The sequence below is a fragment of the Tamandua tetradactyla genome, chromosome 2 (genome assembly GCF_023851605.1).
Source record: "Tamandua tetradactyla isolate mTamTet1 chromosome 2, mTamTet1.pri, whole genome shotgun sequence".
Classification (NCBI taxonomy): Eukaryota; Metazoa; Chordata; class Mammalia; order Pilosa; family Myrmecophagidae; genus Tamandua; species Tamandua tetradactyla.
Genome location: NC_135328.1, coordinates 199,116,486 through 199,187,843, shown reverse-complemented (window position 1 = coordinate 199,187,843; position 71,358 = coordinate 199,116,486). Strand labels below are relative to the sequence as shown.

The 71,358-nt window shown below is 49.8% G+C and overlaps 1 protein-coding gene across 1 annotated transcript; it reads right to left on the bottom strand.

The window, feature by feature from the left end:
• Positions 1-14,344: 14,344 nt before the first annotated feature.
• On the bottom strand, positions 14,345-66,817 carry SLC9A1 (solute carrier family 9 member A1). The gene is made up of 12 exons (XM_077150691.1): positions 65,620-66,817; positions 26,274-26,734; positions 23,586-23,836; positions 22,295-22,512; positions 20,987-21,189; positions 19,391-19,480; positions 18,864-18,934; positions 18,581-18,754; positions 18,331-18,445; positions 17,992-18,093; positions 16,623-16,695; positions 14,345-16,143 (listed from the first exon to the last, which is right to left on the bottom strand). The coding sequence occupies exons 1-12, from the start codon at positions 65,969-65,971 to the stop codon at positions 15,803-15,805; spliced, it is 2,451 nt and encodes an 816-aa protein (XP_077006806.1). The 5' UTR covers positions 65,972-66,817; the 3' UTR covers positions 14,345-15,802.
• Positions 66,818-71,358: the final 4,541 nt, after the last annotated feature.

The following is a 71,358-nucleotide window of genomic DNA, read 5'->3' as shown; positions in this document are numbered from 1 at the left end:
CACAATTTATCAGAATGGCTAAAAATGAAAAGACTATAAAAAACACAATTAAAACTTTTTTTTTAATGAAAAGGCCACTAAAGCCAAATGGGAAGGGTATTTAACAACTGGCATGCTCATGTATTATTGGTGGGATTATACAACGGTGCAACCACTTCAGGCAGAAATATCAAAATTTCGTTGATACAACGAAACATTCGTTTTCATCGTGATCAGGAATTCTACTTGTTCCAAAGGGCAGTGAAAAGATATGTCTGCGAAAGACCTGCACAAAAAGCTCATAGCAACTTTATTCACAATAGCCTGAATTGGAAACCGCCTAGGTATTCATCAACGGCATTCGTATAATAGAACACTACTCATCCATACCATGGAAGGAACTACAGGTACAGGTCTTTGACAAATCTCAAAAACATTATGCTGGGGGGATACAAGGGGAGTTCAGTGGTGGAATTCTTGCCTGCTATGCAGGAGATCCAGGTTCGATTCCCAGCCCATGCACCACCACCACCACCCCCCAAAAACAAAACAAAATAACAGCATTATGCTGAGCAAAAGAATCTAAACACAAAAGAGGGCATGCTGTATGACTCCATTTATATAAAAGTCTGAGAGGCAGAAAAATCTATGGTAAAAAAAAAAAATCATGTCAGGGGCTTCCCCAGTGAGTCAAGGCTGGCTGGGAATGGACTAGGAAGGCGCACGAGAGAATTTTCTGGGGTGATAGAAACATTCTATGTATATTGATGAGGGTCTGGGAAACATAGATGTGTGCATTGACCAAAACTTATGTAATGGTACACTTAGGATCTGTGCATTTCACTGTACCTAGATTTTACCTCCAAAGGAAAAAAAAACTGTAAACATATACTGAATTCTAGTCAGTGCTATGCATACTAAAGTATTTAGAAATGAAGTATACTGATAGCAACAACTTACTTTTAAATGCATCAAAAATGAGATACGTTGATGGCTATTGAGTGGGATATACGATAAAGCAAATATAACAAAATGTTAGCTAGTAGAACACAGGTACTCATTGTACAGTTCTTTAAAAAAACTTCTGTGTTTGTGTGCCCGTTTGAAACTATCATGTACTCTAGAAAAGCTATGTTCTTTAATCCTTGTCAATATTTTGGGTGAAATCTTTTTGATTAAGTTGTCTCCATGGAGATGTGACCCACACAATTGTGGTTGGTAACTTTTAATTAGGTGGTTTCCATGGAAATGTGTCTCCACCTATTCAATGTGGGGTTGTTTATTTAAGAGGGAACCATCTTGGAAAAAAGCTTTAGAGCCCATGCAGCTGGAGACCTTTGGAGATGCAGAAGGAAAATACCCCCCGGGGAAGCCATATGAAGAAGCTGGGAGAGAAAGCTAGCAGACATCACCTTGTGTCTTCCCAGCCTAGAGAGAAACCCCCCCCCCCCTTTTTTTCGGAGTTAACGTATCTTTTTCTGGATGCCTTAGTTTGGACATTTCTATGGCCTTAGAACTGTAAACTTGCCACTTAATAAATTCCGTTTATAAAAGCCATTCCATTTCTGGTATATTACATTCCAGCAGCTTTAGCAAACCAAAACAGTTTGAAATTTTTCATAATAAAATATTGGAAAAAATAGATATATAAAAATAGTAAGAGTACAAATTAGTACAATATTCCTGGAAAAAAATTCAGCAGTCTTTATCAAAAGCCTTAAAAATGTTGATACTACTTGACCCCAAAATTATCCTATTCTAAGGGAATAATTGGAAATGAAGACAAAAATGTATATAAGATTGGAATTGCTACTTTAAAACTTGGTAGTACTTTCCAGGGATATCTGGAGTGTTCTTTGTGGAAAGATATTTGACTATTGACTAAATTTATTTTTTCATATGGTAGCAGACTCTAAGATGGTCCCCAGTGAACTCTGTCTGCCTCCTGGTATCAAGACTCTGTGTAATCTCCTCCTCTTGAGGGTGTGGGGGAAACTGTGATTTGCTTCTGACCAATAGAATATGGCAAAGGTGATGGGATGTCACTTCCATGATTAGGTTACCTAAGATGGTAACTCCTGTCTTGCTAGCAGACTCTCTCTATTGCTTTCTTGGCTTGCACACTTTGATGAAGTATGTTGATGTGTCGGAGAGGTCTATACGGGAAAGAAATAGCTGGGAACTGAGTTTCACATTTCAACAACCATGTGGGCTTAGCAGCAGATCCTTTCCCAGTTGTTCTAGTTTGCTAGCTGCCGGAATGCAACACAGCAGAGACGGATTGGCTTTTAATAAAAGGTGATTTATTTTGTTAGTTCTTCAGAGGAAAGGCAGCTAACTTTCATCTGAGGTTCTTTCTTAACGTGGGAAGGCACAGGGTAATCTCTGCTGGCCTTCTCCCCAGGCCTCTGGGTTCCAACAACTTTCCCCAGGGTGATTCCTTTCTGCATCTCCAAAGGCCTTGGCTGAGCTGCAAGTGCTGAGATGAGGTATGCTGAGCTGTTGGAGCTGTGCTACGTTGCGCTCTCTCATTTTAGCACCAGCCAATTAAGTCAAACGTCATTCATTGCAGTGGGCATGCCTCCTAGCCGACTGCAGATGTAATTAGCAACAGATGAGGTTCACGTACCATTGGCTTATGTCCACAGCAATAGAACTAGGTGCCTTCACCTGGCCAAGTTGACAACTGAATCTAACTACCACACCAGTCTAACCTTCATATGAGACCCCAGCCCTGGTCAACAATTTCAGCCTTGTGAGAGTCTCTGAAGCAGCAGACTCAGTTAAAGTCATGCCCAAATTCCCAAACCACAGAAACCATGAGATACTAAATATCTGCTTCTAAGTTGCTAAGATTGTGGGAAGCAAAAGACAACAAATGCAATTATAGAACCATTCATCTATTTTACTTCTTGAACCAGTTTTGGAAAGTAATTGTTTTTAGAAATTCGCCCATTTTGCCTAAAATTTCAGATATGTTGGCGTAAAGTTAATTATAATATATTCTTCTTAAAAGCTGACTGTAAAACATGATTCATTTAGAGAAAGGTGCATAAAATATAATGCATAGTGTAATTTTAAAACAATCACCTGGGTAATCACTACCCAAATGGAAAAAGAGATTATTGCCAGTCCAACAGCAAGCGCCATGCTCCCCTTCTCAAGCACATCTCCTTTCCTTTTAGGGATAATCATTCTTGTATTTGTATGGTAGTCTCTGCCTGGTATTTTAGTTTTATAGTTCTTTATAGTTTATCCATTCTTATACAATATAATTTAGATTTTCCTTTTTTTTTTTTTTTTGGCACGGGCAGGCACCAGAAATCGAACCCAGGTCTCCAGCATGGCAGGCGAGAACTCTGTCTGCTGAGCCACCATGGCCCGCCCAATTTTTCTGTTTTTCAACCTTATATAAATGAAATCATTCTCTACGTATCTTTTGTGTTTTGTTTCTTTTGCTCAACATTGGATGTATAACATTCATCCTTACTGCGTTATGAAACTCTAGTCAATGTTCATTGCTGTTTAATATTCCATTATATGATTATAAAAAATTTATTTATCCATTGTATGATTGATAAGCATTTGACCTGTTTCCTGTTTGGAGCTATATAAATAATTCTATGTGGACATTGCTGCATACTTGTCCTTGTACAGCGTCCATACACTTCTTAGGGCATTTTTCCTGCAGTGGGGTTGCTGGGATATGAGTCTTTATACCACTTTACTAGATGTCAAACTGTTTTTCAAAATAGTTGTACTAAATATATATACTCTGCCACCAGCAGTATATGGGAGTTCCTGTTGTTTCAGGAGAAAACTAAATAGGAGATTTGTAAAAGTGTCTCACACAAGGGTGAGAATGCAAGACTCTAAAATCTGCAGGGCAGGCCGCGAGGCTGGTAACTTCAATGAAGTTACTTGACGAACTCTACAGGAGAGGCTGACTGGCTGAAGAAGTAGGGAAAACTCTCTCTTCTCCCTTAAAAGTCTTCAACTAATTGGATTAAATCCAACTGATTGGATTTTTTTGTTATGGAAGGTAGCCCTTGGTTTATCATAGATGCATTCAGTCCTACAGATGCAATCAACTGATTGATGATTTAGTAAACAAACCTTCTGGTTTATTAACCGGCCATGAAATATCTTTGCAGTAATGGTTAGACTGGTGCTTGCCTGACCAGACAACTGGGCACCATCACCTGGCCAAGTTGATTCCTGATCCTAATCATCACTAAAGAGTTTGGGGACTAGAAGTCCCAAATCACAATGTTGGCAAGGTCATATCTTCTGCTAGAAGTCTGTAGCATTCTGGTGCTGGCTTATTGCAACTCTAGGGGTTTCTTGTCTTGCATCTTTGCTCCTATCACCTGGCAATCTCTCTTCTTGCATCTGCTTTTCTGATTTCTGCTGACTTCTGGCTCCTTTTTAGAAGATCTCCAGTAGTTTGGATTAAGACCCATCCTGATTCAGTAGGCTACCTCTAAATTAGGTCTTCAAAGACCCTATTCTTATTTGAATCCACACCCTGTCTCACCTTAACATATTTGAAGATACTATTTGCAAATGGCTTCACAATCACAGGAAGACGGATTAATATAGGGTGTACATAATTCAGCCTACCACAGGGGTTTCAGAGCACCAAGATGGCCCCGACAACATGACCAGTTACGTCAGGATTGTTCCATGAGAAAAAAAATGAATTTATGTTAAGCAACTCTATTTGGGGGTATCTTTGTTACAGTACCCTAATGTCTTCTCTCACTAATACTAATCTCACTAATATTAATCTCATTTCCTGCTAGTGATCAATGAAAGGGAGTGGTAACGGGTATAGAAAAAAAATAGAGGAAACAAAGGCTAAAATATATTGGGTAGATGAAAATACTTGCAGTCAATGGGGGGGGTAAGGGGTATGGTACGTATGAGTTTTTTGTTTTTTCTTTTTATTTCTTTTTCTGGATTGATGCAAATGTTCTAAGAAATGATCATGGTGATGAATATACAACTATGTGATGATATTGTGAGTTATTGATTATACACCAAGAATGGGATGATCATATGGTAAGAATGTTTGTGTTTTTTTGTTGCTATGTTTTAAAAAAGAATAATAAAATAAAATATCTCATTTCCTGCAGAATCCCAATCCATTGACTCTGCTTCTTTCAACATCCTCCAATATTCACTTCCCTTTGGGTCTCTTCTAGATTCTATGATTTACCATTATAATTATACCCTTACAAAAACCCTTAATTCCTCAGCCCCTCTCTCCATTGTATTTGACTGGACTCAATTAACTGATTATCACCAATAAAATGATACAATTGGGATGATGGGTTTCATTATTCTTAAACATTAAATAGACTCAGCATGGAAATTTCTATGTTTTTCTAATAAACACAATTTTCTTCTCCATTCTCTCAATATTACTATTTCCTTCCTTTTCCTTTTTCTTCAAACTTCCTAACTCCCTTCCTGGATTCATTCTCATATTCTTTATGAAGAGAATTAGAGCCTTTATTACATGGTATCTTCTCATTTTTCCCATCTAAATCTTCAAACCCACTTGCTTCTACATGCCTTGAAGAAGCTGATCCTGCTTCTCCTAAAAGTGTCCAGGCCCTTTGTACCTTCTCAAACTGTTACCTTCTTTCTCTATGGTCATTCCCCAATGATTTATGAATATCTCTAATATCTCCCATTTCCCACTGCCCCCCAAACAAAACAAAACAAACATCTGTATTCATTTTCTATTGCTGTGTAACAAATTAGTTCAAATTTAGTGGCTTAATACAAATTTATTGCCTCACAGTTTCTTTGGGTCAGAAGTCCAGCATGTTTTCTGCTGGGCCCTCTGCTCAGTGTCTCACAAGGCTGAAATCAAGGGATCAGCCAGGGTCTTGAGCTTATCTGAAGCTCTGGGCCCTCTTCAAAGCTCACTATTTGTTGTCACTATTCAGTTCCTTATAGCTGTAGGACCGATGCCCCCACTTTCTTGTTGGCTGTCAGCTGGGGACCATTCTCAGCTCCTAGAGGTCACCTGCTAGTTCTTGTTATGTGGTCCTCTTTACAACATATTAGTTTGCTCCTTCAAGGCCACAAGAGAATGTCTTGCTTTTATGGGCTCCCCTGATTAGGTCAGGCCCACCCAAAATGATCACCCTTTTGACTCGCTCAGAATCACGGATTAGAGTTTGGGACTTTTCCATCTGCAAAACCCCTTCACCTTATCACATAATATAACCTAATCATGGGACTGGCTGGAGTGCTGTCCCTATTACTCTATGTGGCTGGCTCCCTCATCCTTCAATCACAGCTTAAATATTACCTTCCCCACTTCATCTAAATGAGTCTCTCCTATTATTCCTATTGTCTCCATCAGGGCATTTAGTTCAAATATATTGATGGGTGCACTTGTTTATTGCATGTCTGCCCATCAGACTGTCTGTTTTGCCTTTGCCTGATTGCTGAACTGGTGGTGAGTGGAACTCTATCTTAGCCATAGGATGAGACTGACATCTAACCATCCAGGCCTCCAGGAACCCTCTCAAGCAGGAAAGACACGGGCTCTGCAGAGATGAATTATTCAGGATGTGAACTCCAGGGCTTGTCCCTGGATTTTTTTTTTTTTTAATATAACATTTTAAGTGGAGATGAATCATAGTAAAATGCATGAATCCTAAGTGTATAATTCTATGAGTTTTGGCATCTCAATCAAGATATGGGACACATCCTTTTCCTCAGAAATTCCCTCCTGCTCCTTTCTGTTCAATCCCCAGTTCCTATAGGCAACTGCTGTTGGTAGGTGGATTTTTTACACTCTTATCAGGTGAGGGCAGGGGATGGTCTCTGTAACAGCCAGTCGACTCACATATTTTAACACCACTCTTTTCACCAGTGAGACCGGTTTCTAATACGCAGTGTGCTAACTGGCACAGCGTCTGCATTGATGGGAAATAAAATGACCTGAAGTTCTTGCAGTGGCCAGGACTGTAGAATGACTCTTACGGCTAAATGAGAGCTGATTACTGCCACCTCTTTTCTTTCAGTGTCAATTCCTGATCAGGACAACTGTCCCAGGAGCAGAGCTTAAGTAAATACACACCTAACACCCACTGTTTATGCTGCAATTCAGACACCACAGCAAAGCAGAACCGGTGAGACAGGCTAGGAGAAAAGAGACTTTGGGGGACTGGCTGGTGGGCCTGGAAGGACAACCAATGGATCCAGGGCACGTGGTCTGCTGAAATAGTGGGTCTGGGTGGTGGGACTCCAGTATCGTGACCTTCGGGGCACATGTCCAATATAGCAGATGCAGCCCCGTTAGCTCCTGTCTCTGCCCTTCATTAGCACAGTCTTCTCCAGCCACCTGCCACCTGGTTTCAGAGCCACCTCTGCCCTCCCCTTCCCTCTTTCCACCATGCAGGTGCTGTCAGGTGGCCCCTGGGGACAGGGAAGGAGAAACAGCTCCAGAGATGCATAACCAGAGCTGTTCCTTCTTTTTCCTGCAGCTCCAGGCTTCCCACCCTGGACTCATGAGCCCGGGCTCAAGTCTCTTGGTCTTCCTTCCGGAACCTCTTTCGAGCCTCCTCGGGGCTGAGTCAGACGGTCTCAAGGTGAGTGTCCCTTCCACACACGCCCTTTCCCTGAGCACAGCATGCAGCACACACTGGGCTCTCAAAAGTTATTACTTGACTGGAAATTGCTTTCCTGTCTCTCACATAATCCTTTACAGATGAGGAAATGGGGCTGAGTGTGAGGTTTGCCTCACCGGCCTGTGCGTTCTCCCAGGACAGGGCTCTGTTCTACACACACACACACACCACACATGACCTGCTTGCTGAATTGCGTGGGGGCAGGTCCACTCTCCACCGTTCTCTGTTCTGCTCCAGGCCCCTGGAGGCTGCCTCTCCCAAGGCTGTAGCTGTCACCAGCTTCCAGGACTTTCCCTTGCCCTCCAGCTAGTAAAAGCTTCCTGCTGCTGCTACCCCCTGAGTGCTTCTCTAGTCCTTCTGGGCTCTTGAAACTCTGCCCGTGACTCTGCAATGGTCCCTTCATCAAGTCCTCTCCTCAGGCCCTTTTGAGCGTGCCATCTGTTTGCAGCCAGGGCTCTGACTGCTCTGAAAATGGGTACCAGAAATGCCCTGGGAAGCAGAACCTTGGGTGGAATCTGTGGGTGGGAAGCTCACGTAGCTCGATTAGTGCACGAAAAGCCTCTTTGACTGGGGGTGATGGACGATGGTACTCTCTGCAGGCGGTGGCATCAAAGGCACTCAAATTCTGACCAGTGGCAGCATGCGATGGACTGGTAAGAAGGCTGTGATGGCACTTAGCCACTGCCGTGACAATAGTGATGACAGATGGCAGAGTGGGCGTCTGACTTCGTCTCCTGACTGCCCTCGAAACACGAACATCAGGAAAGGACACACTGAAGGCCTTGAATTCTCAACATGAGGGTGGAAAATCAGAGCTTCTGGGCTGGCTCTAAAGAAATCGCTTATCTCTGGTAGCTGCAAGCCAGGGATGGCTGAGGCCCAACTCCCGGGTCTGATTTGTAAGGATTCAGAGTTAGGGGCCAGTTAAATGTGCCGTCTCTGCATCTCCCTTAGGCTAAGGGATGGGTCCTGCCTAGTAAGGAGGGGACCCTAGGACATGGCATGGAGATATGTGGATAGAATTTGGAACCCCAGTACCCCCAAACCTTCCTAGTTTGTGGAGGCAGCAAGCATCTGCCTTCAGTCTGAGGAATTCAGCCTTTCTTACCATAAACATCTTCCAATGATTTCAGCCTCAAGGGGAGGCTGATTTTCCTCAGGACACACCTCTCATTTCCTCCAGGCCTATAATGACAACTGTATCTCAATAGAGCCCAGTCGGAAAAATACAAGGGTCTACTCCAGGAGGAGACAGTTTATCCACTACAGGAATTACAGAATCTTGCCAGTTTGTGTTGCAGGAGTCTGGGTAGTATCCAAAGGTGTTGGATCTAAGGGTGTGGGTTCAAGAAAGACAAAATATGAGATTAGATCAGGCTAGTTTTATTAATAAGGGTGAACCTACTGAGAATTGGGGATTGTGCTGGTTTGAGCACCTACAGTAACCTTAGCGTCTGCTTAGATGGAACCTGCTGAAAGGTTTAGGAGGTGAAAGGGTGAGAAAGAAGGAACATAAACGTGGAAATTTAAAGTGTGTGGGGTATTTCTGCGCTCCCGGGCTGAACGCACTGAACCCAAGATGGAGGAAAGTGAGTCAGCGCCTGGGTGATGGCGTGGGCAGTTTTTAAGCAAGGGGGTCAGGGGACAGCCGGAAGGGGCGGTTCTCCAGAAGTCAGGTGGTCGGAAGGGGCGGTTCATCAGTTCTGGAAGTCAGGTGTCCGGAAGGGGTGGTTCCAGAAGCCATGTTGGGACGGGCGACACAGCCTCCACAGCTCCAGTTGCAGTGCGCTTCCCGGTTCCCCTGACCTGTGGTCAGTGGTGCCCGCATTCCGAGAGGTGGAGACGCTTACACTTTGCTGGCATGCTGAATGTTGGAGTGTATCTCCCCTCCTCCCCCCTTAACCATGATTCCCAAAAATCTGTGTGGTAGCTTTCCTCAACAGGGACAGAAAATGACAGGAGATGTCACAATGAAAATAATAGACCTTGTGGTGGTAGAAGCCAAGTGGCAGCAATTAACTGCAGAGATCTTTTTTTCCCTGGTTTTTGTTTTTCTATATTTTGTATAGGAACGTTCAGGGGAGGTAGTGGCAAGAAGCGTTTTGACCCATATGGCTGTGGTGGAGATTGCATGCTTGATTGCGGACACCAAGTGACCCATGCCACCCGAACTGGGTATTGTCTGATCCAGCTAATCATGCACTGGAAAGGCATGGCAGCATTCTGCTGTTTAGTATATATGAGATCGGGTCTGAGCAGGTCCAGAAGGCACATGAAGATGCAGCCCAAATACCCATAGCACCCCCTCTTATTGCTTTGCTGCTTCTCCCTGAACCCACACTTTGGGAAGTTGCTAGGACGCGCTGTCATGAGGAAAAAGCCTAGGTGTGATTTTCCTGTGGGTCTGCCTGGGATGTTGGCTCCAGCTACAGGGGGACAACAGCTGCACTCCAGCCCCACCCAGGGGGGCCCTGAAAGACAGGAAGGGACAGCCTCTCAGTGGGCAGAACTTCTGGTTATGATGGTCCACTTTGCCTGGAAGAAGAGATGCTCCGAGGTACAGATCTACACCGATTCATGAACTGTGGCTGACAAGTTGGCTGACGAGAATGGTGACGAGGAGGTCTGAGGGACAGACATATGGCTGAACTGCTTGGAATGGAGTAGGTTGTAAAGAGAGTTTAAACTCACTCCCATGTCCTGAGAGGGCATCCGTTGTGAAGGAGTTTCTCAGTAATCAGGTGGACAAAATCCATCCCGATGATATCAGTTTCTTTTCCCAGCTATCCTGGTTCTGACACCACAGGCCACATACGAAGTGGCTGTGGTGGCAGGGACAGGGGCTATGCTTGGTGTAGTTTGCTTCTATCCACATCCTACTCCTTGGGACCTGTGAGTGTATTACATGATGTGCTGGTTTGGATATGCTGTGTATCACAGAAAAGCCTTTAATCCTCATTCAATATTGCTGAGTGACATCTTTTGATTAAGTTGTTTCCATGGAGATGTGACCCACCCAATTTTGGGTGGGACCTTTTGATTAGGTGGTTTCCATGGTTATGCATTTCCACCTATTCAAGGTGGGGTTGTTTACTGGTGTCCTTTAAGAGGAAACCATTTAGGGAAAAGCTTCAGAGCCAACAGGAGACCCAGACATTTGAAGATGAAGAGAGAAAATGCCCCATGGGAAGCTGTTTGAAACAAGACGCCAAAGACACCAACAGATGCCAGCCACATGTCTTCCCAGCTGACAAAGGTATTCTGGAACCGCTGGCCTTCTTAAGCCAAGGTATCTTTTCCTGGATGCCTTAGTTTGGACATTTTTTATAGCCTTAGAACTGTGAACTTGCAACTTAATAAACTCCCTTTGTAAAAGCCCTTCCATTTCTGGTATATTGCATTCTGGCAGCATTGAGAAACTAAAACACATGATATGTGGCAAAGGGTGAGTTAAGGTAGCAGCAGATTTAAGGAATTGTTTGCTAAACAACTAGCTTTAAAATAGGGAGATTATCCTGGATTATCCATCTGGATCCAATATGAACACAAAGGTCTTTAAATGTAGAAGGGGGAAGTAGGAGAATCAACATCAGATGGGATGTGGAAAAGATCTGACCAGCTGTGGCTGGCTTTGAAGATGGAAGAGGGCCATGAGTTGAGGAATGCAGGAAGCTTCTAGGAGCTGGAAGAAGCAAGAAAACCAGTTCTCCCCTAGAGCTTCCACAAAGGAATATAGCCCTGCTGACAGCCTGATTTTTGCTCAATAAGATACATTTTGTCCTTCTGACCTCTAAAACCATAAGATAATATATTTGTGCTATAAATTTGTGTTGTTTAAACACAAATTTGTGTTTGTTGAACACAAACTTTAAGCCACTAAGTTTGTGATAATTTGTTATAGCAGTCATAGAAAACTGATACATGTGGGGACAAAAATTTTCCCTCATCAGTTCTGATCTGGCAACTGCCACTGCTGCATGTACAAGCTGCTGACAGCAAAGACTAAGCTGAGTTCCCCTTATTGGCAACATTCTCTAGGGGAATGTTTCTCAAAGGGTGGGCCAGGGACCCCTGGGGGACCCCTAACACCTTTTCAGGGGTCTATGAGACCAAAATTATTTTCATATTAATACTAAGACATTACTCGCCCTTTTCACTGTCACCCTCTCATGAGTGTATAGTGGGGTTTTTTCAGAGGCTACATGACAGGAATAAAACAGACTGAATATTGATGCAGATTAGAATCTAGCTGTCTTCTCTTAAACCAGACTTCAAAGACAACTGCAAAAAATGTACAGTAATGCCACTCTTTTCACAACTCTTGCTTTGAAAAAGTTTTCATCATTAAAAATGTTACATTATGTTAACATGTAATGGGCTTATTATTTTTAAATCAATAAATATTTTAAAACTTAATTTTAATTTCCAATACAGTAAAACATTGATAGAACAGCCCTTTAAAGAGCTCAACACTCTTTTAATTTAAGAGTGTAAATGTAAAGGGTCCTGAAAACAAACAAACTTTGAGAACCACTGCCCTAGGGGGCCAGGTGGCCACCTCCTAGCAGGTTGATTGCACTGAGCTCTTCCTTTCTGAGGTGAGCAGTTATTTGCAGCCTCATGGTAATAAATCCATATTCCTGATACGGATTTGCCTTTCCTGTCTGCACTGCTTCTGCCACCACCATCATTTCTGGACTTTACCGAATGCCTACTCATCATGAGGCTTCCCACACATTGCCTACCTATGACCAATTCATTTCATGGTGAAGGACAGACAGCAATGATTCTCACCCATGGAATGAATGGTCTTACAATGTGCCCTGTCACCCAGAAGCAGCTGACCAGCAGGAATAGCCCGTGGGAAGGCTCGTTACAGCTCCAGCTGGGAGACAACACCCTGCAAGGTTGGGTTGTTGGTGGATAGGATGCAGCTTGAAATCAGTGGCCAATATATAGTATCCCGCTGGCATAGCCAAAGTGCATAAGTCCAGGGACCAGAGGGCAGAGATGGGAGTGGCATCCCTTTCTCTCAACTTTGTGTTCTAGGGGTTTGGAAGTTCTAGTGCCCAGGGAAGAATGCTTTCTCCAGGAAAACAGATATGTTTCCTTTAAATCAGAGCCTGTCTTCTGGCCGTTTTGGGCTCCTTCTTTTGTTTAACCAAAAGGCACCAAGGGGTCAACTGTACCAGATGTGGATGGCCAGATTGTTAATGCAGACCAGCTAGAGAAGTGAGGGCGGTAGTCACTAGGTTTTGTTGTTGTTGGTATGTTTCCCTGCCGTCTTATTTGAAGAGCTCTGGTGATGACTAATGTTTCAAGTTAGGCTCCCGATGACGTAGGACTGAATGGCCACTACTCCACAATGCGATGGCGGTTGATGAGCCTTCGTGTCCCCTGTTGAGGACACAAGTTTTTCATCCAAAGGACAAGAGTGGATGCCAAGGAGCAAACGGAAGGGCTCTGCTGGATACCCTGTTTCTCCTCTAACTTCACTTCCGCCATGCTCCACTCACCCAAGGCTGACCGGTATGAACTCCCTCCCCGGGCTCCTCGGCCCTCTGGCTTTCACTTGGGGTTGACCAAGGAGAGTTATAAGCAGGATAGAGAAGTCAGAACATTTATGGCCCTGACTCCCAGCCTGGCAGGGGCTGCGTCCTGCTACTAGCGGCCACAGCTCTCCCATAGTTATGTTCCCTCCTCTTGCCCTTTCAGATCTGGGGGTATAATGGCTTCCCGCAGTTGTGACCCCTGCTGGGTTCCATCCCTTGTCAGTTCCTTTAACCCTGCCCACACGTCTGTAAATGAGCATTTTAGTTGGAGGTTCTTAGTGTTACTTTGAGCCTACTATCCATCTCCTGCTGGGACATCAATGGATCCTGGAATGGACTGCGTGGTACCTCCATACAGTTCTTTTGCTGTTGACCAGTTCAGATTTTGTAATTCAAGCCAGCTCTGTGCACAGAGCTGTACATGGGGGTGGTGGGTGGGCTGCCAAGGAGCTGCTTTAAAGGACAGCCAGGTTCAAAGGTGTTCAGGGTGTGCGCCAAGGCCCCACTGCCCTCTGGTGGTCAGTTCCCAGAGGCGCACCTTGGGGCCTGCCCTCTACTGCACTAAGCCTGCCCGGCGCCCCACGCTGTACTGAGCCCTTCACACACGTGAGAATCTTTCATCCAGGGGTCGCTGCCCCCACTTCACACAAGCCCAGAGGCCTCAATGACTTAACACTGTCCCTGGTATAAAGACCAAAATCTTAACCATAGATCACTGGGCCCTACCCTGCCTCCTGTCTTGTCACTCTCTGATGTGACCACACCTACCTTTCCTGGCTTCCAGTCTGGACTAGTTCAGGCTAGTTAACTTTAGCTAGTCTGGTTAACTGCAGTTCCTCCTTCAGAACTCTCCTAGGCTATGGCTCACTCAGGAAAGCCCTCCTCCCCCATGCCTGTCATTCACCTTATGTATTAATTCACTGCATGATTAATGTAGCTCTCCCCTGCTAGGCCGACAGCTCACCAGGGCAGGGGGCCTCTTGTTTTGCCCACCGCTGCATCTCAGGTGCCTGGCACATGGTAATAACCACTCCAGCGGCTGACATTTGTTAAGTGTTTCTCTGTGCCAGACACTGAGCTAAGTAAGTACTTCAGATGCCCAGGCAAAAGTACTCCCCAAAGCCCCTGGCCCCCAAGGAAGCAGTCCTTGACTCTATCAAAAATGCACATTGATTTATTAGAATATGAAAAAGATTCAGTTTCTTCTGTACAGGCGGCAGAGTGGCGACAGCTGCAGTGGCTTGGTTCGGAGTGGTCGATGTCACTCTTGTATGGTGACTCCTGCCCCAAACAGTACTTTGCACAGAGAAGAGGGTGGACAGACAGGCCGAGCACCCACCGCCCAGTCCGCTGGGGAGAAGGCAGTCTGACTATTGCACGATCCTGGGGAAGGGCGTGTCCTGGGGAGGAAGGACAGACACCAACAGCTTGGGCCTGGCCATGGAGGGTGGGTGGGTTGGGGGGGAGGTGTGCCAGTGAGCAAAGGCCTCTGGGGCCCAGGAGTTCACCCAACTCTCCATCCCTGGCCCAGGGCAGGAGGCCCTTAGGGGAAGCTGGCTGAGGTGTACACAGAGGGACATTCTAGGCCCACCCCAGGGGTGGGGGGAAGTAAGAATGAATAGGCTGGCAGGACCTGAGGGCCAGGCCCAAGAGCAGCAGCTCGGAGGTAAAAGGACCAGGACTTGGGGAGGGTCACTTCTGGAATCAGAGCCACCTGGGCTACAGCTGTGAGTTCAGGAGGCAGAGGACTGATTTGGGGGGAGGATGGAGGCTAGAACAGGCACAGGTGAGGGATAATTCTCTGGAGTAGGAGTGAGTTAGAACTCTGTTAAGCCAGGAGTTTCAAAATGTTTTAAAAACAGGAATGCCCTCTTTGCAAACAGAATCAGAGACAGAAGCATGAACAAACAAAACAGATAAAAAGGCAGGGCTTTCTAGAACCCCCTGACAGCCCCTGAAGGGCGCAGTGGCACCTCCAGGAGTGCATTTTGGAAAGCTCTGAGTTGCCACATCACTGTCCAGCCAGAGCAGTGCAGGGCTGCTCTGCGTCCACAGCTCTGTGTGAGGACAGGGCAGGGACGGCTGACCAGAGTGACAGCGCTGGCAGGAGAAGGACAGGTCCCTAACCCCTCCCCAGCCACACACCTGGGCGCCTAGTGTTTCCCCTGGTAAAGGAGGGCCTGGCTTAGGCCAAGCGGGTCTTCAGCAACCTCCTTTCCTGGGGGGACCAAGGCTGAGCCCGAGGCTCTTTGGTTAGAAACCAAGACTGGTTGGAAAGAGGAGGGTGACAGAGCGGTGTGGGGGAGAGAGGGGGCCGTGAGGCCTGGGAACCTTTCAGAGGTTCTGGCCCCCGGAGGCCGCAGTCAGGGATGGGAAGAGCCCGAGCCGGGGAAGGGGCAGCATCTGCCTCCCAGCCCAGCAGTTCTGCCATATGGACGGGGAAGGCAATCCTGGTTGGGGGAGGATGCTTCCCAGGAGGCTGAGGGAAGCCGTGCTGCGGCGGGGGCTGTGGGCCCAGCTGCCATGCGGTGGGGTGGGGGCGGGTAGGGCGAGGGGAGCACCCCGGCAGCCCCTGCTCCAGTGGGAGAGTCTGTGGTGGGGCCACCAGCCCTGGCGTTACTGCGCCTTGGGGATGAAAGGCTCTCCCTCCCCAGGCTCAGGGTTGGGGCCTGGGTCACTGAGGCAGCGCTGCATCCTCTGGGAGCTGGGGCTGTCGCTCGGCCCAGGGGTGAAAACATCGTCAGTGCCCGGGGACGGGGGCTCTTTGCTGCGAATCACGATGCCCCCGTCGTCGTCGTCGTCCTCCTCCTCGGCCATCCTCCCAGGATCCCGGCTCAGCCCCAAGACCTTGCCCTTCAGCTCCTCATTCACCAGGTCCACAGACTCGGGCGACTGCGGGGAGGCTGGGTCGATGGTGATAACGGGCAGGTCTGCCTTCGGCTCATAGGCCAGTGGGTCTGGGGAGCGAGAGCAGGCGCAGCTGGGTCCCATCCCCGAGCCCTGCCCATTGGTGCCTCGGATGCATCACCCACTCCCACGGAGCCTCCCTGCAAAGGCAGCCATCCTCGCCTGCTTTTAGAATCACTTCTCCCACAAGGCCTGCCTCTGTTTCCCCTGCTCCCGGGTGGTGCAGCCCCTCCCGGCCTCCTCGCTAGGCAGAGGCCCTGTCTGCATCCAGCCCCTGCCAGCCCTCCACACAGGCCCTGAGGAGCACCTCTGTCCCTGGGGATGGCAGCCGGGCCATTCTTCTGTACCTTTTGTGAACCCCCCAACTCCACCTGATGTTGGGGGTGCTCCTGGCTTAGGAGGAGGCCCTAGAGGTAGCCAAGGAGGGAGAAGCCTATGCTCTCTGCTGGCTCCGAGCTGGTTCCTGTCGGGCCCGCATTCCTGAAAGCCCAGCCCTGAGGCCCCTCTCCAGGCTCTCTGCCCTCCTTACCTGAGCCGATGCGGGCGCGCGACATGGTGGGCGAGTCCAGCTTGTGGGCTGGTACAGTCAGGTAGTTGTTGATCTGCCAGAGAAAGAGCAGACAGGGTGACAGCCGCAAGGTGAGCGTGGGCAGCTGGGCAGGAGGGAGCCCTTGGCCAGCGCCCTCCTTTGGGATCTTTCACCTGGGCTTCCGCATCAGGCCCTCTGGGCTGCTTGCTACCTCGACATGTCCTCTTCTGACATCTGCGCTCCTGCTTACACCTGCAGAGGCTGGCACTGTGGGCTCCTGAGACCTTGACCCAGACTCTCGGCTCTCATCAAAACAGGCAGTCTCCCTGGCAGCCTGGAACGCTCCCACAGCTGCCCAAGTCTCTAGCTCTAGCCCACACCTGTCCCCAGGGGCCAGACCCATCCAGGCAATATGGGAGTGGACACCTGTGTTTAGACGGCTCACATCCAAGTGTCTTATCCTCCCTCAGAACCCTGTACCTCCTCTGCGTGCCCTATGGCAGCCACTGACCTCCCAAATGCCGCAGTGAGAAGCCCAGACATGACTGCTGATCCCTTCCTCTCCCCTCAGCCCCACCTCCAACTGGTGAGCAAATTTTGTTAGTTCCACCTGACATGTCCCTTGAATCAACCCCCTCTATCTCCCTTGCCACCACCCCAATCCATCCCCTCCCGTGTCACTCCCTTGCTTAGAGCCCTTTGTGGCTCTCCATGCCCTTAGGATAAAGCCAAATCCTTAGCCTCTCAAAGCCTCCTTGGAACCCGAAGCCTCTCAGTTTCTAGAATGGGCCATATCCTCCCACCCAGCACCCTCTCTGCCTCCAACCATTTCACTGGGCTCTGACTCTAAGCTTATGCCAACCACCCTCCAGTCCTATATGCTCACAGCCCCTTGCACCTTGCCTGCTTGGGCTGCTTCCTGAGCTCTGCAAGGGGAGGGACTGGGTTGATTCACTGCTGAGTCTCCAGAGACCATCCTAACACTTGGCATTTAAGGAGTATCTAATAAATGTTTCCTGAAGGAATAAATGAAATGACCCCATGCATGCTTGCTTGTGGCTTTGGGCTGGTCCCTTTCCCCCTAGGTCTTGACCTCTTGACTTGAGAATGAGGGCTGGACAGGACACATGGACAGGTGCTTTTAGCACAAAGGCCTGAGGATACAAAGAGGTGGCCCTGGCCTTTGTGCTGGGTGGGGAGGAGGTGGGGCATGGGCTCTGGGGCCTGCTCTGGAGTCCAGCACAAGTGAAGAAGGCCAAAAAAGCAGATTGGAGTGGCCCTACCCTCAGAGGGGTTTGCCGGGGGTCGTGGGCAAACCACGACCAGATTCCCAGACTAGGGCAAGCGTCAGCTCTAGTCCTGGACACACCTTCTGTTCCAACTCCCGGGCCTTCTGTCTCCGGAGCAGCATCTGGTTCCAGGCCTCCTCGTAGGGGTCAGCCACCAGCGTGTGTCTGTTGTAGGACCGCAACTGTGGGAGGACAGGTGTCAGGGCAGGGCCTGGAGGGACTGGGAAGGCTCTGGGCATGTGTGTGGGATGGGTCAGGGCAGTGTGTTGGAGGCTGGGGCCAGAGGCTCTGGAGGGAGTGCAGAAGGGTATGTGCAGGAAAGGGTTGGAACAGAAGGGAACAGAGAGTGCCTCCACTGCAGGGAGGAAGAGGCAGGTTCCATGTGAGGGGAGCCAGGCCAAGGAGCAGGAGGTCCTCACCCGCTGCCTGGTCTTCTGTAAGTTATTCCGCAGGATTTTGCGGATCTCCTCCTCCTTGTCCTTGGACAGTGCTGGCAGGATGCGCTCAGCAGGCAGGGACTTGGGGTGGATGTTCCTGGGACGACAGGGTTGCAAGTTAGGTCCCTAAGAGCCACTGGCGCTCAGGGTGGCTCTGCGGCTCCCACCTGCCCCCCAGGAGCCTGCTCCAGGTTGGGGTGGAGTTGCTTCTGGGCTGGCCACTGCTACTCACTGCATGGAGACGGTGGAGACGGCAGAGGGGATCTTGCCCATGCCACCACTTTCTACCAGCTCGATGGCCTGCTTCATCTCCATCTTGTGGTAGAAGGCGATGAGCTGGGGCTCCTTGGAGCGCTCGCCAGCTATCAGACACTTCTTCACATACTTCTTATTAAACCGGTTCAGCCTGGTCGGAGAGGGAAGGAGAAGGCTGGAGCCAGGTCCTAGGAGAGGGGACATGCCCCAGCCCCGGAGACGCTTACCCCACCCGCTCATCCAACAGGCCTGCCACCTACTTGTCCTTCCAGTGGTGGTGACCATAGTGGCCACAGATGTCCTCGATGCCTGTCAGAAGGTGGTCCAGGAACTGAAACAGGCCCAGGGCCAGGTCAAGCCTTACTATTGGGCTCCTTCCCCACCGAAAACTCCGAGTAGGAACCCCCTCCCCCTTACCCATGCAGGAACTCTGCTCAGCACAGCCTTGTAGTTCCAGAAATAGCCAGGAGGTGGCGCCGATACCACACTCATTCTGAACTCCAGTGGAAATGACTCTGGGTACCTTAAACCCTCACCTCTGGCTGCAGGCTGAGCCCCCCTTTTCTGAACCCATCCAGTCTATCTAGAGCCTCTAGAAGGAGGCAGCCCTCCTCGGGCCCCCGGCAGCACACACCACACCTTCTTCCTCTATGGCTAAACCCAGTGAACACTTGGGCACTAGACAAAGGGAGGAGATGGCTAACTGAGGGCATGGACATGAGGTCTGGCTCTTCCCAGCTCCCAGAGCCTTTTCCTGCACCCGAGGGCCCAGCCCAGCGTCCAGTACCTGCGTGTGGATCTCTTCATTGATGGAGCGCTTTGTTTCCTGCTTTTTCTTCACAGCCAGCAGGTCCACCAGCGGCCGGATGGTCATGCCCTGGGGGCCAGGGGGGTGTCAGGCTCTCCAGTTCTGCTGCCCTGGCAGGGAGGCCGCAGAGCCTCCACCTCCCTCAGGCCCTGAGGCTGGGATGCCCTCTCTGCTTTCAAGTCCCCAGTCTCCCAGGCCAAGGGATGTAAGAACCCCAGCCCCTACCCCTGCGATCACATAAAGGTGGGTCTTCGAGGCCTGCTTCTTCCTAGAGATTGTAGCCCAAGGCTTGACAGCCCATTCAGCCGAATGACCCCGCACCGGGCCTGGGATCAGAAGGCCTGGGAAACAGGGAACAGGAAAACAACCTCTTCCTGCCTCCCTCACAGGACTGCTGGCAGGACCAGCAGCTAAGTGAACTGCATGCTTTCCAGCTATAAGACCCTTAGCTCTTCAGCACCCATAATAACTCTAAGAAGTAGGTCCTTCAGTGACTCCATTTTACAGACAAGAAAACTGAGGCTCAAAGAGGTTCAGGAACTTCCTAAGGTCCTAGGGAGTGGCACAGTCAGGTAGAGGATTCAAACATGGACAGGATGGCTTGAGAGAGGTCACTGCCGCCTTCAATGACAACAGGTTGGAAACCATCAGCATATGCAATTGAAAGTCAAGGTGATACAATAGTTTTAAAGATGGAAGCAGGGCAAGAGGACAAAAGAGGCAACCCTCTTTTTGAAAAGACCCCAGGAGATCCTTACCCCACCTGCTTAATAAGCCCAGCCTCAGGAGATTGTTTCCCACCCAGGGTGCTGAGAAAAACGTGTCCAGGAAAGACGGAAGCGATGGTAGAGAAACAGAGGCTCAGAGTGAGTGTTTCTAATTTTCCTAAGATCACACAGAGTCAGGGAAGGTAGAACAATTGACATCATCCCAGGTTGGGTTTCCCCGGGGACCTTTGGGGGCAGGGACCAGGGCTCAGCTAAGTCTGGGTCATTGAAATGCACAGATCATAGACCGGAAGGCTGAAAGGATTCTTAGGGGTTATCTAGTCCTGTTCTCTCACGTCACAGATGGGAAACTGAAACCTAGTGATGAGAGGGTCCTTTCCTTCCAGGGCCACACACGCATACACACATAAACACACATACACACACATAGCATCAGCATTAGCAGAACTGGGGCTAAAGCCAAATTTCCTTCTGCTCCAGTTCAGTGACTTTCCCAGTCCTCCAGACTGAGCTACAATTCCCATTTCACAGATGCAGAAAGTGAGATCCTAAGAGGTAAGTCACTTGCCTAAGGCTCCACAATGAGTCAGTGGCAAAGGCAGACCTTGGGCCCACTGTCTCTTACCCACGTCTCTTAATGCCATCAGGCAGCATTCTGGTTACTATATGTTCTGATTTGTCACTTCATAATGATTCATCACAAGACTCAATTCCCAACCGAGGAAACTGAGGCCCAGAAAGGGGGCGTGGCTTGGCCCAGGTCCCACAGGAAGTTAGCAGTGGCACTGGGACTAGGACCCCCCGCCCACTTAGGGGTCACACGCTTTCCTCCGCCCTGGCCCAGCACCTGCACAAAGACGGTGAAGAAGATGACGGTGATGATGGCGGTGAGGAACAGGTCACACATGGGGAAGTGCTTCTTGTCCAGGAGGTACCCCAGGGAGAAGGCGATGGCCCCTCGCAGGCCCCCATAGGCGATGATGAACTGGTCCTTGGGGGTCAGCTTCACGATGCGGAACTTGTTGATGAACCAGGTCAGGCCCAGCACACCTGCCGGAAGGGGGAAGAGGAAGGGTCAGCTGTCCTCAGTCTGTCCTGGGTTCTGCACCAGCGACTTCTCCACCTGTCCAGGGAGCTGCCACTACAAGCCCACACAGCTCACTCATTTCCCAGGTCCCTCAACCCGTGTTACTCCAAATCCCTCAATCCAAGATCCAGGTGGATCCTCTAGGGAGTTCCCCAACCTGGATTTACTTTAGAAATTTCACAGAGGCCTCCAGGGACCTATGGTGGGATGCAAGGAGGGAAGAGAGAGAAAACTAAATTGGCCACAGCTTGATACTTATTCAGTGTGGTGGGCACGTGGGGCTCATTAGCCTCTTCTCTTTAGTGTTCTATGTTTGAGATTTTCTGTGATAAAAAAGTGATTAAAAAATGCAGAGTCCTGGGTCCAACCTCAGTCCACAGAACCAGAATCCTGAAGGAGGCACAGGAGACAGGGGCTTTCAATAACAGGATGCCCAGCCTGCCCTGCGGGTCACAGCCCTAACCCTCACGTTAGGGGTGGCAACTGAGACCAAGAGAGGGGCAGGACACAGTCACAGAGCTGAAGTGTGTCGGAAAAGCGTGAGGGAACCCAAGGACCCAAGGAAGGTCCAGCTTTGGTCGACAGCCCACATGCAGCCCTGGAAGTGCTTAAGTCATCTGTGCTAACACGTGGCCCAAAGTCATGGTCCTGGGCTCTGTGGCCTCGGTACCTTGCTCAGAAAAACAATAGGCATAGCATCAGAGGGTCTCTAAGGCCCCTCCCCCGACACACCATTCTGTATCTCCAGAGACCACAGGGTCCCCAGGAGCACAGGCTTCTCTCCCTTCCAGGGCCTCAGCAGCAAGGACGAACTGGGGAGCCCTTCTGGTCCAGAGGTGCTGGGAGCAGCCAGGAGTCAACCCCAGCCCCTCCAGCACATGCTACACAGAGCCACACTCAAGCGCACACACACCCACATGCACAGTCCCCCGGGTCCTTCTATGCACATACACCTGCACGTACATGCTCTCCCCCAGTCCCTGCGCGCGCGCGCACACACACATGCGCGCGCGCACACACACATGCGCGCGCGCACACACACACACATACACCCGCCCAGAGCCTCACCCAGCACCCGGGCAATGAGGCAGAAGAGCAGGGTGCTGATGACAAAGGTCCAGTTCCAGTGGTGGGAGCCGGCCACGGTGGAGACACCGAGGAAGATGAAGATGAGGGTCTCGCTGACACTGCTCCACATCTTCAGGAAGTACTTGATGGTCGTGTGGGACTTGTGGGAGATGTTGGCCTCCACATAGGGACGCATCACCACCCCTGAAGCAATGAGTCTGGGTTGGGGGGAGAGCAGGAATCAGAGCTCGGCCCCAGGGGGCTGGCAGTGGCACGGTGGGCAGAAGCCTGGCCACCAAGCATCTCCTCTTAGGGGTGAGACATCAACTGCGGTCTTTACACACTTGTTCCTACTCAGGCCATGACACGAGCCTACAGGTATATCCATGTCCTTGCAGTTTTCAGATGAGGGATCTGAGACCTGGAGAAATAAAGTCTCCTGCCCACTGTAAACTGCCAGGTCAGCCCAACTCCAAAGCCTGGGCCTTTTCCGGAGGCCACACTGCCTCCCCACCCAGTGGAGTCCACTACTATGCATCCATGGTCTCTTGAGTTTATGGCCCCGAGTGGGGGGTGTCACCCACCCCTCCACCTAGTGCATGGGCCCCCACGGCAGCTCTCCTCGGGGTCGAGCAGGGAGGGCTGCTCCGAGCTGCAGCCCAGGCCCTCCGGCTCAGTGCCCGCACCTGAGCTCCACTCCCGCTGCCCAGGCTTCCACACTGCCCCTGCTCCCTGCCCCATGGGGCACACCCTGCACCTCACTGCCTCTCCAGATCCCACTCCCCCTACTCCAGTACCCAGCTGAAGCCTCAGGTCCTCCACAAATCATCCCAGTGAGACTTCCTGCCTCGCGGAAAGCCTCAAGTCTTACTGAGGGCAGGAGTGAATGTGAGCACCTGGGTCCAGCCACAACCAAGATGCCCGTGGAGACAAGTGAAGGGAAGAAATAGCAGGGCCAAGAGCTCCCAGAACTTTAAACTCAGGGGCTTCCAGAGACAGCATCGGGTCCTGCCCTCGTGGCCCCTGAGCTCACCCTAACACGGGTCACTCAACCTGCTCCCAGCAAATGCCCATGAGCCCACAAAGCCCAGCAGAAGGATCTTTCTTGAGAGGAGTCTTCTGATGACCCTGACATTTAAATGACTACCAAGTGGGGTCTGGAGCTCGGAGCTCACGTCTCACCACTGGAGCTGGAGGCTGGGCTTCTGGGCCTCCTTTCTGACCCTCGGAGCCTGGGGAATCCGAGTTGGTGCCCACCAAGCCCCTGCTGCCCCCCGAGCCCAGGACTCACGCCATGATGCCTGACAGGTGGAAGAGCTCGGCCGACAGGTAGGCCATGTAGCTGTAGAGGAAGACGAAGAGTGGCTCGATGACGCGGATGTGCGAGGTGAATCGGGAGGTGAAGGCAGCGATGATGCCGTAGACCACGCCCACGAGAACCCCGCCCAGGGCCACCACGAAGAAGCTCAGGAACCCCAGGATGATGTCCACGATGCCCACATGGTTGTAACTGGCAAACTCCTCAAAGAGGTGGTACAGGACCTGGGAGGGTGTGTAGTGGGTCGGCGGGAGAGCAGGGCCCGGCACCCCCCAGGGCGAGCCCTTCCCCCACCCTGTGGCTGTGGCCCCAAGGAAAGGCCATGTGGTGGCAGAGGGTCCCGATTCGGGCCTGGCAGCATTGGGGGCTGGTTAAGAACATAAACTCGGAAGGCAAATTGCCTGCAGTGGAATTCCAGCTCTGCCACCTACTAGCTGTATACATGGGACAAAGAATTTCAACCTGCCAGCGCCTCAGTTTCCCCAGCTATGAAACCAGCATAATAACGGTAGCAGCTTCACAGGGGCTTGTGAGAACTACATTAGCTCCTCAAGGTTAAGTGCTCAGGGCAGTGCCCAGCGCACTGCTGGTCTTGCTGTATGAGCATGTGCAGATCATCTCCCTGTCCGGATTTCAGTCTCTCCTTCAGCACAAGGCAGGGAAAGCTCTGCACAAGACTGGCTAACCTTTGAATCTCTCTGAAAACAACTGGCCAGGCCATACACCACTTGGACTCTCTTGGGGTGGGGCCCAGAAATCTGTGTAATAAGCTCCCCAGTGAGTTACAGTGAGTGGCCAAGTTCAGGTAGGAACTGGGGGCTCTGTAATGCCATCTGATCTCCTGGACTGGGAAAGAAATGACGATTATGACACTGTTGTCAGACGTTTAAGTGGCACTTCATACCCCATAAAGCCCTGTGATGATCATTATCCTACTACAACCACCTTATAAGACAGGTGAGCAGCTCTGCCCTTGCTAAACTGAGGCTCAGAGTGGTGAAGACTCGCCAGAGGGCCCCCAGCTGGTGAGCAGGAGTGCTAGGCCCAGAACTTGTCCCCTGACAGCACAGGGCTGGGGCCTCCCAGCAGGCTTAGCTTTGAAGTTCTGCTCCCTCCTAGGTGCTGTCCTAGACAGTAGGTGGTGGCAAGGAAACCAGAGGGGGAGGTGGGGGGGGGGCGGATTGCTATGGTCACCTGGGGCAAGTAACCTAACCTCTTAGTGTCTCAGTTTCCTCATCTGGAAAAATTGGGATAACAATAGCACCAACCTCAGGGTCACTGTGTGGGTTAGATGAGGCAATGCCCCTCCAGACACAGTAAGTGCTCAGAAAACCCAGAGATTACCACCAGTGCTGCCACCTTCTTCATGAGGCACAGAGTGGGCCCAATGCAGCTGGAGCTAGGGTGTTCATCTGATGCAACCTTGTCCCACCCCTTCCCAGGAGTGCCAACTTGAACCCCAAGTAACAAGATCCAGCTGGGAAGGGTTTCCTATTTGGCACCTGTCATGAAAATTAGTGAGAATAGCTCCTACATGAACCTGGAAGGATGACAGACTGGGCACTGCACTCCCTGTGTTATGATGGGGAAACTGAGGCTCATACTGTGACTTTGGGCAAAAGCTGGTGCTAGAAGAAACCAGGATCGAGGCCTGGCTGCTCCAACTCAGCTACTCTCTCTCCAGCTCCATGTGAAGGGGAAGAAGGGGAAGCCGAGGCTATGGGCAGCTGAACGCCACTGCCTGTCTCTACTTTGAGGTTCTGCTTCCTGAAGGGCTGGGGTGGAAGAGAAGGGGTGGGCAGGAGGCCTGCATGAGTACATGCATGTATGCATGGACTGGGCATGCACATATGCTCTTGTGCTTTTCTGTTGTGCAGCTGCTCACTGGGGGGTCCAGTTAGGAAGGGCAGGAGGTGTTTTCACAACATGACATGTGTGCTCATGCACACCTATCTGTTTCCTGAGGAAACTGGCTGGGAGGAAAGGCATGTGCAGACCTACAGTGGACAGAGTGTCTATCCTTGCTAGACCCTGGCAGGAAGGAAATGACAACTCTGACATTCTGCAGCTGAGGAAGGTGAGGCCCAGAGAGGTGCAGTTATTTTCCTAAGGTCACACCAGCAAGGGACCAACCCAGGCCAACCCATTTTACTTATCACCTCCTGGAGGCTTTGGAGGCAAGACACCTTTCCGCAATCTCTGCCCCAAAACTCTGCCCAAACCAACATCTAACATTAGACATAGCCACCATGAGAGCTGAGAGGCCCCTCAGATCAAATGGTCTAAGAAGGGAAACTGAGGCACAGAGCAAGTTCAAGATCCCATCATACTGTATGTCAGGGAGAGGGCACATAGCTTAGTAAGGACACGTGCTCAGCCAGACCTGGGTTCAAATCTTGGTTCCATCACCCGCAAGCTGGCTAATTTCTTTGGGCCTGTTTCCTCCTCTGTGAAAGGAAATCATAAGCACCTCCAACGGCTATGGTGAGGAGTAAAAGAAACAATCCACGCCAAGGGCTCAGCTGCTGCCTGGCCCTCAGCACACAGGGTTGACTATCAGCCGGGTTTTCACCAGGATTATTGCACGGATGTGAGGTTCACTCCTGGACCTGGCTTTGGACCCAGGCCCTGTGTGCACGTGGCCATGGCCCCGCCCCTCACCACAGTGACGGCGTCATTCAGCAGGGACTCCCCGAAGACAAGGATATGTAGCAGCTCGTTGATGTGAATTTCCTCGAAGACAGCAAGCACAGCCACGGGGTCCACGGCCGAGATGATGCTGCCGAAGAGCAGGTTCTCCAGGAGGCCGATGTTGTTGATCTGCTCCCCGCCCACCAGGCACACGGCGTACATGAGGCCCCCCATGAAGAAGGCGTTCCACAGCGTGCCCACCACGGCGAAGATGAGGATGGTACCCAGGTTCTCTGTGAACTGCCGCAGCGGCAGGAAGTAGCCCGCGTCCAGGATGATGGGCGGCAGCAGGAAGAGGAAGAAGATATGTGACTGCAGGAGTGGGGGCTTCTCCCCCACGCCCTTGATCAGGCCCCCCACCAGCAGCCCCACCACGATCAGCAGGCAGCTCTCCGGGACAATGCTCGAGATGGTGGGGATCACGTGGAAACCTGCAGAGGGGGAGAGAACGGCAGGCTGTGGGCTCGCAGGGGAGGCAGGAGACCTGGGCATGGGGATGGCGGCTGGCCTGTGCTGCCAGGGTTGCAAGGGCCGGGCTCAAAGGGCCACAGTCACTCTGCTAACCTTCTGGGCCTCTGCATCCTGGCCTGTGAAATGGAGGAAATAAACTACGTGAGGACGCCATTAAAGTGCTTCTTTCCAAGGATAAGCAGGTGCTATCTCCCTATCACTGTTATAAAACACTAGAAGGAAGCAGCTCTGTATGACCCCAGAGGTAGGAATTATTAGTTGATAGAACAAGGCTCCAAACACCTTAGGCTGAACTCATCATCCTTCCAGTCTCCAGGTCAAGGAGACAGATTTTACATCAAGGAATAACAGTACAGCAATTCTGCCTGAGAGAAGATAGTGAGTTCCCTAAAATGGAGATGCTGGAACAGAAGGCAGACTGGAGAAGTGACACGGGAGGTAGAAAGAAGCACAGGAAGGGACATGGCACAATACTGCCTGGATCTCTAAAGGTGCAGCCCACATACGGCCACCTCCAATCCCAGACTCATGGCGAACCCCTGTAAAATAATCTTGGCATACTTTCCTGCTGAGCCCAGACAGCTGCTCAAAATTGGGCTTGAGGAAGCCAACAGCAGTCAATGGCTTGGGAATGAGTCAAAACCTATTTGCTGCCTTGTCCCTAGACCAATCCCACCCATTTTAAAATGGGGTGAGTGAGGCTCAGAAAGGGAAAGGGACTTGCCTGAGGTCATGCAGCAAATTAGTAATAGAATCAGGAGAGGACCCACATCTGATCCTCTAGCTACCAGCGAGCTCTGCAGTTCTGTAACTCAGGCTGTCCTCCTCTTCCTTCCTCCTCCCCCAGGGAGGAATGGGGCTGTGTGCTCCCACTCCTGAGACCCACCAACCACCCTCCAGGGCCATGTCCTGTCAGCAGCAGGTCATGCTGAGGCCCACCTCAGGCCTCCAAACCTAGAGCTGGAGAACAGTAAAAATCCCCTTCAGAGAAGTGCCTCCCTCAATGCCAGGTTTAGCCACAGAGCCCCAAGTCCCCTAGGGGTTTCTGTTGTTTTTCGGAGGTGATGGAAGGGAGAAGCCCTGAACAGCTAGCATGTTGGGTACCATAATCCCAACTTGGCCAAGAGGGTATGAGCTTTGTCAAGGTGAGAGGGCCCCTTCTCTCCTCCCTTCCCAGCCCATAAGTCCTGCACGGGCAGATTCCATATCTGTTTATCATCTCCAGGGCTGGGGACACAGAGGGTGCTTGACGAATATCTGCTGATTTGAAAACGCACAGTGTTGGGCCATTGCCCATGTGATTGCTGACAACCTGCCCCGCCAGGCTTCTGTTTCACTACCCCTGAGATCCCTGGGAAGCAGGAGGAGGAGCCCTTCCCATGCCAAAGCCCCTCCTACTCTCTGGTACTAATCTGGGTAGTGCTAGCACAGCTACAAGTCAAGACTCACACGCAAAATACTATGTAGGGTTGTAGAATGCTCAAGATTTCATAAGTGCACTTGGGAAAAGGAGTACTGCACCAACCATCAATATTTAGCATGTCTGTTAAATAAATAAATCTGTTAAAAATAAACAACCCCCCCACTATCTAGGTCTAGAACCCCAGCACAGCACAAAGCCCCAGGAGACACTCAAAATCTGTTAAACAAAGGAATGACTCAACCTAGGCCAGGAGAGGGCCTCAGAACCACCACATCCATTCTCCTGACTTCAAAACAGACCTGACCAGAAGTTGCCTCTTTGGCTGAAGTCCCCCAGCCTTTACAGTGTCTACTGGTCACACGCAGTGTTCAGCTCACTGACGTGCAAGGTCATGTGGATCCAAGTCTCTCTTGATATACAGGGAAAAGTTCAAACTTTCATCATCTCCTTTGTAATCTGGTCTTCCCTCACCACCCACTTTTTCCATTGTCAACTCTTAATGTCTCAACCTTGCCAAATTCCTTGCAATTCCCCAATGAGCTCCATCCTCTTTTGCCTTCAGATCTTTGACCTCAGATCAGTTTACCTCCTCTCTCTAGAACACCATTCCTGCATCTCTACCCATACTGTGTGCGGTTGACACCATAGCCTACCACAGGCCTCCTCCTCCAGGAAGCCATCTCTGACCACCCCTGCCTCCTCCCAGGGCAGGAATCCTTCTTCAGTGCCTCCCTCAATTGTAACTTTGAATCCATAGTCACTGCCTGGGTTTCTCTAAGGTCAGACAACCCAAGCAGATGCAGTAGAGACAAGGACCCCACATCCAAGATTCACGCTGCCCTGAAAGGGAGACAGGACAGCATGGGAGTTTGGGATAAGCAGAGTCCCTGCAAGCACCAGCCAGAAAGCAGCTTCCCAAGATTGATCAGCAGTCCAGTCCAGCTCCAGCCATCTGAACCTCCTAGACCCCCACATCCCCCCTAGACCTGGAGTACAAAGAGACGGCTGAGGGCAGGCAGATGACACCTTCCGCCTCCACCTGGTGGCTTAAAATGTCTCCCACCCCTCTACACCATCAGTCCAATCCACAGAGCTTTCCTGGCCCTACGAAGTGCCAGACACTGCCTGGGAGATTCAGAGATGAGTAAGCCACAGCTCCTGCCTGGGAGGGGGTGGGGGTGGGGACAAACCAAGAGGAGTGACATAAAGATATTTGTTATTTCTGAAGGTGCACGACGAGCCCCACTGTGCGGGTAGCCTGGCACACTCACTTCATTTACCCTCACAACAGCCTTGGGGGGTGGGTGCTGTCCCTACTCTGCAGAAGAGAAAGCTGATGCTCAGCAAGATCAGGCAACTTCCCCAGAGTGCAAGGGAGGAGTTCTACTCTAGCTTAGAATTGTCTTAAACTAGTGGCAGAAAGGGTCAATTAATCATCTACTCCAACACGGGTATTTTCTGAGCCAGGCCAGTGTTGAGCACTGGGGACACAGGGGTGGCTCTGGCTCAGACCATGCTTTTCCAGACCTGGAGACCACTGGGCCCGCAGGCCTCCATCACTGGGTGAACAGACAGTTGCCGTTCCTATTTGGCAAATGAAAAATGAGTTCAGAGGAGAGGCAGGACCTGTCCAAGCCACCCAGGGAATGAGGACCAGGTCCTGGGCTTTCTGACTCCTTGTGAGTAAGTAACGTAAGACAGAGCCCAGATGGCCTGGGATGGGGCATGTACCCGAAGCAGCCCCCCATGCCAACATCTCCCTGTCCCTGGGCCTGCCTCTCAGGGAGCAGAGGGAACTCCAGGCCCTGGGGGGCTCTCTGGGGTGAGGGACGAGGAGGGGAGGGCCAGCACAGGCTGAGGAGGAAGGCTGAGATCCACTCTTGGCTCCCTGCCCGTGGGTAGGCAGCACCTTACTGGAAAGCAGCTTCCCGGACTGGGGGCTGGGAGTGGAGACTGGCATCAGGGGGAGGCGCCTTCAGGTCCAGCAACTCAAGGAAAGGGGGAGTGGCCTGCGGCCTGTCCTGGCTTGTCCCACTCCCAAGCTCTGACTCCACCAACCTTCCCCGCCCTGTCTCAGGAGAGTCCCCTCAAACCCAGGGCGCTTGTTTACACTGGGAGTGGGGAAAGGGGGAGGGACCGGGTACCGTGACAAAGGCCAGGCACTGAGGTGAGATGCCAAACATGAGGCAAAACTTCCAAGGCCCAAACTTCATGGCAGTGGGGCTGTCACCAGAATGGAATCAGGGGTGGGGCAGAGGCTGTTAGAATCAGAGATCTGGAGATGTGAGGGCTGGATCTTAGAGCGCAATTCTCCATTACATGGAGAGGGAAACTGAGGCTCAAAGACAGTTTAGTGACCTGTCAAAGGTCCACTATAAGAACCCAGGTCTCTGGGCTCCAAATCCAGAGGGCTTCCCTGCCACATGGCCTCCTTTGAGGGTACCCAGTCCTCCTAGAGCAAGGACACGAAAAGGTGTGGAATTCAGCATCTTCCAGTCACAGGGCAAACCCCTGTCACGAAGGCTGGCTCCCCTTTTAGGGAAGAGGGTGGGGGGGAGGTGCTTTTCATTCTACCCACTGTAGGTGGTAGTTGGAGAACTGGGGGTGCTAAGGGGAAACACATGTGTGCATGTGTGTGCGCGCACACACACACACACACACACACAGTGTGGCATGTTGTGCAGACACTTCACCAAGATTGGAATGGGGGGGGGGCTCCAGGTCCTCTGCAGCTGCTCTTCTCCATGAGAATGTTTTATTTACACCTCCGCTGATTGTCCCCATCTGCTTAGATGGGTGGGGTGGAGCAGCAAGGCTGTCCCACGTCACCCTCGGTTGCCAGGGGAACCAGATATTGTTGATTTGGCTCCCCACATCTCTCCCCTGGCCTGGGAACCGTGGGGAGTGCTGGAAAGAGAGGCCTCCTTGGCCCACCAGTGCCAAGTCACCAGGAACCCAGGGGCACGTGGGGGGCTCTGCCGCTCTAGTTCCAGGCCTGAGGACTGCTCTGGGGCTGCAACTCGGTCAGGCCCCAAGGGATTCCCAGTTGCACAACATTCCATCTCTTTAACTCCCTCTTCAACTGCCCCAGCAACCAGCCTCAGCCACAACAATGAAAGGTAACAGCCCTCAATGAGCGGCCAGCTTTCAACAGTCTCTTGCACTTGGCTCATTTGTTCCTCACCACAGCTCTGGAAGGTTACAATACCATTCCCCTATTTTACAGATAAGGAAACTGAGGCACAGAAAAGTTAAGCAACTTGCAGTCACATAGCTGGTAACCAGCAGAGCTGGGATTCAGACTCAGGCAGACTGGCTCCAGGTTCTGTGTTTGTAGGTGCTTATAAATAAAGTCATCCCTGGTTTTATTTCTATTGTTTCTAAGAGGAACTGTGTCCTGAGGAAGTCCAGGACTGAAGACACCCAAGGCAGCTCCCAGGGCAATAGGTTATTTCTTTCCATGAGCTCCTCTCCAGGGAGGTCTCACCACAGCTCCCCTTCCACTCTAGTGGCCTAGTAAAGACTGTGAAATCCTGTCTCTTTTAAGCCCACCACCTCTAGGAAGCCCTCCCAAGTTAACTCAGACAGGAGGGATCAGTCTCCTCCACCAAACTCTTAGGATCCTTGAGTGCAGGCAGGGCCCACGCCTGATTGTCCTCAGTGTTGAGTCTTCCCACCATGGATGTCAGCTGTGAGGGAGGAGGAGAAAGACAAACAAGACTAGAACAGAAACATCACTGCCTCAGGATATTCAGACAGACCAACAGCAGAGACAACGTCCAGTGGCACTGGTCACCCACACTGTGTTCTCACGGCTAGAAAACTTGGTTCCAGGCAGGGTACAGCCACTGAGTAGCTGGGGTGACCTTGGGCAACTTATTTTATGTCTCCTGCCTTCGGTTTCCTCATCTGTGTAAAAGCCTACAAACAATGCTGGCACTCAATGTTAGCAAAAAGTGGTAACTGCTATTACTATTACAGTTTTCTTTGAGACTCGAGTATGACACAAATCCCCCTACATTATTGTGAGCTGTTGTTGTAGACTTGCCCATCATTGGGCTATAAGCTCACTGAGGACAGGAACTTTATTGTCACCTGGGTCTCCAGTTTCTAGCACAGAGTAGGCAGCTACTGTTTGTGAACTGAGTTAGATGTGACTTATTAGACATTTGCACACCAATATTTATAGCAGCATTATTTACAATTGTCAAGAGATGGAAACAGCCAAAATGTCCATCATCAGATGAGCAGCTAAACAAACTGTGGTATATACATACGATGGAATATTATGCAGCTATAAGACAGAATAAAGTTTTGAGGTATGTAACAACATGGATGGACCTTAAGGACATTATGCTGAGTGAGATTAGCCAGAAACAAAAGGACAAATACCGTATAGTCTCACTGATATGAATTGACATTACTGAATAAACTTGGAGAATTTCATTGGTAACAGAGACCATCAGGAGATAGAAATGGAGTAAGATACTGGGTAATTGGAGCTGAAGGGATACAGATTGTGCAACAGGACTGATTGTAAAAACTCAGAAATGGACAGCACAATACTACCTAACTGTAATACAATAATGTTTGAACACTGAATGAAACTGAATGTGAGAATCATAGAGGGAGGAGGGCTGGGGGCACAAATGAAATCAGAAAGATAGACGATAAAGACTGAGATGGTATAATCTAGGAATGCCTAGAGTGTATAATGGTAGTGACTAAATGTACAAATTTAAAAATGCTTTTGCATGAAGAAGAACAAAGGAATTTCATTACTGCAGGGTGCTGAAAATAGATGGTAATTAATATTTTAAAATTTTAACTTATGTGTGAGATTAAATAAAAAAATGTTTATTTGGTATAAAATTTATATTTTGACTAGTGCAGTTCCTAATATAACCTATGTGGACAGCTTAATTGAACATCGTAAGTACATGGAACCTTAGTAGGGCATAAGATTTTGTATGTTTGTCCAGAGTGATACCCCAATAAATCCCAGAGTGATTTGAACAGTGAGTAAAAAAGTAGTTGCAAAGTCCCCTTGGGGGAATGGTGAGAAAGAGGGAAAATTTAACTTCCCCAAGTGGAGAAATCCTGATATTCTCACAAGCAGTGGGGACAACGAAAGCAACAGGCTGAGTTCCCAATTTTGGGGTTTGTTCATACGAAACTTAATCCCCAAAAGGATAGATCAAGCCTACTTAAAATTAGGCCTAAGAGTCACCCCCAAGAGAACCTCTTTTGTTGTTCAGATGTGGTCTCTCTCTCCAGTCAACACAACAAGCAAACTCACCGTCCCACCCACCCCCCCCCCGTCATCTACATGGGACATGACTCCCAGGGTGTGGACCTTCCTGGCAACGTGGGACAGAAATCCTAGTATGAGCTGAGACTCAGCATCAAGGGATTGAGAAAACCTTCTCAACCAGAAGGAGAAAGAGTGAAATGAGACAAACTAAAGTGTCAATGGCTGAGAGATTCCAAACAGAGTTGAAAGATTATCCTGGAGGTTATTCTTACGCATTAAAAAGATATCACTTTACTAGTCAAGGTGTAATGGAGAGGCTGGAGGGAACTGCCTGAAAATGTAGAGCTGTGTTCCAGTAGCCATGCTTCTTGATGATGATTGTATAATGATATAGCTTTCACAAAGTGACTGTGTGATTGTGAAAACCCTGTGTCTGATGCTTCTTTTATCCACCTTATCAACAGATGAGTAAAACATACAGAATAAAAATAAATAATAGGGGGAACAAACGTTAAAATAAATTTAGTAGATTGAGGGAGAAGATGGCGGCTTAGTAAGATGCGCGGGTCTTAGTTCCTCCTCCAGAACAGCAACTAAAGAAACAGAAACAATACGAAACAGCTCCTGGAGCCACGACAGAGACCAAAAAGATAGCGTACCCCATTCTGGAATGGCTGAACGGGCAGGGAGAATCCGCTGCGGTGAGATACCCGAGGGGCGTGCGCTTTCCCGGGCCGGGGCAGCTGGCGACTGGGGTCCCCTCCACGCACGTGGCTCCCCGGTCTGACTGGGAACGTTGGATAGCGGGGCCCTCCCACCACGCTTGGCGTCTCGGGCCAGCTGGGCAATTTGGACCGGCACTCCCCCAAGCTGCGGTGGCCGGCGACCCCCCCTCCACGCACGGTTTCCCGGGTCGACTGCGAGATTCAGATTGGCAAGTTAAAGGAGCCACAGCATCTTTTACTGGTGGGACTTGCAGACAGATGAGCGCCACGAGCACCACCTACTGGGCAGGAAAAGAAAAACAGAGCCGAGAGATTTCACAGAAAAACCTTTCAACCAGCCGGGTCCCACACCCAGGGAAATCTGATCAAATGCCCAGACACCAGCAGAAAATAACAGATCACGCTCGGAAAATTGAAGATATGGCCCAGTCAAAGGAACAAACCAATAGTTCAAATGAGATACAGGAGCTGAGACAACTAATGCTGAATATACGAACAGAAATGGAAAACCTCTTCAAAAACCAAATCAATAAATTGAGGGAGGACATGAAGAAGACATAGGCTGAACAAAAAGAAGAAATAGAAAATCTGAAAAAACAAATCACAGAACTTATGGGAGTGAAGGACAAAGTAGAAAAGATGGAAAAAACAATGGATACCTACAATGGTAGATTTAAAGAGACAGAAGCTACAATTAGTGAACTGGAGGATGGAACATCTGAATTCCAAAAAGAAACAGAAACTATAGGGAAAAGAATGGAAAAACTTGAGCAGGGGATCAGGGAACTGAATGACAATGTGAAGTGCACAAATATACGTGTTGTGGGTGTCCCAGAAGGAGAAGAGAAGGGAAAGGAGGAGAAAAACTAATGGAAGAAATTATCACTGAAAATTTCCCAACTCTTATGAAAGACCTAAATTTACAGATCCAAGAAGTGCAGCGCACCCCAAAGAGAATAGACCCAAATAGGCATTCTCCAAGACACTTACTAGTTAGAATGTCAGAGGTCAGAGAGAAAGAGAGGATCTTGAAAGCAGCAAGAGAAAAACAATCTGTCACATACAAGGGAAACCCAATAAGGCTATGTGTAGATTTCTCAGCAGAAACCATGGAAGCTAGAAGACAGTGGGATGATATATTTAAATTACTAAAAGAGAAAAACTGCCAACCAAGACTCCTATATCCAGCAAAATTGTCCTTCAAAAATGAAGGAGAAATTAAAACATTTATAGACAAAAAGTCACTGAGGGAATTTGTGACCAAGAGACCAGCTCTGCAAGAAATACTAGAGTCAGATACGAAAAGACAGAAGAGAGAGGTATGGAGTAAAGTGTAGAAAGAAGGAAAATCAGATATGATATATATAATACAAAAGCCAAAATGGCAGAGGAAAATATTATCCAAACAGTAATAACACTAAAAGTTAATGGACTGAATTCCCCAATCAAAAGACATAGACTGGCAGAATGGATTACGACCCAGCAATACCACCGCTAGGTATGTACTCAAAGGACTTAAGGGCAAAGACACAGACGGACATTTGCACACCAGTGTTTATAGCAGCATTATTTACAATTGCAAAGAGATGGAAACAGCCAAAATGTCCATCAACAGACGAGTGGCTAAACAAACTGTGGCGTATACCTACGATGGAATATTATGCAGCTTTAAGACAGGATAAACTTATGAAGCATGTAATAACATGGATGGACCTAGAGAACATTATGCTGAGTGAGTCTAGCCAAAAACTAAAGGACAAATACTGTATGGTCCCACTGATGTGAACCGACATTCGAGAATCAACTTGGAATATATCATTGGTAACAGAGACCAGCAGGAGTTAGAAACAGGGTAAGATAATGGGTAATTGGAGCTGAAGGGATACAGACTGTGCAACAGGACTAGATACAAAAACTTAAAAATGGACAGCACAGTAATACCTAATTGTAATGTATCTATGTTAAAACACTGAATGAAGCTGCACCTGAACTATAGTTTTTTGTTTGTTTGTTTGTATCTTTTGTTTTTGTTTTTTTCTTTTTCCTTTTTATATATATATATTTTTTATTATTATTATTAATTCTCTTCTCTATATTAACATTCTATATCTTTTTCTGCTGTTTTGCTAGTTCTTTTCCTAAATCGATGCAAATGTTATAAGAAATGATGATCATACATCTATGTGATGATACTAAGAATTACTGAGTGCATATGTAGAATGGAATGATTTCTAAATGTTGTGTTAATTTCTTTTCTTTTTTTTGATTAATAAAAATAAAAAAAAATTAGTAGATTGAAATGCTAGTGATCAATGAAAGGGAGGGGTAAGGGGTATGGTATGTACGCAATTTTTTCTGTTGTCTTTTTATTTCTTTTTCTGATTTGATGCAAATGTTCTAAGAAATGATCATGATGAATGTGCAACTATGTGATGATACTGTAAATTACTGATTATATATGTAGAATGGAATCATCATATGTTAAGAATATTTGTGTTTGTTATTTAAAAAAAATTAATTAAAAAATTAAAATTGAAATGAAAAAGTGACTTGTTAGATGTGAAGTGTGGGAAAGAGGAGGGGCATGGACATGGTGCTGAGCTTTTAAGACTAGATGGTGCTGTCAGAGCAGGGCCCATATGAATTGGGCTTTGAAGGATCAATAAAAGTTTGCCAGAGTTGCAGGAGAAAAACCATTCTAGGCTCTGTATCCACTAAAGAGCCTAGCACATTAACTTGCACATAGCAAATAGATATGTAGGTAATGATGAAAGAAAAAGACAAATAAGAAGTCAAGTTGACTTCACCAAACCTTTGCCAACATACAAACACAAGGGCTGCTGTAAGACAGTGTAAAACTCTTAGAACAGACCTGGTACGTGTATCTCCGAGCCTCAGTCTCCTCCTCTGTACCGGGGGTGATGCCACTGCTGGGGTAGCTGTAAGCAGCCCTGGGAGAATTTATGTAGAGCTTCTGGCCAACAGCAGTCACTTCATTACTGACAATTTTAAAAAAATGTAAACCAGCAGTGCCCAGCCAGTCAGATTCTACTTGACCGTGATCCACTTTAAGATATGATCTCCAGCCCAAGAAGAGCACCTGTTGGCACTTATAGTATCTGATACAAGCCATGTTGGGTGCTTTTATACACCTCCTCTCATGTCATTTTGTGCCTTGACCACCATCTGACAGGTGAGAAAACCAAGACTCCAAGAGTCAAAGTGAATGGCCCCAGGCTACCAAGCTTGGAAGTGGCAGAATCAAAATGAGAACCCGGGTATTTTAATTGCCAGTTCTTTGTGTCATCTGCTTCAATTAAAAAGAAGCCTGTCAGGATCAACAGAAAGAGCATTCAAGCCTACAATATGCCTCCCCCACAAAAAAACAGCCATAAATAAATGTGATCCCAGTACCTGGGCAGGAATCATTCCCCAGACACAGGGGAGTCTCTTTTGATGCTTTCCCCTCTCTTCTCTCCTATATGGTGAGAGGTGCTGCAAGGCAGGCCCGGAACAGCACTATTTCTTGCTTGTTTCAGTTCACATTTCAGGGGGCCATACTATGTTGGGGAAACAGGTCCCACCCTCTGGGAACATCAGGTCTGGGTGGGAAAGCAGCTAGGAAGCGGAAACACAGCGGCATATGCTGGCCCACATGAGGCATGGAAAAAAGAACACCGGCCAGGAGGCCAAAGCCCAGGTCAGGTACAACCAGCTCTATCTTTTAGTGACCTCGAGACTTTGGGCGAATCATTACACCACAAACAGACCTTTGTCTCCTCATGCATATATAAATGAGAATCAAGGAACCAGACATGGAAGCACCTTGTACATTGTGAAGTGACAGGCAAACTTCAGAGATGACTGATAAAGAAGCAAGGATGGAAATGCCACAGGAGGCCTGGGTGGCCAGGGACGCACTAGAGTTATAACCCAGGTGACTGAGCCAGCAGCGACTGTCCAGAGTCCACTCTTAAAGACCCAGCAGGGGAGGCTGTAGCAGGTATGCTGGGATCAAGGATTCTAGGGTCAAGGGATCTGGCCAAACTCAGGATTAACCCTCAGCCCTGGCACAAGCCCTCCTACAACTTATTGTCCCCCTCTCTCCAGACCTATCTCCTCTCACCTCTCCCCTCTCTGGCAACTCCTCTAGAAGCCAGAAGCCCCCATGCCACACCTCTGCACAAGCAAACAGAAATCCTTCGTCCCCTTGAACCTCTAGTCACCTTTAAAAATCCAGCACAGGTGTCACCTCCTCTGGGATGCCTTCCCTGAACCCCCTCCTTCACACTGATGGTGTTCTAAACCACAGGGCATCCCTGCACCCCACCCTGGGCCCAATAAAGGTAACGCTCAGGAAAAACTGGTTAAGGGAATGATGAGAAGCTTTCTAAAGGCTGTGGGACTGAAGTTGGGTCTCAGAAGGCCCAGGACCCACACTGGTAGGAGGACAGGTTGCTGTTGGTGGTGGGGGTGGGGGTGGGGGTGGGGGGTGAGTGTGAACAAATGAATAGCCAAGGAATCCCAAAAAGCCTTCTGAGGTCTCTGAAGCCTTAAGCCAGCCTGGAAATGAAGACCATACGGTGAGAGGTGCTGCAAGGCAGGCCCGGAGCAGGCAGACCACAGGAGGAACTGAACCAAGGAGCCCGAACCAACACTGCAGGCCTCAGAGGGTCTCCGTACCTTCCTCGAAAGCCCCTGACCTTCAGGCCTGGCCCTGAATGCCCCTGTCCCAGCCTCAAGCTGGGTCCTCCTCCTGTCCTGCCTTCCACTCCACCGGCCTTCTTCCTGGGTCTTAAAGACCCATTTCATTGCCCCTACCCCACCCCACCCCAGGCTGGGGCAGCACATCCAGCCCAGCCTCTCCAATTATCTAAGCGCTCTATGAACATCTGTTGAATGAATTTCACTCCGCAGACCTTCCCGACCCCCCTGCCGGAAAGGCTCTGCATCAAGCATCCCCATGCAGTGAGATGGAGTATGACTCACACAGGGACAGGGACAGAGACAGGCTGTAAACAGCCTGTGCATGTTGACGAGACAGAACGCAGGCAGTGGCAATGGGGCCTGGCAAGGGAGATGATGATCTGGGGGGTTGGGGGTCAGCTCAGGAGGCTGGTTTTACTGGGGAGGGATGGGGAGACCCTGAGACTCCAAAGACACTAGACTGTCAAGGCTGGATTGGGTCCCTGGCAGGTGACCATGTGATACATGCTGGTATTTTTGGTATTTTTAGATTATTTCAAAATGAAAATACATTGCTTTGGTTAATTTTAAAAGGAACTGATGGTCATTTAGAAAAACATTCTAGCAGAATATAAGTGCATTAAGTAGGAGAATAATCTTCCAGTGACTCTCCCTTTTCCCTATGTCCACTATACAGCCATCCCCAACCTAAATATACACTGTTAACAGTCTAGTATAAATACTTCCAAACTTTTCTGAACCTATAATTTTAAAATTATGTACAAATAGAATGTCATACAAACATTCTATGGGGCAGAGAATGCAGTAGGCATGTTATTGCAGCCTCTCATTTGATTCTCTCAACAACCTTAATGCAACATGTACTATTATGTGTCCATTTTAAGATAAGGAAAGAGACCAGAGGGATGACCACTTGCCTCACGGTCACACATCACATAGCCAGGGCCACAAAGCAGTGTTTCAGACCCAGGCTGGCCCGTCCCCTCACACCTGCACAGTAACCTCACTGCACATATGGCCTGGCTGTGCCGTACTGAACGGAGCCCCATGATAAGCCCTGGGTTGAAGGTTGATTTCTCAAACCTGGAATCCTCTACTAAGAGCTGCAGTCAGACCTGGCCTCTGCGGCTGACAGGACCTTGGCTTCTGGTTTCTCTGTACATTCACCAGTCGGTAACCCTGTGGTACTACTGGCATTAGAAAAACCTAAATCACTTCTTGCAAAAGAGGCCCTTCTCAGCTCCCTGAATTTCAGCCCTGGAGTGTACAGGGGGTGAAGACACAGAATGCTTGAATTGGAAAAGAACCTAGGAAGTCTGGTTTGAAGCCACAGCCCTCCTCTTTCCCTGGTAGCATAGCTGTCCCCTCTGCCAGGACTAGCCCCAACCCTGGCCCTGTCCAGGACTCAGGAGCTCCAAGCACCAGTGTGCCCCACACATGGGGGTGTGTGGGCAGGGGCGATGGGAGAGACAAGAGGCACAACAAGGTTCTGTTTCCAGAAACTTTAGAGCTTTGGGAAAGATAGATTTTTCTTTTCTTTTCCTTTTGGTGTGGATAGGGTATAGCTTACAAAATGCAAATTCAGGAGAAAACTGAAATTAGATATCCAAATACCTGTTGTTTCTAGTACCCCTTCCAACTGAAAGTCACTTACCTTAATAGCATAAATATGTATTACATCCATTATATATAACTTGAACTTGCTTGTAGCATCATCACACTTGGGTACAGAGAGGTAAAGCAATACAGAGATGGTGGTGGAAAAGCAACACGAAGAGAAATCTACAATTTCCAGGACAACCGCCTTGCAATAAGTGAGTCATGGTGTCCCATTTTCAGCAGCTCCAGGGAAGGTGGGGCTGCAAAGGGAGGGTGGGACTTAGGTGGCCTTGGCTGGGGGTGGGGGAGAAGCAGCCCCAGGGAGGCAACCAGGCCTCTCTCTCCCTCCCATTTCAATCAGCTTTATGGAGTCTATTATGTGCTTCACAGCACCTGGACGTGGTGACGAAGAAGGGGTATGAGCCAGCCCTCCACTTGGGCCTTTTGGTGACCTCCCAGAATGGCCAGAAAGACACCACTGCAAGAGAATGACTCTTGGACCAAAGACCTTGGAGTGGGCCATTAAAAAAGGGAGGCTTCTTGGAGAGATGGGTACAGGACTATCCTTAGGTCAGGATGTCTGGGTGGACATGGGGTGGATCTGCAGAAGAAAGGGCACAGGAGATGGACGCCCTCAAGAACTCGACTCTCATCTCCCATCCCCTTGCTTGCTCCTCTTACAATGGCCCCATCTCCCCAGCATCACTCCATTGTTCAGGCCCCAGACCCTGGACTCAACCTTGACTCCTCTCTCGCTTTCATACCCCACATCCATCGGCAAACCCCACTGGTGCAACCTTCTAAATGTATGCAGAATCTGACACTTCTCACCACCTCTACTGTGACCACCCAGTCCGAGCTGCCACGAGCATTTGCCGGGACCACTGCAATGGCAGCCCAATAGGTCTCTTGTCCCACCAGTCTCTTCATATATCCAGCCCAGTGAGAACATTCGTAAAAGGTAAGGCATCCCTTTAAAAGGAAGGTCAAAATCTTCCTGTGACTTCTCATCACACTCAGATCTCTGCTCCCTCCCCTCAAACTATTCCAGCTCCTTGCTTTCCCTTGAGCACCCTTGAGTGCTTTGGGGCCTTTGTATTTGCTGTTTCCTCTGCCTGCAACACTCTTCAGTACCCTTCCTTCTTTAGGTCCCTGCTTGGATGTCACCTGCTCAGAAGGGCCTTCCCCAATTCTGTCTATCTACTTGCCCTGCTTTATCTTTCTTTATGCCCTAACATATCACTTCCTGACAATCCATCTGTGCCACTGATGGATTCCCCACCAAGACATAAGCTCCTCGAGGGCAGGGTCTGTTGTGATTGATGTCATATCCCTAGCATGCAGTGTTGCCATATAGCGGGCTCCCTATCAGTATTTGTTGAATGATTGCCTCTTGCCTCAATGACCTAAAGAGGTTACTGTGAGGCTCATGAGACCACAGATATGGAAACACTGTGTGAATCGCAAGACCCTGCCTGGGTGGGCTATCACTGTTTGTCCCCTGGAGAGCCACACCTCCTGCAAGGGGTTTGCTCCTACATCACCTTGTCCCAGCAGCTCTCCCTAAAAACCCCCAGGGTAGAAACAAGTTGGTCTTGATTCTGTGGTCCTGCAGAGCCTGAAATACACAATTCTCTGTTCAGAGTCAGATCATACAGCGAGGTTGGTTGATTGCTTTTCATGTCCTGTTCCCCCATCCCTTGACCACAAGTTTCTTGAGGGCACTGATTCGGTCCTAGTTTTCTAGCACTCGGCACAGAGCCTAACACATGGTAAGAATCAAGACTTGTTTGTTGGGTCTGCGTGACAATTTGAGGGCAGGATTCCTGTCTGATCTAATTTAATCTCCAGTGTTTGGCACTATGCTTGTGTGCACTAGACCCTAGCTGAAGCTGGCCTCAGCCTTGAAGGGTTGGAGTTAGAGGGGCACCAGGAAGGCCTTCCAGGCTAAGCAGCAGTATCTGGAAAGGCAAGAAAGGGGGAATAACCATAGTGTAGGCAGAAGATTTCTGTTGGAAGCAAATGACAGTGAAGGCTGAGATAGTCATAAAACAACCTCTCTTCTGGTCCCCACTACAACCCTGAGTGGTGGACAAGAGACGAGGAAAAAGATACGAGGGGTCCAGAAACTCGCAGAAGATCACATATGTTGCAGCAGAGCCCAGGACTAGTCACAAGCCCAGGACTACTAACTTCCCATCCAGTGCTTGCCCAGGACCAGATTGTGAAAGGCCTTGAATATCCTGGAGAGGGAACTGCAAATCAACCTGATAAACCCAGCAGAGCCACTAGAGGGCTGTAACCTGGGGGGCGGGGGAGTGGTTATGTAAAAGTCTTGCCTGTATCCAACTCGGGAAGGAAGTCAAGGGAGATGGCACTGGCCATCTTGCCTCAGTACCTGGGGTAGGCACAGCTGTTCAACCACACAGCCATTAGGTCCAGGCTCCAAACTGGTTGTCACTGCCTTCTGCATGGTTCCAGCAGGATGGGTGGACCCTCCCCCATACCACCTCCAAATGCTTTAAGAGGGCAGAAAGCTACATTTGGAGAGAAGAAGGGCTAGGGAGCAGAAGACCAGGGTTCCATTCTAGAGCCTGCCACCAACTCACTATGTGACTTGAACAAGCTCTTGCCTTTCTCCAGCCTCAGTTTCCCCATCCTCAGAGGCTCAGTGTGAACCTTAGAAGCTCTGACATCTCACGGACAAGCTCTGCTGTTGGACAAAGCCAGTTGCTACAATACTCTCCAACTGTCTCAATACCAAGCGTGGCATCTAGGTCCACAGCTGCCCAGTTTTGCTAGAGCAAAATTCCATGAGACAGCATGAGGCCATGTAAAGAGCCATGGTCTGCCAACAAAGGTCCTTGATCTCTCCCAGTCCTAAACCCTAACTTCTCTGTGATCTTGGGCAAATCACAGCACTGAGCTTCCATTTCTTTCTCTCTAACATGTGGATCAACAACGCCTGTGGCACAGGGTTGCTGTGAGAAAGAGGTAAACCCCCCTAGAAGGGAAGAGCAAAACCAGAAACACCTTGGAGCTGTAGAACAAGGGCATGGCAGGGATAATCTATGACAGTTCTGCTTTCAAGGAAGGTACAAAGGGGCAGGTAATGGCTCTTGGATGGAAGAGTAGCAAAGGGCTTCTGTGTTCTGCCCTCCAGGGCTTGGCGCACCCTGTGATCACGTGTGGCTGTCACCCTGACTTGGCTTCTGCAAGGGCACAGAGGAAATGCCGTGGAAGCAGAGGGGCTGTTTGGCCTACTCTGGAGGTCCCAGAGGAGGACCCACCTGTCAGACACAGCTCCTCTTTGGGGCTGGGGAACCCACACTCCAGGCACTGAGGCAGAGGAATGGAGCCTGGGTGGCCCAATCACAGGCTTGAGATCTAGAGGAAGATGGCTGGGAAGGGAGGTAATTTGGAAGAATGAGCAGGGGCATTACCTCAGGGCACTGTTTCAGCTCCATACCTTCCCGGCCTCCAAGCCCAGAGAGGGTCCACTGGCACCACAACACAGCCGCCAAAGAAGCTACAAGAGATCAGGAGACCTGGGCCTCTCAGAGGCAGAGCTCGGCACCCTGTCCCTGTCATCACTGGTTGCAGGCTGAGCCTGGATGGCAGGAGTCTCCAGAGGCACTGAGGAAGGCTAAGGAAGATCGAGGGAGGCAGAGTGTTCTGCCCACCCCACCCCCACCCCCACCCCCGAATCTGCTTCTTGTCATCTGAAAAGTGGGAATAATACCTGCTTCCTTACAGGGTATCTGAATACAGCTCACAAGAGTTGTGGGTGTGGCAGGCTTTGTAAAAGCTGAAAAGAACCATGCAGAGAAAGGGTCCATGAAACTCACAGCAGCAGAGTCCCTAAGGCAGGCTTGCAGGATGGGGAGGAGAGCAGGGATGCCAGAGATTCCCCCTAACAGGTATCCGAGACTCCCTCTCCAGGGGATGTCCTGAAAGTCTCCCCAACACTTCCCCTAGAAATCAAACCAGCTGGGCTCAGCACAGCAAAAATGGGGGACACGGAAGGCACGCTTGGAGGGCCTCTTCCTGCCTCCCCCCTGCCCCCGCCACAACTGGGGACAGTGTGTCACCTCAGGCCTCTAGGAGCCAGGAGATACACCAAGTGGATGCGTGAGCATGCTCAGAGGAGGCTGCCCTTTAGAGGACACTGCAGAGAAAAGATGAGGACATGGCCAGCTGCAAGCCCTGGTCTCAGTGCCAGGAAGGCCCAGGACTCAAGGGACCAAAAAAGGGAGGTCAGGCCCCTCCTGGGGAGAACAGGAGCCATAGGGCTCTTCAAGACCATCCCATCCAGGCTCTTCATTGCACAGATGCAGATAATGAAGCCCAGAGAGGGGCAGAGACATAGCTGGGGTCACACAGCAAGGTGGTAACAGAGCCAGGACTCATACCCAGGACAGTCTACCCCACCAGTCCTTGCTCAGACCATGATGCCATCAAACCACTCCTCCCACTATTTTTTTTTTTTTAGCTACCTTTCATCAAGCATTTCACTGTGATGTTTTGTATCTCTTGCCTGCATGATTCTCCTAATGACTCTGAGACATAGGCATCACCATCTTCTTTCCATAATGGAGGAAACCACACAACCTGGTCTTTCTGACTCCACTGCACTGGCCCCAACCACACTGCCCCCAGCTCTGAGCCCTGCCTTTGCATTCTGCTCTTGGCCCAAACAGGGAGTGCTGGGGGCAGGGACCCCTCTCTGGGTAAGCCACTCACTTACTCAACCTCCGGGTCCCTCTCAGCCCTGAGCAGTACCTATACGCTGGGGTTCAGCACGTGCTCTGTGCAGGGGAGAACCAGGAGCTTTCTGGTACCCCAGTAAAGAGGACCAGAACTACTCCGACAGCACCTCCCAGGCCAGGGTCTGGCCCAGGGGCCTCTGTTTAGTGCCTGTGCGCACTGCCCTGGGAGGATAAGGCACACCGCCACGGGGAGGCAGAGTGAGCACCAAGCCCCGTGCCTTCTCAGTTAGCCTCAGCAACACCAGGAGGCAGACACTATTATTTCCATTTCCAGAGGAGAAACAGACTCAGAGCTTAAAAAACTTGCCCAAAGGCTATACAGCCAGGAAGCAACAAAATTTGTATTTGATCCCAGGACTGCCTGATCCCAGAGCCCAAACTCTGCCCTCATGCCAGTCTGATCGATAGGAAACTGCCTGGTGACTCTCTGCTGCATAGGCTCTCATCCTCAGGGCACAGGCCCTGGAATCCAGCTCAGATGTGGCTGTGGAGTGACAGCCTGGCTGGCGGCCAAGTGCCCTCAGTGATGAGCAGGGCTCAGAGGTGCAGGGTCCTAGGCAGGCTGAAAGCTGCCAGCCAGCCCACGCCAAAAGTAACTGTGCTGTGCCCAGGGAGGAGATAAGGAAGTCTTTGTCAGTGCCGGCTTCCGCCTGGCTCTGCCCTGGCCATGGGCTGGGCAGGGCCCATCGTGTGATCCTGCACATGGCCCAGAGGGGCGGGGTGCACACACTCCCTGCAGCAGGAGAGATGCCAGTGGTGGCCGGAACTGGGCAGGACACTGAGGGCCCGGAGGCCAGAGTCCTGGTTCTTATCAGCTTCATCTCCCAGCTTCCTTGTGAGATGCAGATGTTAATATAAATGATAAATGGCATGTATTAAGGGCTTCCTGACCCTCACATCTACCCATTGAGGGCAGCACTCTCATACTCATATCACAGATGGGAAAACTGAGGTTTGGAGAAGCTCAGTTACTTTTCCCAAGGCTGGTGAGTAGCAGGGCCAAGCAGGATTCAAGCCCAGAAGGCTGACTCTGGAGCCTACGGGTGTTTATTCTCCAGGGCGTTTTTCAGCCGTTTCCTCATCTGAACCTTAGAACAAGAAAATGATCTGGATGACTGTTTTCTCAATTCTCCCAAAGGTGGACATACTGGAACTGTCTCAGAAGGTTCAAAGGAGCAAGCTGGGCCTCTGCATGGTAACGACTATCAATGTTAATGTCACTGGAATGCAAAGAGCACTGTCCCTGGATGCTTGTCCCCTTGCCGCCCTAATTCTTCCAGTCCCAGACACTCTGGGCCTTGGGTTTGCTCACCTGTATACGGGAGGGAGGGGACCAGATAATCTCAAATGGCTCTTACACTCTCGCTGTTGCTTCCAGGATTCAAGGTCACCTGATCCTACTTTTTTGTGTGACCTGAGTGAGTTAGTTTGCCTCTTTAGATCTTGGGGTTCTCATTTATAAAATGGAGATATCTCCCCCCACCTTACTAGGTCAGGTCAGGACCACCGAGGTGATGAAGGCAGAGGGTCTGTCGTGGTGCCTACAAGGCAAGTGCTCAAGGATGAGGGAGCTGTGCCTCCTGGTCTCTGTGCTGGACTTTTTGGGACATCACCATTCACTGCTACTGAAAGTGTGTTTTGCCACACCCTGTGCTAATAAGTGCTCACTGCCAGGTGGACCCTGCCCAGCTCTCTGATATCACTGTGAAGGGAGTTTTCCGAATGAGCTATGGCTCCAAGTGGCCATTTCTGCCACTCTGTACCTGGTATTGCAGGTGATACTGAACACCAGGAAGAGTGGGGCTCACCTGGCCCAGAACATATAAATCTTATCGTGCCAAATTCTTCTTGGGGAGGAGCAGGGTAAGTCAGGCAAAGGCCCCAGCCCTTACCAGCCAGATTGTCAACCTCAGCCCTTACCAGCCAGATTGTCAACCTCAGCCTAGTTTCTAATCCGGCGGCCCGGAGGGGTCCCTTTCTAGCCTCTGCAAGGCTCAGGCTCAGGAATTCCTAAGGCTAAGCTAGGAGAAGTCTAAGGGACTACTGAAACCCAAGGCTCTGTCTTCCTAAGACGAACAGGGATCTTGTTAACTTCTTCAGGGGGTGAGACCAGTGTGACTGTGAAACTGAGGCCCAGGTTTGGGGGTACAATTGGGACAGGGAAGACACCATCGCCTCAACTAGGACAGCATCTTCTTCCCGTCCCAGCCCCCATTGCTTCCAGGCCCCCTTAGCCCACACAACGGTGGGCAAGGCTCGCTGCCTGGCAGTTGTAGTCATCTAGTGGTCTTGGCAAGTGATCAGTGGGGGTAACTGGAGGTTTCAAAATTGTCTAAAGTGTCCTACACATAGGAAGTTGCTTGATCAGTGCTAAGCTCGGACCAAGAGAGAGTAGGAGCCCTGAGGGGAAGCTGGGAAGTGGCAGTGGGGACTATTTGGAGTCAGTGGGCCTTGGTTAAGTTCTGGCTCCATCACTTGCTGGATGTGGTCCTCTCCGGCCTACACCAGTTTCCTCAGGTGTAGGATGTGGGACTGGGCTGACTTCCCGGAGGTCTCCTCTACCTCTGACAGTCCACGAGTTTATATAACAACCAGCATGTACACAGCTCTTTCCATTTTGCTTTGTACTCTTATGCACATCATCTCATTAAAACCCCATGACAGGGTGGCATGTTCAGTGGCAAAGTTCTCACTTGCCATGCCGGAGACCCGGGTTCAATTTCCAGTGCCTGCCCACGCAAAAAAAAAAAAAAAAAAAAAAAAGATACACCCCCACCCCACCCCGTGACATCCCTCTAAAGGGGGTATAGGTTCTCCTATATTAAAGATGAGAAAACAAAGCTCAGAGCATTTAAGGTCAAGAGCACACCCAGCCCAGGAGTGACCAAGCCAGGACTCACATTCAGGGCTTTGGAAGTCAAACTCTGGGTTCCATATGGAGGAAGCCCAGAGAATAGTTGCACCTGTGAGCTGACCCCAGCCTGTCCCTCTCTAAACTGCTCCCTCAGTGTAGACAGGGGGACTCTTTTAAAAGACCAGATTTAATGAAAAAAGTTGCAAAAGAGTATGAACAGCATGATTACTTTTGTAAAACTATTTTTATTTTTAAAAGATTCATACAGATGTAGAGAAAAGTCCACGAGGACATAATAAACCATTAAGAGTGGTTGGCTCTGAGGAGCACAGGGTGAAAGGGAAATAACTTGCGTAGTTTTCTTTATATACATATGCAGGAAAAAATTTCTTTTTTCCTTCTTCCCTTTTTTGAGCCAAAAAAGTCCAGGGGGAAATTTTCTGAGCATTTGCTCTGAGTCAACACTTTGTATTAGGCACTTTACTGTAATAGGTTATTCATTTAATTGTCACAAAAACCCTATGGAGCACAAGAATGTTAAACAGCAATGTTATTCATAATTGTCGAAGACAGGAACCAACTCAAATGTCCATCAACAGGAGAATGAACCAATTGTGGTGAATTCATACAGGGCAAAAGCTCCCAGCAACGAAGCAGAACAAACCTCCGGAACACACAACAACAGAGATAAACCTCTTGGCTATGCTGAGTGAAAGAAGCCAGACACAAGAGACTCTGTTTATGTCAAGTTCAAGAACAGGTAAAATCAGTCAATGATAGCAAGGTCAGAATAGTGACTACCTGGGTGGGGGCAGGATGGGGGGTACCTACAGACTACAAAGGGCACAAGAGGTCCTAAGGGGGTCCCCTTAGGGGGATAACTTGATCTGGGTGGCCGTTAATATGGACGTAAACACTGGCAAATAATCAAGTGCACCTTAAGATCAGTGTATGTGTGCATGTCATTCCTCCATGAAATAAGTAAGGGTGTATAGGCGTTAAACAAACATGGGAGCAAGAATTACTTCTAGAAAGAGGATGCTTCCATCAGGCAATCAGCCTCGGGTGATACAGCCGGTAAGGTGTGGTGCTGGGGTTCAAGCGCAGGCCTGTTCTGTTGAACTCTGGTGATCCTAAGCAGCAGGCTCTGTTGATGCCTGACCTTCCCAAAGGATGCCTTGATTCTCCACCAATGCAGCCATCTGAACCCTCCACAGGCGGCCCAGGCTCCTGGGTTCAGATGTGGGGAGCCGCTCACTCCTCACTGCTAACCACTGGCCGCTGCGGTTTGGCCGCCCATCACTGTCAGTGGAGCCGGGCTCACCAGAAGCCTCAGTACACCGAGGGCAGCTGTTTAATGGGCAAGGCAGATGGGCGTGGCGGCCGGGCCCACAACTAAAGCTTTTGGCCTGCTGGAAGCTGGGGCAGGCAAAGGACTGCCCCATGCCCCTCGCCTCCTGTGTCTCTGCAGCCTGTCCTGTATTTTAGCTGTTTGCATGCCTATCTCCCACACAAAACTGTCAGTACCTCCTGGGTGGTACTCAGGGACAGACAGGGGAATCTGCTCCAGCTCTGCAGAAGGGACAGTCTGGGAAAGAAGGATCATTTACATCCTCCTAGAGGAGCCCTGGACTAGCAGTCAGGAGACCTGAGCTTAGCCCCAGCCCTGTCACTGCCCACTGTGGCCCTTGGGCAAGTCTGCGCCGGGAGAGGTTGCCCAGCGCACACCCACAACCTGAACAAGTCAGCCCCCAGTGCACATCAGTAACGGAATTCCAGGGGTAGAAGGGCTGGCTCCTCAGAGATAAGCCAAGCAGTAGAGCTGGGTCTAGGCCCCACCGCCTCCCCTTTTCCTGCCAGGCCTCCGGCTGCTGTTGCCCCAGAAAGGCCAGACCCTACCAGTCAGCCTTATTCCCTCCCCATGGGGGAACGAGGGTCAGAGGAGCTTTGAGGGACTCAGCTCCCCCAGAGCCACCCACACTTAGCTTTAAATTCCCAGCCCTGCTCAGGCTTCCCGCCCTCCCCCTCCACAGGGAGCCATCTCCTGCTGCTTGGCATGGAACCCCCTCTCCAACTACATCCTTTCCCCCCTCCCCCTAACTCCTACACAATCCCTGTCCCAAAACTTTTCCTGCAGTTTCCCATCTGATCAGGTTCTTAGGAAGCATAATTATTCATGGAGGGTGGAGGCGGAAAATTCCCAGGAACCAGAACTCTGGGAAAAAACCTTTTCTAGTCCCTTCACCTGCCAGAAGATCCTGCCTCTTAAATTGGCCAGTCATAATCATGCCTCTCCCCAAAACCTCTACAGCCCTTGTCGCCCACAGCAAAGAGATTATGTTCCTCTGCACTGAGGCAGAGGCCTCTGTGATCTGTCCCAGCCTGGGTTTAGGCTCTGTCATTCTTCTATTTCTATGGGGCAGCACCAGAACCGAGGCCCGGCTGCTGCCAGGACCCATGCCCCTCGCCTCCTGTGTCTCTGCAGCCTGTCCTGTATTTTAGCTGTTTGCATGCCTATCTCCCACACAAAACTGTCAGTACCTCCAGGGTGGTACTCAGGGACAGACAGGGGAAGCTGCTCCAGCTCTGCAGAAGGGACAGTTTGGGAAAGAAGGATCATTTACATCCTCCTAGAGGAGCCCTGGACTAGTAGTCAGGAGACCTGAGCTTAGCCCCAGCCCTGTCACTGCCCACTGTGGCCCTTGGGCAAGTCATTTCCGCTCTGGGCTTCTGCTTCCTCTTCTGTAAGCTGAGGGGGTTGGGGCAGGCTCTATCATCGCTCACCAAACTTGCCTGAGCCCTGACTGCTGGGACCCTCCATTAGCATTCTCACTGCACCTTCTCAACCATGCGGCAGTAGAAAGGCCCGCAGTCAAGTCCAGGTTTTTAAAATTTCCAACCCCCTTATCTTTCCAGCACACCCCTTTTCACTCTGTCTCCAAGATTTGATTCTTGGCTTGCCTTTCCTGGGTCTATTGACAACGATCCAGGCCATCACCATGAGGTTCAGCGGGGAACAGGCTTGCCCGGGGACCAGTGCTTGGCAGTGCACACCTTCCACATGACAGGTCTGGTGACTGCCTGGCTGCAGGCAGTGAGGCTGCAAAGAGGAGGGCAGGCAGAAGGAAGGAGTCCAGCAGAGACGGGAACCCCACTCAGCCCCTCCCTCTCGGCTCCAGCTCCCAGTTTGCCCGTCCCTTGCAGCAGCTTCTGTCACACTTCTGGGCTGGCCAGAGTGCTGCCTCCTTGAAAGCTTGGCTCTCATTGCTCTCAGAGACCCTGGCTGAGCTGCTGGTGGCCAGGGACCTGCTTTACTCAGCTCACTCTGCGAACAAGTCAGGGCGAGAGAACGGACACTCCAGCTCTGACTTCCAGGCTGCTCAGCAGGATCCTTCCCAACGTCAGACCAGGCTACCCTCTACTCAAACCCTTCAGTGGTAGCACACAGCACCCAGAGGAAATTGCAGCGCCATCGTGAGCTGGCCCTACCTTTCTCCTTCCTCTTGCCACACTTCAAACAAGCATTCCTTAGGGCTCCTGGTCTTTGAATGTCTGGCTCCTTGTTATCATCCAGGTCTCAGCTTCAAATGTCATCTCCTTAGAGTACTTCACTGGCCATCCAAGGCAGCCCATCATCTCTCTTCTTGCTACCTGGCAGTATTTTTGCATCCACTCTGCAGTGCCCCCCACTAGCATGTGAGCCCTGCTGTCAGGGACCCTCTGTCTTATCCACAGCTGTGCTGTGGAAACTCAGAATAGTGTCTGGCACGGGAGTGGGAGTGGGGCTGTGAGTGCCACACGTCAGACTGGGCGGTCAGGGATCCTCCCTGAAGAGAAGGCATTTGATCAGAGGCCTGGGTGCGGAGAGTGGGAACCTGCAAGGGCCTATAGGATTTCCTGCTGGGGGGAAGCAAGGGCTGTGGATCTCTGGAGGGGCTTGAGGACACAGTGTTTGAGGAACACAGGGAGGCCAGTGTGACTGGAGCGAAGAAGCAATTGGACATGAAGCCAGGAGAGGTGTAGACCAAACCTCTCTTGGACTTTGTCCTAAGTTCACCAGAAAACAACTGAAAGGTTTTAAGCAGGGAAATAACACGTTTTGGTTTACTTTTTTAAAAGTCTCCTCCAGCTGCTCCATGGAGGACCAATCATAGGGAGACAGGAGAGGCTCTGGCAGACCTTCCAGGAGGCCACTGGGTCATGACGCTAGAGCCTTGGACAAGGAGAACAGAACTGGAGATGAAAGAAGTGGGCAAAATGTTCGATCCTTGTCCTGCTTTCCACAAGTCTGAGAAGCCCCGCCAAGTCTGCACCCCTCTGGCAGAGCTCTAGATGCTCAGGAAACCAGCCCTCACCCCCCTACCCAATCTTACTTCTCATGGAGCCCCAGCCCAGACTTCCTGCTCCAGCTGTCTGGGCCTCCCCCCAGGGGCTCACCCACACCCAGCTCGCTTGTTGTGCCGCTGCCCATCCTCTTATGGGGGTCTCAGGGAGGCGCCTGCACCAAGATCTCTGCCCCTGGCTCATTCTTGCCACATCTCTCCCTTCCCTGAAGTACTTCTGTGCTGTGAGACAGGAGCACAGCAGTGAGCACTTCATTGTTGCTTATTTCACTTTCCCGAGGTGAACCACAAGCTGGAAAAAGGCAGATGCCATGACTCACAACACTTTTGGGGCTGTTGTGAGAATCATGATGTGCCTTGAGAAGCCCTCAGCACAAGGCCAGGCACTGGGGAGGGTCTTGATAAAAGGTTCTCCCTCCTCACATCCCTCACCGCGGCTCACTCCTGCCTGCCTTCTCTGGCCAGCCAGGCAGGTGGGTGAGGTGTGCTTAGGGCTGAAGGGAAGGGGGTGGAGAATAGCCTAATGGTTATAGCTTTGCTTTGTTCAGCTCTCTGTGCCTTTCTTATGTTCTCCCCTCCAGGCGAGCTGAGCAAACCTCTGCTTAACCTCCAGCACCCAGCTCAAATAGTACCTTCTAAGGCACCATTCCCTGATCCAGGGCCCCGCCCCCACAGCTCCACAGGCCCCTGCTGTGGCACTTCACAGTATCTCACAGTGCCAGCTTAAGCATCTGCCTCCCCCAGCAGACTGTGAGTCTGGAATTATATTTATTCATCTGTCCATCTTTCAGCACAGCATTTATCGGCATAAATCAAACTTAGCTGAGGGTATGTTTCCCCCTCTTCCAACTAAAAACCCAATCCAGATGCTCTCATTTCCACCCTCACCCCCTAGATGGGTGACCTTCTGTCCTATCCCCATGGCCTCCTGCCCACAAATCTAAAATCATCCTCCGGAGATCGTTTTCATCTCCCCCTCAAAGGCTCCCCTAACGGCAGCAGACGATAAGGGTCTTTGTCTAATGCCACAGGGATAGTAGCAACTCCTGCTACTGCGTGCTTATGACATTCTGGGGCTTTACACACATTATTTGCTTGGGAAAATTGAGACTCGAACAGGGTGATGCAGCTAGGATGTGGTAGAACCTCCTGCTCTTAACAATGGCACAACACACTCGATGCCTTATCATCGTTGGGCCTGTTTTAAAGTCATCATCTGTGCTGTAAAATCTAGTGCTTTTATAGCTACACATCAAGTTATCAAAAGAAACTGCTTTGTTCATTAAATTTTTCAGGCAACAAGTCTTGCAACTACTGCTAGGTGGTGAAATGACTGTTACATAGAAAATGCACAGGACTTGGAATGGGAAGTCCTGGGTTCTGGCTTCAGCTGTGCCACATCAGGGTCATATACTCCAGGCAAGTCACCTAACTTCTCTGGGCGTCAGTCTCCTTATCTGCTAAAAAAAAATAAAAATACTATTCAGCCAAAGAAAGCTGTGATACATACTACAACATGGATGAACCTCGAAGACATTATGCTAAGTGAAATAGGCCAAAGGCAAAAGTACAAATAAAGTATGATTCCACTTATACGAAATATCTAGGATAAGCAAATTCATCGAGACAGAACGTAGATTATAGGTTTACCAGGGGCTGGGGGTGGGGTGGGGGGTGGAGAATGGGGAATTATAGCTAAAGAGTTTCTGTTCTGGGTGATGAAAAAGTTTTAGTAATAGAAGGTGGTGATGATCGCAGAACATTGTAAAACTAATTAATGCCAGTGAATTGCACACTTATAAATGGTTAAAATGGCAAAAAAATTATGTTGTATATATGTTACAGAAAACCCCAAAAACAACAACAACAACAAAAAAACCCAGAAAGGAAATAAAGGGGAATAACAGCACCTTCCCCCAAAAGATTTCCCCATGCATGTTGGAAAGTGCTCTATCTTAGGGATGCACTCATTAAAAGGTTAAATATTATCAACTCTGTGCTTTATTAGCACAGCACTGGACACAGGGCAGAATGTCAACATTCAGTTGCTGGGAGATTAAGGCATCAGAGGGAACAAGCCAACATTTCTCTCCTCCTGCCCCTAGAGGAGAGTGGCACCTCCTAAGCACCCCCATTTCAAGTGTTTTCCATATATGCCACACTAATGCTACATATCTGAAATGCGTGTTCTCCCAGGATCCTCCGGACCTCTCTCCAGGTCACAGTGCTGAGATTCGAACCCAGGTCTGTCAGTCTGCAAAACCATGCTTGTAAGCATGTTTCCAAATGGACCTGCCCTGAGTGGCTCTGACAGCAGGTGCTCAGCAAGCAGAACCCTCTCCTGCAACTCTGAGGCCCTGCCCCCTGCAGAAAGCTTCTGGTTGTGCCCAGGGAGACCTGTTTCTGTACCTTTGTTCAAGCTGTCTCCTCTCATCTAAATCCTACCTATCCTTCAAGGCAGAGCTCAACAGCCACCTCCACAAAGCCTCTCCTGATCCTCCGAGACAGAAAGGTCTCTCTCCCTCCTCTAAACTCCCAGAGGATTCCATCTGCACCTCGAATAACACCCTCTTCCTACTGCCTGACTGTTCAGTGTCTCGATCTCATTTTTAAGAGCAGTCCCTGAGCGTCTTAAGAGGAGCAGCTTAAAAGCCTCCTTGTACCTTCCACCAGCCAGGCAGGCCAAGCTCAGTCAGGGAAGGATGGGTGCTTGCTCCTCCTCCCCCAGCTGGCTGTAACCGGAGTTAGGCCAGGTGAACTGGCCCCGCCTCCTGCTGGCATCCTGCCCACCTGCTATAGCATCAAGATTCCTGTGGGCCTTGGCCCAGAACCCAGGAGATAGGATCTTTCCCTGGTTTAATGGCAAAGATGCTATAAAAAGCACAGTACCTGGGCTCAACATTGGCTTGTGATGGACTACAAAGGCCTAAGGAATTTGATAGGTAAGGGCAGAAGGCTCAAGGCAGGCTCACAAGTCCTGAGCCCTGCACTTGGTCTCCTTGCAAGGCCCAAAGATTTCCTTGCCAGGAGCAGCTCCCTAACAGATACCCCAGCAGGAAGCTGCCTATCCTCAGGCTTAAAGGACCCAATGGAAAAAGTTGAGATTTGACAATACTTAGAAACCAACATCTGGGGCAAAGACACGGCCCCTACTCAAGTTTTGTCCAGGCTCTTACTGCCTAGTTAACAGAGCAGGGAAGGGTCGGGGTGAGTGCCCAGAGGGCACAGGTCCTGATGAGGTTCTTTCCACCTCTAACATTCTAGAATTAGAATAATGTTTTACACATTCACTCCCAGGAGCAGGGCAGAGGAGGAGAATGCAAATCTTCAGTCCAGGAAGCAGCAGAGGCCAATCCGGACTTCCCAGCTCTGGGGCCTCAATGCCTTTGCACCTTCAGAGGCTCTCCCTGTGTTTGCCACCTCAAAGCGTGTTGTTTGCTTCCCCTAATGTGTGTGTTTGGGCCCTAGCCTCTTTGGAGTGGGAGGCCTGAATGACCTCCTGGGGTGTGAGCTAGACTCGCCATGGAAACCCAGCAGACCCAGGGGAGCAGAGGAACCCAGTACCTTCCCTACCTGCACAGTGCAGATAAAACCTTTGATTCTCAATCCAAAAAAAAAAAAGACTTTCTCTATTTTAAGGCATCCTTTTCCCTTCTCTTTCCCCAGGACAAAGCTTACTCATCCTGCCTGGGCTAAGCCCTCCTTGCCTAGCTTTTCCGCAGCATCCCCGCCTTCACCCTCTCTCCCCCCGGCAAACTCCACTCCTCCTTCACCCAAAGATTCATTCCAAACCAGTCAGTCCTCCACGGAGGTCCCCTTATTCCGATTCCCACAGGACAAAAGGCGGAAGCCCTTAACCTTTTGAGGGTCACAGTCTCTTTGCGTATCTATGACTATTATGAGCCTTCTCCCTCAGATAAAAGCAAACATCTACAAATGTCTGAAGACTATTTTGGGGGATCCACAGGCCCCTTGAACTCCATCATAAACTGGGGAAGCATCTCTACTTTAAGATCATAGAAACCTAGATCTTAAAGAAACAGCAGATCGCCCAGTCCACTCTCCCAGTCAAGCCAGAATCCCTCTTGTTGTGGAGTAGATCATGTGGCCCACAAAGACAAGTTAAGTCCTAATTACTGGTCCTATGAGTGTGAACTTATTTGTAAATGGTATCTCTGAAGATCCTACTAAGAGGAAGCCAAACTGAAACAAGGTGCGCCTTACTCTAATAGGACGGAAGTCCTTATAAAGCAAAGGAAATTTGGACATGATAGTAGGAGTGAAGAGGAGACGGATCGCCACATGATAGAGGACTCCCGGCAAGCCACCACCAGAACATTACAGACTTTCGAGAAAATACCTTGACTTTGGGCTTTTAGCCTCCAAACAGTGAGACAATCAATTTCTGTTATTTAAGCCAACCAGTGTATGGTATGCGTTATAGCAGCCCTGGCAAACTAAGATACTCCCCTAAAGCAACACCTCTTGAATGATGTCCCTTTTCTCCATCTGACCTACCTCTAAAGACCACCTCCTACGGGAAGCCCTCCGTCATCTCTTCTCCTCTTCACTGATTCCCTCTGCATCCCAGCCTAAGCCACACAATTTTTTATCTGTGCTTTCTCCCTTGAGTATTGTCTCACTTCCTTAGCAAGACAGCTGCCCTCTACAGACACATTTCTTCAACCCCTTAATCCTAAACTAGAGATAACCATGATCCTATACTTGAGAATCTGTGCTTTGAGGCCAAGCTCGATGACAGCACTGGACCGCCCCCAAAGCACGGGGCCATAGAGTGCCACTTCCAAGGGCGTCAAAGCCTGTCCATGCCTCACCACAACAAGGGCTTCCCTGGGATGGCTGCCTTCCCCACTGGAAAGCCCCAGACAGCGTTTCCAACAATGAGCTCCCCAGGTGGGGAATATAAGGAGTAGGGAGGTGAAATGACTCACCATAGGTCAATATGCAAGAAAGAGGCAGAGCCAAGATTGGGACTCGGGTCCCCAAGTTCCAGCCCAGAGCTCTCTCCCTTTAACAAATGGCTTTATTAAAACTAAATTTACCCTCACACACACTCACACGCTCTTCTGTGCAAAGTGAATTTTAGAAAAGATGTGCAAGAAAGCTGACAGTGGCATCCTATGGGAAGGGCACTGGTGGGGCAGTCAGAGAAGCAGGACGGGCACTTTTACTTGTCACTCTAATGCTTTCTGCACTGTTGGGCTTTACTTTTGTTTTGCTATTTTTTTTTTTTTTAGCAAGAACATATTGTATTTATTTGTATTATAAAAATAAATCTACCACAGAAAGGAGATTCTAGCCCCTACCCATCCCCAACACACACATAAAAACAAAGAAAAGCCATTAGGAAACCTGCCCGGGTATATCTGTAAAGTAAAAAGCTTGCCTTCTTACATGGTTTATGGCTACCAATCTCATTCATTCACAGACACAAGCTGTTTATGACTTGCAGAATCTTCCCCAGAAAGGCTTGATTCAATTATGACTCTGGGCAACTCCCAGAGGAAGCTCTGGTACTTGGCTTTTACTTACATCGAGGACCAACCAAGCAAACCCACACCCTCCCAGAGACTCCACTCAGTGTGGAGAAAATGCCCTTGTAGCCCCCCCTCCATCAGAGCCAGAGACGGAGGGGCCAAGGCTGCACCACTTAAAGGTGGGCTAATTCCTAAAGCATCCCTTTGTGAGTGTCACTTTCAAGGCCAGTTAACCTCCTGGACTGAATGATATTCAGGCTGAAGCCACCTATCCTCTCCCTACTTCCTCGCGGAGGGGCCAAACTGATTTCTTGTCTGCCCTAATTGCTTCACACTCTCTCTACATAGAAGTCAGTTATGTTCATTCATTCATCCCCCAAATAGCTATGGAGGCCTTTACTTGGTGCCAGGAACATAGGCCAGTAAAACAAAAGTCCTGCCCTCACAGGACTTACATTCCTCTGGAAATTGCGCACTAAGAATAGCTCCCTTTTTCCTCCCTGCTTATCTAACTCCTCTCCGTCCCTCAAGCTCAAGTTACCCCTTTGAGTTGTCTTCCCTAACCACCCCAGCTCACTCCCTCTGAACTTCTTCTTTGCCAGACATCTACCCAGCCCCAACATGGACGCTTTCTCCTGAGCAGACTGGAAGCTCTTTGGAAGCAGGGCCCGGGTTTCAGTCTTCTTAGCTCCTAATGGGCCATGTGCTCAATGCCTGCTGGTGATGTCAGCTGACCTGCCTCTTCAGCCCTGGTTCCAGCAGATGAGTTCATTAGCCACTCTTGGTCCTGGCTGGCCACGACAAAGACACAGCCTTGGCGAGCTCTGCCTGGCATGCATCAAGTGCTACATGAGTGTTAGCCATTTATTATGTTAGTGAGCTTGTGGGCTCTGCCTTACACACAGCTGTGATGTCACCCCTCCACCCCTGGTGGCCCGGACTGAAATAGGCTCAGTACTGTGGAAGGGCTGGTCTAGGCTTAGGGGTAAGTGTCCCCCGAGGGACTGGGAAGGGGGCCTGGGAAGGAACAGGACTTCTCATTTTGAAGTCACAGCTGCTGAAGGGCATACCTTTGCAGGAAAACAGCTTGCTGGGGTAACGTGGGGAACTCCAGAGTCTCAGCAAGTCAATATTAGAACTCAAGGCTCAGGACTGGCTCACAAGACCCCAAAACTGGTCCTGCATTTTGGATGAGCTTTAGGGGGAAGGAAATAAAGTCAGCATGATCCCAGAGAAGGGGGGCAGCCCACTGATGTAGGCACAATGCAAAACTAAGTTCAGTTAAAATTAGATTAGTCCATAAGATTAAAAATATCCACATATAATCACAGGCTGCCTTAAAGTATCAGTTGATGTTTATCAGCATCTAAAGAGATGGTTTGGTCGGGTGCAGTGTGTGCAGACAACCTTGGGGAGACATATCTGACTCAGACATTTGCAGGGGGAGTGAGTGCTAGAAAATGAGGCCCACACAGGCGATGGATGACTCAGGAATAACCCGGCCCTGGGTTTGCTGAGCCAGCCTCCTCTCCCCTCCTCTCCCCTCTCAGATGGAAAGGGGGCAGGTGGGGGTGGGGAGGGAAGGAGGCAGGCAGGACAGCTGTGTGCAGGCTGGCGTTCTCAGAGGGAGCCTGGGGCCCCTTTGCTCCAATTCCCTGTCCCTCTGATGTTTCTAAATGCAGTCACCTCTGGGAAGTGATCTTTGCTTCACAGTGGGGGAACTGGGGTGGGTCACACTTATTTTCCCCAAACCCAAGAAGTGATCCACAGACAGCAGCCAAGACTTGAAACACTAAAATTTTTAGAACGCCCCAGTTCAAAATGATTATGGGAAAAATAAAACTGGTGAACAGAAAGGGCCCTTGGGGTCAGGGCAGGATGATGAAAAGAGTATGGGTTCCAAAGTCAGACAGCTTAAACCCCGATATTTTCTAGCTGTGCAAGAAGTACCTGACCCAGTCTTTGGAAAAGGTGCTTAGTAAGTGGTAGCTAATATAATTACCCCAAACTTCTACTACAGATTAGGAAGCAGGGGCTGTACCTTGTCTAAGGCCACACAGTGAGGCAGAAAAGAGCTGAGACCAGATTCCAGTCTCTTGACCTGCCCCCCAACCCCATCCGTGAGTTTTCTGTTGTAATTCACTTCCTTGCCTCTTCTTTCTCCTGGAGGGCCTATGACACTGTGAGGGAGAAGAAAAGCCCTCCATTTCAGAGGCTTGCTGCTCCACAGACTCTATTTCTGAAAGCACCCCTCACACTCCTCCTTCATGGGAATACAGGTGTGTTCCAGGGGTTGCTAAGTGCTCAGGGCTGAGGCAGCCAGGACTGAGTCACATGGGCACCAGGCCCCAGACTGCCCTGCTCCTTCAGGAGTCCTTCCTGGCAACTCCCCAGATGGCCATCGCAGACGTGTCTGCTCATTCACTCTGAGTGCACCTCTGGTTCTCTCACTCCCCTTGAGCCTCACAATAACCCAGCTTAGGGCATGGGGTTAGAAGTCCAGGGACTGCACCCTTTCCCTCTTATTTGTTAAGTGAGCTCAGGCAGACCACAGTCTGAGAGTCAGTTTCCTGTGATGTCAAGTGGGCTTGTGAATACCACCTGTTATCCTAACCCACAGGACCATGGAGATGATCAAAATTAAATACCATACATGCAAGTACTTTGGAAACAACAAATTAAGGTATTGATGAGAATAACCACTAAACCTCGCTCACCTTGTAGAGCTAAATAAAGTTGTGCCACCTGCTCCCAACACAGTGGCTGCCTCTCTGGAGATCCTGCTGGCCCTGAGGATAACCCAAAGCAACCCAGCACCCTTCCTGCGCCAAAGCAGGAGATCACAGTCACAAAGCCAGTCACCCTGGCTTGCTAAAGAAAACCACCCTCCAACGGACACTCCCCAGCCCGAGCAGCTTCTGACCATGAGATGCAGCAAGCTCTGGTCAGACAGGCGGACAAATGGCAGGGCAGGGTCACTGCCATGGAACCAGGGAAAGGATCAGCCTAACTATGGGATGTTGGAGCACTCGTGTGGACTCCCAGGGACCGGGGATGGGCCCAAAGCCAGGTGCAGAACACCTCCAGCTCTCTCTGGGCAGGGAGAAGGCTTCCATGGTTGACATCAGCCCAGGCACTAGAGGGAGTGCTAAAATCCCAAGAGCAAGTGCAGCCAAATACTCCTGCTCTGTGTGAGCTGGGAACCTACCCAGTGCAGAGCCTTGTGCACCTGCTGGGGGGACACCAAGAGGTGACACACACAGCTGCACCCTTCTAGAAGGCTATGCCAAGACTCGAACAGAAAATAAATAGCAATTCAAAATCACAGAAGACAACCTCTCTGAGTTTCCTCATCTGCGAAACAGAGAAAGCCTTTATCTCATGGCATTTCAGTAGGGATTAATGAGATTACTTTTAATAAAGTGCCTGACACTAATATCCACAGATATTCAATAAATGGTAATTGTTATTAAAGCACACATACACCCAACAGAAGAAATATCAAAGGGCAGGCTGGGCCAAATGCCAACGTTGTGGGAAAACAATAAGGGAAAAGGGTTCAGAGGAGAAAGCGAAAGCAATTGCTGTGGGCTGGAGTGGGCAGGGAAGACCTCTCAAAAGGGGAGGAATCTGAATGGGTCCTGAAAGCTGCTCCAGTGAAGTGGGTACCATAACAGTCTTAGAAGGCCGAGACAGCAGCTTCACATTATACTGGTGGGGTGCTGGGTCAAGGGAAAGGGGGTGCCTTGTCCAAGGTTACATGGGTACCAAGGGGCAGTATCAGGGGCCTCGTGATGAAGGCTTTCCTTTATACCACAGCTGATGGGACAGGGCTGGGTGGAAAGGAAAGGAAAGGATGTCCCATCTATCACAGCTTCTTGCACGAAGTAGCTACTTAGCTGAATGAATTCCTGACAACACGATCAACCTACATCCTTTAAGTGCCCTAGCATTTCTGGAGACACATATGCCCTACCTCAAGACTTCCTCCCAGTCCCCAGCTGACCTCTCCTCCCACTGTCTTGCAGTCACACAGCTGCTTTTCTGAAGTGAAAAAGGTCACCTTTCTTTCTAGTCCCATCTGGGCTTCTTGAGGCAGTTTCAAGGTGACCTTCAGGCTGTTCCTCTCTCCTGTTGAGAGTGGGAGAGACAAGTTCTAGTCTTATTTTTACGGGAAACCAGCTGCTGGGTCTGATATCTCCACATGTGATGTGGGTGATAACGATCCCCTATTCCCTTCTCACAGGAGGAAATGCAGGGTACACCTTGCAAAAGCCAAAACCAAAAAACAAGCTATAAGACATAAAAAGAACAAAGAAAGCTTTTTTTGTCTCTGGTTAGGGGACAATGAACACCTGCTTTGTGGGCTCCCAGTCCTCTGCCAGGAGTTCTGGGTCAGGAATATGGGAAAACAAATTCATGGCATGCCAGAGGTTCTCCCTTGGAACAAGCACTGTACTGGAGTCAGGTGAACTGGGAACAAAGAATTCATGCAGGTGAATTCTTTGCATGCACCACCCTGTGGTGTGGGGGTGAGGAACGGACCTAACCTTAAGGCTCAGGGTTAGTCTCACACATCTCCCAATGTTCTGATCCCTCCTACAAGATGCCCATCTCCAAACCCCAAAAGCCAAGAATTCCTGACTGTTAGAGAAAAAGAGCCCAGAGAAGTGACTTACCTAAGGCCACCCACTGAATCAGTCAGAAAAAAACCCTAGAAGCATTTACTCTAGAATTTTAGTTCTAACTGTGTCCCTCCCCGACCCATCCCTGACAAAGTGTCTACCTAGCATGGGTAAATGATTAGGAGCTTTTGGATAGGAAGGAGACCTGCACGCAGCTCCTTCCATTCTTACAGGATTACCTAGCAAGGGAAGCAGCTGCCATCAATGACAGAATGAGGGCTCCAAAACAGCTCCTACCCATGCTAGGGCACTGGAAAAATAGGCAAGACACTCAGACAAGTTCTTGGTATTTGTGCAGAGGTAGCATGGCCCCCAGACCCTCACCCCCAGAGGCAGGTGGTGCCATCTCTCTTATTCCCATCCCCAACTCCTAGACCAACTCTGGAAGCAGCTTAAGTAAAAGGAAGAACAGAGTCAATGGGCCACATCCCAAACCTGGAAACTAACTTAGGAAGGACTCTGGTGGCAGCCTAGGGTTAAGGGATTTGTAACTCTCCAGGTTCAGAGGAAACCTATAGGAGGCTGAAGCAGGGATGCATTTATCTTAGGTATCTAAAATGCCATGGTGGCAGCTGCCTCCTGTTGAGCATTTACTATATGTAAAGACTGTACCAAGTCAGCTTCATATGCATCAATTTATGTCACTGTCACATAAGCAACCCTGTAGTTAGATAATATTATATTCCCCCATTTTACACATGAGAAAACCAAGACTCTGAGACGTTAAGTGGCACTGGTGGAACCCATATGCCACCGTGATTTTGCACTACAAAGGAGAAGGAAAAATGGGCTTCCACTTTTGCCATCTTCACAGGGACCCCTGAGATCTTCTGACCACCTCTCACTCTCTTCCCCAGGAAATCCAGATGCTACTGCTCTTCTGTTTTCATAGGCAGAAAAGTGCCTTTCCGAGCCAGAGGCACGAACTTTTGGAAAAGCAAAGGCCCTTAGAGATCATATTAAACCTCTTCACTCTGCACTGGGAAAACTGAGGCCCAAGGCTGAGTGACTTGCCAGGGTCATCCGAGCCAGTGGAACGGCGGAAATGTCAGACTGGCAAGGCCCATCAAGATCAAGTGACAGGTGATGAGCCTGACTGGCCCAAGGTCACAGTAAGGCAGGATGAGCAGCCAGCTTTCCAGATTTCTAGATTAATACCCTTGCCATGGCTGCATCTGTGCCATCCAGCAGCCCAGGGTCCTGGGCTCAGTACTCTGTGGTGACGAAGGCCAGGCCAATTAGAACTAAAGATACCATGAGGCTTGTAGGGATAACTACCAACAGCCCAAAATGGATCTTTGTGCTATGCTCTCATTCCGTCAGCCGGCACTGAGAGAGACCTGCATTGTGTGCCAGTCCCCAATGCCCTTAACACAATGCCAGGTGTGGGTCCAGAGGTGAGGGAGCTGGAGAGAGGAGGGCAGTTTATAGACAGCAATTGCAAGGTCTCTTCTGGTCTCACACAGGCAAATGACACATTACAGTGACTTCAGTTTTTTACAACAAGGTAAGACTCATGGTCTCAACTGGTATGGTCAAATCTAGAGAGTCCTGCCCATTTCACAGGTGGGAGAGACCAGCTGAAAAAGGCCCTAGCTTGTTTAAGGTCACAAAATTGTATCAGAATCAGTACACATGGCTCTCTTTGCCCAGTCCTTGACTCTTCCAGGAAGCACAGCTGCCACCAGTGTGTAGGTACTGGCAGCCCAGCTCCATGCCCAGCCCTGCCACTGTGACCGGCTCGGCACCAGGAAGCCAGATCCTGGATCTGTCAAGATTCAGTGAGAGTGCCAGGCACCAGTGCCCTTCTGCAGCATGTCCCAGAGCCTGACTGGCACAGCCACTCAGCTTCTGCATGTCCTTGGGAAAGGTGCCAAGAGTCATAAACACCCCAAACCCAACCTTAGGCAAAGAGGGGAGCAGAGACCCATGTCTCTGTGTCTTCCACAGTTCGCTGGGGACTGAAAAAAGCAAAGGCAACAATCAAAGCCAGCCTGGACACCACGACTAAGGATTGGGACTTCTGAGCTATGCAGGTTCTGGTCAGCTCCATCGACCACCCAGTAGGACAGGATGCTCAGGCCTAGAAGGGAAACCACCCCTATGGGAGGGAACAACTTTTCTGCTCCTTTGCCCCAAAAAGGGCATTTCAAAGTCTCTTCAGACCAGAACACCCTAGCCCTTTCACCTATACCTCTTCTACTTGGACGGACAGAAAGCCAATGTGACTGGACAGCTCAGATGGCACATAAGACACAGCCAGGTGCTAACCTGGAGGTGAGTTAGGTCCAGACCAAGCTGCAACTTCCTCCGCTCTCCCTCCATCCTCAAAATAAGCCTCAGAAATGTCTAGGGTCCCTGTCCCATAAACTGTATAAAGCATGGCATTCCTGGGCAGGAAACTGACTCAGGGACTCCTAACCAGCCTGGACAGGTAAACCTGACAGATAGCATTCTGGGGATAAAGGAATGTGAGAATCTGAGAATCTCTCATGTTCCACCCCACTTATAATCTCCAGCACCCAGGGCTCCTGCTATACAGGACAGGCCTCAGACAGGTCAAGTAGAGAGGGCTATTCTCTGTCCTGGGCCACTCTACCATGAAGCATGTAATTGCACCAGTTGCTGTCCACAAAGCAGAATGTGCCTCTTGCTGGAAGAAACTTCTGAGTCTCACACACATCTGGGTGTCTGGCTCCCAAGGGGTCTGGCCCAGCCAGGGGAAGACTTGTCAGGCCTGGAAGTCCTGCTGAAGGTACCTAATATCAGTGGGGGCCATCCTCTCATCCTGCCTGCTCTCTCCCACACAAGATGCTGATTTCCATTCTTAGCAGGCCTCAAAACCTCAGAGGCCACAAAGCTAAAGTTTGAGAAGGACCAAGATAGCAGGATGGAGGCTGCCCATGATCCAGGACCCTTATTCCTGGGCAGCCCCAAATGGTAAGCCAGTCAGGTGGTGGTGGTGGCATGAGAGCCAACTGGACTTACCTATCTTCATGAGGCAGGCCAGCAGGATCCACAGGGAGATCTCAAAGGGTATGCGCACGTGTGGGTAGTCGATACCCAGGACTGGAAAGGCCTTTCGTGTCTTCGTGCTGTGGTCAGTGACGGAATGGTTAACAGGGCGGCTCTCCGGGGTGACCTCAGGTGGGGCGGTGGTGACATCCCCGATAGAGCGCTCCCGGGGTGGCTCGGAGCCCCGGATGGTGCTGGCAGTGGGGCTGGGCTGGAGGCCATGGCTCCTGAGGACAGGTAGCAGTCCCACCAAGGCTACCACCATGAGAAACGAAGGGAAGATCCGTGGTGGAGAGGGGCCACTGATGCCACGCCACAGAGGCATCGTCCTGCTCCCTGGGCCCAGTGGGCCTCTACCTTTAGCAAAGGGAGAGTAAGACGTGGGACATGGGTAGGAAGGGGTCCGAATGCCAGAAGAGAGACTGGAAGAGTCTCTAGGAAAAGTTCATGTTCTAGAGAAGTACTTTCGTGGAAGCAGTCCTCTGGGGTGGAAAGAGGTGGGGGGGGGGGGTCGCAATAGGTGGGAACCCCAAGATTTGAGACCGAGAACTGGAACTCCAAAATGGAGAAGAGGGACAAGGACCCAGGAAGGATTGCAGGAGGAGACAAAGGTGTGGAACCTTAGGCCTGGAAAAGAGAGGGGGAGGGGAGGAGTCTGAGCCCTGGAGCCAGAGCAGGGGACTGGGGTGGCTGGACCCCAGGCAAGTGATAGGAAGAAGGAAGACTGCGACCCTTGGCTGAGGAAAGTGACTGAGGAGCTGGGACTGTGGAATAAGGAAAGGGGTAGGGAGCCCAGGCTAAAGGAAGGGGACCAGGGAGGATGGGACCCAGGCCAGGAATACGGAGAGAGGACGCTGGGAGTCCAAGCTGCCAGGAAGGAATGAAGCCGGAAAGCGGCCGGGTGCTCCCCACCCAGAGAAGGGCTGGGGTCGAGGCGCTGGGCTGAGATTCCGGGGAAATGGAGGGAGGCGGAAGGCGGAGGAAGGCAGCCCGGCAGCAGGGCGCCTCGGCGCGGGCTGGGGGCGGCTGGTGGTGGGCCGGCGACAACACGCCCCTTCTTGCGGCCCCTGGACGTCGCTGCGCTCCGCCACGGCCCGGCGGCAGGTCGTCCGCGTCCAGGTCCAGTCCTAATCCCAGCCACAACCTCAGCCCGGGTGGCAGCAGACTGATTCCGCGCTGAGCCCGGCGCCGCCTCTTATAGGCACCACCGAGCTACCGGAGCCCGCGGCTAGAGCGACCTGTCAGCGCCCGCGCAGCACAGCGGCCCCTTTCGCCGAGGGAAGGAAGTATCACGTGGGAAGAGCAAGAAGAGTCAAGAGGCAAAAAAAGTAAAGTGATTTACTATTTAAAAAGCGCTTTCACCTCCACATCCGCGGGCTCATGAAGGCTTATCAATAATCCTGTGAAAGACATATTATTATCTTAAATATTTAGTTACCATGTGACCCTGAGCAAGTTTCTGAACATGTTCCACAGCTTTCTCATCTGTAAAGTGGAGGTAGTAGTAGCACCTGTACCAGGATACCGTGATGACTAAATGAGATCAAGTATCTAGAATGGCACACCAGACCATTACTAGGAGAAAACTGAGGCACAGAGTGTTCCTTAGCTAGAATGTAGGTTGTAGAGCGAGGTTTGAATCTGTGGTGTTGATTGGCAGTACTTAATCACTAGAAAGTTTTTTTTAAGTGGTGTTGCTGGAAACCCATCTTTAGAGGTTTGGATTAAACTGCTTCAGGAGAGTGCCCAGGCATGGGTATTTTTTTCAAAGATCCTTGGGCGATTCTAATGTACAGCTTACATGTGTGAGGACAGAGAACTACTAAACTACTGAAATGCTGTCCCTGTTTTGCAGAAGAGTACATTGAGGCCAAGAAGTCAAAGTGACTAGTTCAAAGTCACGAGTGATTTCACAGGGATTTGATTCAGCTTGTCCAACATTTATTGGGTATCTTGTGATAAGCCTTGGCTGTGCTCTGCCAAAATAGAGATGAATGACATGGTTTTTGCCCTCAGTTTATACAGTGCCCAGTGTCCTAATTTTCCATTGGATCTTCTTTCCACTACTCTAGGACTTCAGAAAGTAGAAAATAAACTGCACTCTTAGGAGGTTGCTTCTACCATCTTCTGTGGTTCTGGATTTCAATCCTGGGCTTCTCCAATCTCGTAAGGCAACAGCATACAGTGGAAAGATTACTGGATTTGTTGTCAGATTAAGATAGGTTCAAATCTAGTTAACTGTTGCCTGATGAATGATCTTCAGCAAGTCATATCACCTTTTTGAGCCTATTTCTTCATCCATAAAATGGGGGTGATGACACTAACAATATCTAAGTCAAAATGGATTCTAGTGAGAACTAAAGTGTATGTGAAAGCACTCCATGAAGTCAAAGTGCTAGGCATATGTCAGTTTCCGTTATCTTCAAATATTTATTCTACTGAGCACCTTCTTTGTGTCAGGTGCTAAGTACTGGGCATACCGCCATGAACAAGACAGACAGGGTCCCTGCTTTCATGGAACTGATGCTCCACTGGAGGGAGAGAGATAATAAATTAAACAAATGGATAAGAAAAAATATTGATATGCATTAAGAAGCAAATAAATAAGATAACGCATATTTATGTACACAAAAGGCAGTGGGTATAACAATGTCCATAGCAGCAGTATTCATAATGGCCAAAACTGAAAATAACCCAAATAGCCAACAATGGCAGTAAATAAATTGAGGTGTATTCATGTGATAGAATGCTATATAGCAACAAAAATGAATGTGCTATTGCTAAACAACAACATGAATGACTTTCACAAACAAAGTTGAGTGAAAAACACTAAACATAAAATTCTAAATACTGTGTAATTGCATAAAGTACAAAATTAGGGAAACTATGATGTTGGATGTAAAGATAATGATTAGCTTTGGGGCGGAAGGAAGAAGTAGTGATTGGGAAGTGGCACAAAGGAAGGGGTAGACTGTGAGGACTTCTGATGTGCTACTAATTTTTTACAAAGGTTACATAGATGTAGTTGTTTTGTGATAACTCTTTGAACATGCAGGCCCTCGTGGGTGCACTTTTCTCTAAGTTTGCTAACCCACCACAAGCAAAAAGATATATTTAAATAATAAGAGTAATGTGACCATGACTGAGGGTGACAACACTGAAGCAAGTTCTCTGTACTTCACATTCTCCTGGCATAGGCTCAGCTATCACGGAGATGATGGAAGAGCCTAGAAGGGCCTTCAGGGAAGACGAGGGTCCCTGTGTCACCTGGGAACAGATGAAAAGAGAACATCAGCTGTAATGGAAGTAATCAAAGAGAGGAATGGCATCTAAGCAAGGACCAGAATAGCGACAATAATGCCTTGCAATTGTTAAGCCTTTCATAGTTCACAAACAAGTCCCCCAGGTATAGCAATGATCCAAGCCCTGGTGCATAGTGAGAGCTCAATAAATACTAGCAGTTATTCTCATTCTCATTTTACAGATGAAAAAACCACAGCTCAGAGACGTGAAGCAGTTTGCCCAAGGTCACATAGCCCAAGGCAGCAAGTCCAGGACTTAAGTCAGGGTTCTGACATCTGAGTCCGGTGCTCTTTCAAAACACCAACAAGCTCAGCATAGAAGAAGGAACACAGGGAAAAGGTGTGGCCAGGATACAGATTTTCCACAGGTACGATGGGGCAGAATTCCAAGACCCACAGTCCTTTCTAGTCTCGAGGGCAGCATTCACTGGTACGTACTGATCCCTCCTACTCTCTAACTCCTCTGAAACTCCTCAGTGAGTCTTTTTGTGCCAGCCTGGAGGTAACGGATCCCATGAGAACCAGGAAATGCCTCCACAGCCTGGAGTTTATGACAACCTGACAACACCAGGAAAGAGCCCTAAGGAGAAGCCACTTGGAGCCACCTTTGGCCAAGGCCCAGCCCAGGCGAGATCATGTAGCATAACAGTTGAACATTCAGGGGCTGGGAGCCAAACTGTATAGGTTCAAATCCCATTACCACCGCTTACTAGTTAAGACCTCAGACGAATCAGTCAACCTCCCTGACCCTTGGATTATTCCTCCATAATGTGTGGGCAGCAATCGTGCCAGCCTCATGGGGCTGTGAGGACGATATTTGCTAATATACGTAAAGCACTTAGAGCCGTGCCCAGCAAGCACCGCACACACTCACATCATCACTACTCACATGCAGCAAGGGCCGCAAATGTAAACCTTGGCGTTAGGGCCACATGAAGTCACACATTCAGTCACAGCAACATGCTGACAGGCTAGAAAGAAGAGCCTCTTGTCTGTGAGACTGGTCCTCCCATCAGACCGCACCACCTGAGATATGCTATGAATTTAAAATGTTTAAATAAATTATGTTGCTGAGAATTTGTGTGTGTTAAAAGCATAAGCTTGTTAAAGGTAATCCGTTAAAATAAACTGCAATATTTGTCACCCTCTTGTAGCAGGTCCTCATTCTTTTTTTAACCATTCCAGGCCCGCACTGCTCTTGACTGGGAGAGGCCACGTCTCTGCAGACTCTCCCTCTGCAGATCTTGGGCCACTCGGGGTGCCTGGGCCCTGCTGGCCTCTCCAGGTGCTTAGCCATGTCTGTCCTCCTGCACCCTTTGATGAATCCCTTGACTAAAAGTCCTGGGCATTTTAGGGACTTGCTATAGCTATGAGGTGTACAGATGCGTGGCAGGGAAGGCATGATGAAGAAAGGATCGCTTGGCCACTTCTTAGGTAAGTCACATCTTGTTCCTGTTCCTCAGATTGTTCATGGGTATGGAAGGTGCCATAATACCCACCTCGTGAGGCTGTTAGTAAATGACCGGTATATGTCAGGCACGGTTGCCGACACGTTGTTGGCACTCAGTAACTGAATTTGTTTCCTTCTTTCCTTTGTTAGAGTAACACAGCCCAACAAGGACATTCTCCCCTTCCATCACTCCACTCCATCCACACTGACTCCTTGTTATTTTGCACTGCCAGGCACGCTGCTGCTTCAGGCCCTTAACACCTGCTGTTCCCACTACCTGGAACACTTCCCCAGATGGGCACCCGGCTCATTCCCTTACATCCTTCAAGCCTTTCCACACATCTCTCTCTCTCTTTTTTTTTTTTTAACATGGGCAGGCACTGGGAATCGAACCCGGGTCCTCTGGCATGGCAGGTGAGCATTCTTGCCTGCTGAGACACCGTGGCCCACCCTCCACACATCTCTCTTCTCAACGAGGCCTACAATGTGATAATCCTGTCTCAGAGTGGTGCTTCCCCTGCCCAGCTACCACCACGACCCCCCTCTTCCAGCCCCACTGCCCGGTCCTCTTTTATGCTTTTTCCACAGCTCTTGTCACCTCATATACTGCATAACTTACCTGTTTATTATATTTATTGTCTGCTGTTTACCCTCTAGGATGTGATTCTGGGAGGTCAAGGGGCATGTCTGTCCTGTCTGCTTTTCCAGCACCTAGAACAACACCCAATGCATAGCAGGCACTCAGTAAATATTTGTTGAAGGGATAAATAACAGGATGCATGATTTGCAGATGAGGAAGCCCAGGCACCGAGGACAGCCACTCGTCTGAGGCCACAGAGCTGGGAAGAAGAACTGGGAAGAGGAGCCAGTTTGGGGGCCAGGTCTGTCTGACCCCGAAGTCCAAACTTTCCCCACTTTCCCTGGCTGACAGCCACATGGAAAGAACATATGTACCTGGAC

What these genes read in the sequence shown, in the direction of transcription:
- SLC9A1 (XM_077150691.1), bottom strand. Translation starts at nt 65,971, where the DNA reads ATGCCTCTGTGGCGTGGCATCAGTGGCCCCTCTCCACCACGGATCTTC. An exon ending in CACCTGTCAGGCATCATGGC is followed by an intron (nt 22,513 to 23,585) that starts GTGAGTCCTGGG and finishes CCCCCAACCCAG; the next exon opens with ACTCATTGCTTCAGGGGTGG. An exon ending in CCCGGGAGTTGGAACAGAAG is followed by an intron (nt 16,696 to 17,991) that starts GTGTGTCCAGGA and finishes TTTCTCTGGCAG; the next exon opens with ATCAACAACTACCTGACTGT.